Raw genomic sequence first — 65,395 nt, 5'->3', positions numbered from 1 at the left:
CCCGGCTCAAGTGGGGCCCATGTGGGGTGCTCCCCAATCTGGTGGAGCATGACCCTAGGGCACCATTAGTTGTCCTCCCACCTCTATAAATAGCAAGGTACCCCTTCAGGGTTTCTTGGGTTTTTTTAGATTAAAGTTTAGCCATTGCTACTTGTTTGCAGCGTGCATATCGGCTGGACTGCCCGTCTTCTTGTTATGTGGAACCCCAACTTATCGTTTGTATTGAATTCCTATTTGCAATTCAGATTGCTTTTATCTTGTTCTTACTTGTTTATGATTAGCTTGCAGGAATAAGGTTGATTTGCATCGGCAAGATCAACAACCCATGGAGAGGTGTATCGATCGCTAAGGCACAACACAACAACATCTTGTACGGTTGTAGTTGGATCGTCAACGTTTCTTCCAAATCATAGTTATCTCAACTCACCGAAAGATCGGGCCAAACAACAGCCTTGAGTGTCGAGTGGAACTCAGGGTTCATCAATAGTTGAACTACATTATTTATTATTGATATACGTGTAAGATATGCTAGTTCTCCCTTTATTTATTATGATAGTTGGTGGTCAAAATTGATACTTAACGACTGTCAACAACACCCCTAAGCTAAACCTTTGCTCGTCCCCTAGTAGAGATAAAACTTAGGTTGTTGATCAACACCACCATGTTTTATTTCACAACAGTACTATGCTTATAACATATCCTTTTGCCTTGAATTTGAATAAGTTGGCAATAGTATTTTCACCTTTATTACTTTATTCCACATGGGACTTTTAGCTTCTCCTTGTCTTAGGTGGTTGAAAGATAGAACGGATCGTAGAGCACCAATCACTTACTCTTTTGTTCAACTTTCCTTCTGGAGGTTTTCAAGAATTTTGCAATTAAAACAAAGTTCCTCGAATGATACTCTCGATCATTCAATGTGTATAGTTCCACACCAAGGCATAATATTGTTTCTTTATCATCTTACCTCTAAAGGTTTATATGTGGAGCTCAGGGTAGAGATAAAAGATGTGGGAATACTTGTATCACATAAGTTGCAAAATCAAAAGGAGGATCAAAAAGATGTGCAAAGTGTGTGGCTGTATAGGGAAGGTGGTATGTGGTACTCCTTATCATAGGCTCTTTTTTATTCCCAATTGGAGATATGGTTGTTGATGGTCATTAAGTATCAATTTCGACTGCCAACTATTATAATAAATAAAGGGAGAACTAGTATTTCTTACACATATATCAATAGTAAATAATGTAGTTCCTCTGTACTTAGAGAATTAACATGTATGGAGAGAATAAAAATCAAAGTGAAGGAGATCATGTCATCTTTCAGATCTGCACAGTGAAGTGTATGTTGGATATGCTACTCTTTATTTGATGATATGAAAAAGAATCACACTTGACAAATAATGTATATGCATACCAAAGATGAAGAAGTTAAACTCTTGTTTGGCATCCTCGGAGGTTCACAAAATCGGTAAGTTGAATGTCATTTTTAACTCAAACAAACATTGGAGGTTCACAAAATTAAGCAAATTGGAGCATTACAAGCCATGTTTTTTTTTTATAAAAGAAGAAAGAAAACACCCAGATTGCCGACATTTTTATCAAATTAATCCTTAGCAGACCAACCGTCCAAGCGTACAAGCAATGCCATCTCAACATGGAGTTTCCCGGTTGATCTTGACAGAAGGTGTTAAAGTCTGAGATCTAAGTTTACGTGCAGGATTCGTCACACAAGGAGTTTTTACGGTGTTTTTTTGCTCTGCCTGCTATAAAGGACATGCACAAATCTTGGATTTTGTAGGCGAATCAAGAACCATTTATGAGAAAATATATTTACGCAGATATGCTCGTATGCTCGTATGTTTTATCTTTTCTGTTTTCATATTTTGGAATCTGGTTTTGCAGATAGCACTTCTCTCATCTCGTCTGAAACGGCATGCTTTGCCGATATGTAGCTCCACATGTATATGTTAGTTTCCAGTCACAAATTTGACATTTAGGGTGAGACTCGATCGAATTTATAATATTATGACTATCAGCATAAAATTAAAATATGTTTATTTTTAAAATAATAGAATAAAATGTAGACCTTTACTCAACGAGTTACAACTAATTATTACACATACAACTTCACGCAAACTAGCGCACATAAACAAGTCTTAAAAAACACACCAACAAAGTTGAAGGAAACACGAGCTAATAGTCGCCCACACAAAATAAAGACCACTTATTTATTGATCAATCCTAAAAATATGCTTATAACATCTAATAAATTGAAGTCTTATAATAGTATTTTTCATGATAATATATATGTGCATAGCGTTTCTTTACTTTTTTGAAGTAAAGCATTATAGACACCAGATTTTTCATGTTTTAAATAGACAAAACACCGTTTTTTTTAAAGCTGGCATTGTTTTTTCAATCCATGATAGACACAAGAAAGGTAGCATTTTTCAAGGCAAATCAGTTTGTTATTGCTGCTAAACAATTCGTTTTGTAAAAAAATGACCAAATCTCGTGTGTCATCGACACGTTTCAAAGCACCGAAACGCATATGATTTTCGTTGCCAAAAACTGAGATGGACAGTGAACAAGGACAGCAGAAGTATCTACTAGTCCGTTTAATTTCCTGAAAGCGTGGTCCTAGAGACTGCAATTGTTAACGAAGAAAACTGGTCAAGCAGATGAACACTTGGGCCTCAAGAGATTGTTAACAACGACGTACCAAAATCAAGCCAGCCGCTGTAGCCTTTCTCCGTCCAATGTCGCCGTTTGCTGACTTCTGAACCGCTGAAGCACAGTGTCCTTGCAGCATGCTTCTATCGTGTGTTCAAATTCCCTTTCACATACGGCTCACCTTCCAGGCGAATGAATAACACATACTAGACGAATAATTAAGGTTTTGGTACTTTTTTTTAGAAATACAGTAAAAACGCAAGCGCTCACAACGTGCGCACACTCATCCCTATGAACGCACACACGCACACCCTACCCCTATGAGCACCTCCGGAAGACTGGGCCGGCATATCTTGAGATTGACGAAGTCACCACAAGCGCCTCGCTGTCGGCGGGTACGTCGCCTACCACTGAAAGAATAATTAGCCGTAAATACGAGCACCCGTGTCAAATCTAGGATTTAAACCCGGGTGGGCTGGTTCCACCACAAGGAACCTAGCCAATTGAGTTATTCTCACTTCGCAAGGTTTTGGTACTTATTACAGTCTCCGTTCCAATAATTATAATTCTTTATAATTCGTTATATATGAGGATTCTCCGTCCCAGGATAATTATCATTCTATGTAATTTATTATATGTGAAGACATGAGACACTAGTAATAAACCCTAATAGGGGCATGATGCCGCTACATAAAAAACCGACACATGAGATTTTTCCTCATCTTTTTTTCTATAAATAAAAATCAGCACCTATATATAAGTCATCTGTGCCATTCCATAAAAACTAACACCTATAATTATAAGTGTTGTTTCTTATAATAAATCGGCACCTATAAATATCATATAGATACCGGTTCTTATACTAAACCAGTTCCTATGAGTGTGGTTCAACAGGTACTTTTTTTTTTGCCATTCTCGATAAAAACTAGCACCTGTGAGTTCATAGATGCCGGTCGATAGTCAAAACCGACACCATTGGCAGAAATGAGTTTGCACTCGTGCAAACGTATCACGTGGTGATCGCTGTCCCACTGTAAAACTGGGAATAAATTGAGAAGTAGTGGCACTACTTATAATTTTTGTTTTTTTTCTTTTATATCTTATATATCCGTTGCAAGCATAGGCCTTTAGCAAGTAATTGAAATGGTTGCATGGTTCATACAATTCAATCGTGTCGTTGTCTAAAGTTATTTTTTCTAAAAAAAAAGTATGAAAATTGTACCTTTTTTTTGCATAAATTGCACTATTTTCAACAAAGTACAACAATTTCACAAATCATAGTCCAATGCTATATACGTTGCATGTTCTAAATTTAAAGAAAGGTTGAAATGGCTACATGGCTCATACAACTCAATCATTCTCTTATCTGAAGGTAACTATACAAATGTACATAATATTATAAAACTAATTTCTATAATATATCAGTAACAGGGATATGTATAGAACTAGAGTAAAACAATGAATTGTGTGTTGGAAATATTGCAATTCCTACTATAATATTATGTACAGTTATAACAAAGTGCAACTAAATAATGTACATAAACAACACACACCTTGTTCTAAAAAAATGCATTCTTTATGCCTATAAATTAATCAGAATGTCACATCTGACTTCAGGATGCATTTGCGGGAGGAATCGACACAACTGTTGTAACTACAACTTGGATTATGTCCGAGCTTATGAGGAACCCAAGGGTAATGCAAAAAAGCACAAGCTGAAGTTCATAACATTGTGAAAAACAAATCAAAAGTATATGAAGAAAATATCCAAAACATGAAGTACCTTAAGATGATAATAAAAGAAAATTGCAGGCTGCATCCACCAGGGACCCTGTTGATTCCTAGACATACCATGAAAACATGTACAATTGGTGGATACAGTGTGCCATCAAAAAGAAGAATATATGTAAATGTATGGGCAATGTGGAGAGATCCTAACATATGGGACAATCTAGAACAATTCTATCTAGAGAGATTTGAGGACAAAGGAATTGATTTCAGAGGGTCACATTTTGAGCTCCTTACTTTTGTGATGAGGACATTCTCCACTATTAACCGCTGGCAAAGACGCAACAAGGGGCCAAGTGGTCCAGTTGTAGTTAGGCGGTGGCCGTGTGAGCCTCTGAATAATCCCACCTTACTTAGCTTCGGAGGAGGAAGCCACCTTAAAAGGGAGAGCCACCCTTCCCCTATTGGACTAGTCTTTTAGGGAGATTGGGCGTTTCCCCGAGTGGGTGTGCCTAAGAACTGTTGGGGTTAGAGCAACCTTAATTTATTGGCCTCGGCCAACCCCACCTGGGCTGGATGCATCATTTTGGGTCAGGGCAAAGGATTTGTCCTGGCATTGCCATGGGTGTGGCCAATGTGGAGCTTGTAGTAGCCAATCTGTTGTATTGTTTTGATTGGCAACTTCCGAAGGGAATGAAAGAAGAAGATACTGATATGGATGAAATAGGCTAGCTTGCTTTTCGGAAGAAACTTCCTCTTTTCATTGTGCCTATGAAACATTGATAGTAGGGTGGACGGTGAGATCACCATAAGGGACTAGTATTATTATCCATTTCAAATAAAATAAAAACTATTTTGTGTTATTCACATGGTTTTATATGCGTTTATTGAATAAAAAATGTATGTAGAATGAATAACTTAATGTACCAACAATAAATTTCGGATTAGGAATGGCTTTCGGCCTCCTTTACTTGTAATTTCTGAACATTCCATAGCGGCAAACTGGCCATATGTTTGATAAATGTACGTTGCAATGAAATAAGGGGAAATGCTTGTAAAGGATTGGTTGTGATGACTTTAGATATGAAAGTACTATTGGAAAAGAAGACTATTGCACTAAAAATAGGACGCACCATTGGTTTCCTCTACCATCCGCTGGGAGGTTATTGGCGAGTACAATGGTGACTGCCAAAAACCACGTGGCTCCTAAAAAATTAAATGGAAAAAGAAAACCACAAAATCACTTTTGATAGCAATATAAACACCATAATATAATGTCGAAAGCTAGAAATATAATGTCCACATGGATCAAAGTTTATTTTGAAGCAACGTTCATGACAAAATATTGAGTTAGCTCAGCATTTTTTTCAAAAATATTATAATTAAATATCATTATAAATCATGTACTACATCTAAGGATTTTGGCGGTTTTTTTTTTTTAGAATTTGAATTCTAACAAATTTTATCAAACCCCACGATTACCAGTGATTTAGGAAACCATGGACACAACTGCTGCGGTGTCCTCGGCGAGATCTATCTCGATGACCGCGACCTTGGTGGTGGGTGTCACGCCCAGAAATTCCGGAATAGAATTCCAAGCAGAATGTGCATTAAAATCCCCGTCCAGAACCGGCCGGGGTACACAAACGACAATGTTGACATTCAGATCCACGTCTTACAAACATCATAAAAGTCTTACATAAATATAGCGGAAAAACGAGAGATAACAGGAGCTAAGCCTTGACTTGAACTGCAGCGGGAACACCACTCCACAGGCATCCTCGACGGCACGGACGAAGCCTACTCCTCGGAGAAACCACCATCTGACGCATACTCATACTCTGGGGTTGGGGAAAATAGAGCAAGACTGAGTACTACCCACTGTACTCAGCAAGTCATACCAGAATAGGGGTATGATGTAGGGAATTATCAAGGGGTAGCTATAATGGTTCATTTGCATAAAGCGGGCATTTATAAACAGAAATTTAAAGAAGTAAACAGTTGTAATAATTAATCAATATTAATCATCCACTGTCCAACGCTATCCCACGTTGCAACAGGCCCAACCATCCACCTAAACTATCCAATTTCATTAGACTACACTAGGGTGAAACTAATCACGGTGAATCTGGTTGACCGCCCATAACCGCGGGCACGGCTATTCGAATAGTTTTACTCTGATCAGAGGTGTACAACTGTACCCACAAGACACAGCCCTACGACACGTTTCCGTGCGCCGACATGCCACCACGACATACCGGAAAGAGGACGTGACAGGACCCTTCGCATAATCCCCTCTAACCAAGCACACCACACCTCAGGTTTCACCCCCACTCCTCGCAAGGCAGCGGGCAGTCCCCTCTCGTGCCTAGGTGAATCCTAAAGCGACAGAGGCCGTTGCAGGGCCCGCCCCGCTCCATCACGCCCACCCTTGCCTGGATGCGTCAGCTAGAGGAAAGCTACACTACAAGCCCAGCCGTTGCCCACGCTGGCTTGTGGTAAGTACGATAAGTTCTTCCAGGGCATCCCGCGAACCGGTCCTTAATTGCTATGGGTGCGACTAGCAAAACCATGCACCCACAGCCCACCATGTGATTCATTTTAATTAATCAACACCAAAACAGTGGTACTAATCCAACATTACCATTAGAACCTACAGTCTAAACATTAATAGGATCTCCCTCATTGTGTGCTAGTTGAACTAAGCACGGCTAAGCAATCCCTATTCCAATCTCTAGTCATGTTATAACCCAGGCTAACAAGGAGCATGGTACCAAAATAACATGGCTGTAACAATAGGTAAACATCCCATAGTATTGTTGCAAAGCGATGCAGTATTTGAAAGAAAACATTAGAACATTTACAATATAGAATCAACATGATCAAGTGACAGGCATGACTTGCCTTGCTCTGCTGCTGGAGGAACCTCAGCAACTATCTCGAAGTACACCGGAGCGTCGGAAGAACCGGAATCTAAGTGACATACAAAGCAAACAATACAAACAGGCTATAAGACTACTGAAACAGAGAACAAAACCATTTTTAATGGATTCTACACATTTTTCTTGATTTACTGAGACTTGAACGGGCTTAAACGGAGCTCGGATGAATTAGTTATGAATTTTAGAAGATTCACTGTGTTTACTACTATAACAAAAGTCCTTAAATCATTTATTGCGCAATAAGCCCCAGGGCTGACGTCATCAAAAGGGGGGGAGGCGGCGCCGACAGGCGGGACCCGCATGTCAGCGGCGCACGGGTGGTCGGTCTACCGTGGACCGGGACCACGCGGGTGGTCCACCGCTGGTCCACGGGATCGACTGCCCGGATCGGCCCGGGGCCGATTGGACGGTGCGGCGGCGACCTGGCTCGGCTCAGCTCGGCACAAAGCCGGCCGGCCGGCCATGGCAAGGGCGGCGGCGGTGCACGCGACCACCGGCGACGGCAAGCGGCGGCGCGGGCGGCGGCAGCGGATGGCGCCCCGGCGGCGGCGACGACCGAAGGCGACGGCGAGCGCGGGTGGCGGCGGCGCACGGGGAAACGGGGAAGGAAAGGAAAGGGGGGGAGTCCTCACCGGAGGGGGCGGCGACGACCGACGACGAGGAGCGACGGAGGGAGGTCGACAAGCGGCGGACGGGGTCCGGGACGACCTAAAGAACGAAAAGGAAAAGATTAGAGAGGGAGAGAGGGGCCATAGAAGGCGGGAACGCTGGCCGAAGGCGGCGGACATGGCGGCTCTCACCGTCGCACGGCGGGAATGGCGCTCCGGCGGCGAACCTCAACGGAGGAGGGGTGGACGGGGTGGATCTCGGCCACGCGAACCCGACGGCGGCGACGGCGCGGTGCGGCGGCGAGCCTAGCGGCGGCTAGCGGCGGCCGGAGTGGCGGGAAAGGCGGCGGCGGGTGGATGCATGGTGCGGGAGCGATGAAGAGCTCGGGAGAGACCGGCGGCAAAAGGAAAAGTGAGGAGGAGGATGCGGGGGTGGATTTTATAGGGGCGAAGAGGTCGGGAACGGCCCGGGGTGGCCCGATTTCGCCGGCCGATGCGAGGGAGGTGGAGATGGAGAGAGAGGCGGGATTCGAAATTCGAATCCCGGCCATCTCGGGCGCGGGCACGAGCGGGAGAGAGGGGGGAGTGGGTGCGGGAGACGCGGCGCATGCACGGGCGTGGCCGACGTGGCCCGGAGGAGGCAGGGAAGTGGGCGCGGCGGCGGGTGCGAGCGCGGCGGCGCGGGCGCGAGGTGGGAGACGGGCCCGACAGGTGGTCCCCACCTGTCGGCGACCCCGGGTGAGAGGAGGCGGGCGGCCGGCTCGCGCGGCTTAGTTGGGCCTCGGCCTTCGGCCGGCCCAGCGGGAGGAGGGGGAGAAAAAGAAGAATGGGCCAGCGGCCCATTCAAAGGAAAAAGAGAAAAGAAAAGGAAAGAAAAAGGAAAAGGAAGGAAAAAGGATTTTCCTGGGATTAAATATTGCTTGTGCTCAATTTTAATTGGTTAAAATTATTTCGAGAGCTCTGAAAATTCCACTAAAAATCTTGTTAGCGTATTTCGACATGTAGAACTCAAGAAAAATTCCACATGCCAAATCCGATTATTATTTGCATTAATTTATTAGGGTTTACTCTTGCTTTACACTGGTATTTTCTTGAGACCATTTATAACTTCAATTTAGGCTTGGGAAAGAACTTCGGGGTGTGACAGTGGGTAGGCTGCGCAGGGAGAAAGGGGATGCCAGGCGGGCTAGGGTTAGGGTTTGCGCCAGGAGGCGAGGAGGTTGGAGGATGACGAGATTGGGAAGGGGGATGCGAGGAATCGGTGGTGGCATGGAGGAGACCAACGAGTCGGGGCAACAATGATGGGGCAGTGGAGAAAGGTGGTGGTGCGAAGGAGATTGTGAGGGCAAGAGGAGTGCGGAGGAGGGCGATGGGATTAGGGGCAGGGGGAGGGGTGAGTGTACGGAGGGAATAGGAGAAGGGAGGTGGAGTCGACTAGGTTCGTTCGATTTGGATTTGATGAATGAGTAATGTAGGTGTAAGAATCAGTTGGTGAATTATAGGGTAGATATACTTACTTATTTTTAATTTTGAATTTGATAGGTTTACTGGATCTTTCTCCTTACCACACCTGGATGGCGGAAAACCTTGATCCCGTGTGGGGACAACCAATTTAGGCTTGGTGCCCCGAAAATCCACTCGTGATCGTCCAGGATTTCGATCACGCACAGATTGATATACAGAACAGCTTACGATTAATTATACAAATTTGTTCATACAAGCTAATTATACAACTGTTAAAGGTTTTAAAGATCCAAACTATTACAACCTTATTTGAAACTACAAAGAAAAACCTAAAGCTACTAAACTTCACAGGCATAAGCTTGAGTATAGACTAAGCCTAGAAAAACCCGTCGTTATAGTAGGCCTCGCTACCTTCTGGACTTCTTCATATAACGGTTCTTCTATATGTTAGATTAAGCAAGAGTGAGTACTTATGTACCCAGCAAGACACTTATAAACATGATATGAATATTATTATGGGAGCTTAAATATCATCATCATAAGCATAAGGTATTGAATTAAAGAGAAAGTAAGCACAACAACAAAATCTCATTATCTTCATTAATATTTTATGTTTAAAACTACTTATACGTCAGGAATAGGAATCACCCATATGACACAACTCCAGAACCGGGAGTATGGCACATTCGAATGATTTAATTCACCTCTGCAGAGACTGTCCAGCTTTACCTACACGATATCAACAGTGAAAGGACCTTAATGCCGCCTAGAGAGGGGGTGAATAGGCGGTTTTAAAAATAAGGGGGATTTGAGATCCAAACTCCAAATCCACACACAAAGATCCAAGTCACAAAGAACAAGGGGGATTTGAGATAGAGAGGGAGAGAGCTCAAGATCCAAAGCACTTAGCACAAAGCTCAACCCAAAACAAGATTTGAATGAAATGAGTTTGGGCAACCCTAGAAAAGGGTTGGTGGGGGGTTTATATAGATCCCCCAAAATGTGACCGTTGGAGGGGAATCTTTCAGCCCACGTCGGATAGTCCGATACAAGATCGGATAGTCCGATATTTTAAACCTCCAAGGCAACGAGAAAAAGGGAACAAAGTTCCATGAAATTTCGGACTTTCCGAGACATCGGACTATCTGATGTTAAATCAGAGTATCTGATATTTTAGAAGCAAAAACTTCGTCCTCAAACACAGACTCAAGTTCCATGAAATTTCGGAGTCTATGTGTCATCGGACTATCTGATCCGACATCGGATACTCTGATACTTAGAAAAACTCACTCGATAGGATTTTTCAAATCAAGACAGAGAGTGAAGTTCTGTGAAAAATTGGATAGTCCGATATATCAGATAGTCTGATTTCAAATCGGATAGTCTGATGTTGCTCAAGTAAAAATGCAATAACTTTTTACTCCAAACTCCGATTTCAAAGATCTTGGACTCTATGTGTAGCGCACGTTCCGTCGTGGCGCCTAGCGGGAAAACTATCTCTTAAAAACCCTATTTTCGAAATCTGTTTCTTTGCTTGTTGTCTAGTGTCTGTGCCATCTCAGATCTCAAATCCCCGATCTATCGTCGAGTTCAATCCCGAATCCAAATCCTTCCCAAATCAATCCCTCCGCAAAAGTCTGTTTCGCCTCCCTCAGGTTCGATGGGCCGAATTTCTCTCGGCCCATCTCCCCCTCCCTCCCCGGCTATCTCTCTCTCTCTCTCTCGCTCTCTCTCTCCCTCTTCTCCGCTCTGCCCGTGCGCCGCGCGCGCGTGCGCGTGAGCTGCGCCGAGCCGAGCCCTCCCTCTCCGCTCCCTCGCTGCCGCTTCCCGCGTGGTCGCCGCCCGTGCCACGCCTGCGCCGTCTGCATCATCCGGCCCCGCTGCCCTGCCGCGCCTGCAGCCGCGCAGCCGCTCGGCCCCGCGAGCCAGCACGCGTGCCCGAGCCGCGCCGCTCAAATCGCCGCGCCGCCCGTTGCTTCCCGCGCGCGCGTGCCGTGGTGGCCGACCGCCTGGTCGCCGCCGCCGTCAGCCTCTGCCGCGCCTGTCCGCGCCTGCCGTCCGTGTCGCCGCTCCGCTCCACACCGCCCCCGCCGTCATCGCCGTCGTCATCGCCCAGCCCCCGCCACTCCGCGCGCAAGCTGCCAAGGGACGGAGGCAGAGCCCCTCCTCCCTCTGCCGCGTCGCCCCCGCTCCCCTCCTCCTTTTCCCAAAGAGGCAAGGGGCAAGCCCTCTTTCTCTCCCTCCTTTTCCCCTTTTTCCTCCCGCCGGCGTCATCCTCTGCCTCTGTCGCCGTTTTGGCCGCGAGCGCCGAGCGCCAGCTCGCGCCTTGACCGCCCAAGGTCGGTTTTCAAACCGACATCGTCGTCCTATAAACCAAGGCGCCCTCCCATCGATTCCCCCTCCCGTTTCGCTCGCCGCCACCACGCCATTGCCGCCCCTCTGTCTCGCCTCCGCCGTTCATCGCCAAGCACCGGGAGAGCCGGTGCGTTCGTGAACGCGGAAGGGGACTCCGGGCGCTCGTCTTCTTCCTCTTCCCCGGCCCGAGGCCGGAGAGATCACCCCCGCGCCGTCGGCCTCTCGTCACTGCGCCCCATCACCCCCGCACGGTAGTGCCTCCCTCCGTTCTTCCTCCTCGTTCCATCTCCTCCCCTTAGACTCGGGTAGTAGCACAAGTAGCCTCCCCGTAGCTAGCCGGCGCCGCCCCGACCGTTGCCGTCGCTCGCCGTGTGCTCGCCGCCGTCGCCGCCCGAGCTCGGAAGCGCCTCTCGTCGCCGGCCTCCCTCGATGCGTTTCCTCCTAATCCGGCGCAAGGGACGAATTCCCGTAGCCGCGTGGATGCTCTCGCCGCCGGGAATCGGCCCCTCGTGACCTCATCGCCTTTTTCCCCTTTTCTCTCCGCCGGTTGCCGCCGCTGCAATTCGCCGCCGACAAGCTCCCTCCAGCGAATCCGAGCCGTTGGCTCGTCTCCCCTCGTCCTGTGCAGCCATCCGGTGTGCTCGCTCTCGCCGGTATCGCCGTGGTTCGCTCCGCCGCTCGCCGCTGTCGTCCGCCGTCCGTTCCGGCCGGCGTCGTCGTCCGTCGTCCGCAGCCACGTAGGCGCCACGTCGGCGCCAGCTCGGCCAAGACCGGGTCGAGCCGACCCCGGTCAGCCCCTCCCCGTGCGCGCGGTCCACCGCAAGCCATGAGGCTGCACGTGGGCCCGCCGCGTCCGCGTCCTCCGCGAACCGCGCGCGTGCACCGCGTCCCTCCCCTAAACCCTAGCGCGCGCCGCGTGCGCGTTCCGCAAGGTGAACCGTGTCATCGACAAGCGGGTCCCACTCGGGACCACGCGAAGTGAGCCCGGTCCACCGGCTCCCTCTCTCCTCCCCTCCCACACACGCGCTCTGGGCCGCCTTCTTGGGCCGGCCGGCCCATTAAGCTCGGCCGAGCCGCCCTTTCTCTCGGGCCGCGCCCTAGCCGCCCGAGGGAAGTCTATTTTCCCTCCCTCTTTCCTTTTCTTTTCTTTTCTTTTTCAAAAAGGATTTAATTAAATCCTTTTTCCTTTAGACCAAAAATCCAATAATCTTAGAAATTCAATATCTTCCCAACCGTAAATCTGTTTGACTCCGTTCAACTTCCAAAATTCCTCAAATCTCGAGATCTATCTAATGGCACGCTTGGAGGTCATTAATAGGGCTTTATTTTCGCCGTTTGTTGAGTTGTCCCGTTTTGCGTGTAGTTTCGGAGCCCGAAGACCCGCAGTGCGAGGATTTCGAGGATCAAGCTCAAGATCTCGAGCAAGGCAAGCCACCTTTGAACATCTTGAGCCTATATTTGAACTTAATTATGTTGCTTGAAAAATATTATGCATTGATAGGATCGCACTTAATCTGCTTGTCCCGTCTGCAAGGCAGATTGGCGGACCTACCAAACTTATTGCATCTGATCCTTCCATTGTTAATTGTTGTATCATGTCCCCTTGTAACCATCCAGTTGCGCCTCGGTATTCGTGCACTCTGTGCGAGTATCGACGGTCGCCTTCAAACTTAAAATATGATAAACATCTTGGGTAAAACTTGGGTTTTACAAAAGACTTGGAAAACCCGACACCTGGGTCGGTGCTTGCGAACTAAATGAATTTTCAAAACCGCGGACCGGGGAACGTACCGGGTGTACGGTTTCCCGCTCTTGCACTTAAGGACCGTTTCCTTGGAATTTCATCCGAACATAAGACAAGTACGACCACATGGGTGAAATGGGACACCCCTGGCTGAGTAACTAGCTTATCAGGGGAGCCTTGATGCCGAGAGACATGTGGATTCGCCGGGGTGGTGTCGGGGAGGACCCCTGGGCTTCCTAGCACAGTATGGTCTGGGACCTAACCTGTTGTTGGTCTCGGACCCCTCTCGTCGGCATATGGTAAACCTGTGTCGGCTTTCCAAATGCCTTGTCATGAAAACTTGGAGGTCTCCCGATGTGGCTGATCCCCACGAGCTGGGTGATCCGGGTTAGTAATGTCGTGTGGGTAAAGTGTACCCCCTCTGCAGAGGTTAACAAACTGTTCGAACAGCCATGCCCACGGTCATGGGCGGATGTGAGGTGATTCCTAGCGTAGTTTTGTTTGACTATTGTCTTGTGAAAATTGCTGTTGTGGAAAGGGGATCGATGTTTGGAAAATCTGCAGCTGATGGGATCAGCTAGGCCCGGGTGGCCGTTTGAAAGTGGTTGGCCCGGGTGGCCATTTGAAAGTCGTTGGCCGGGTGCCAATCTTGATCAATTCAAAAGACTGATACATTGCACATACTCCGACCGGACGAGACACACTGTCTCATCCGTGTCGTTTGAGAAGCACTCACTTAATTGTTTTCAGAAAAGAGTTCAAATAAAATCAATTGTAAAAACAACAGCCTTTCCTTGAAGCCTGCATTAAACACTTATTTCCCATGGCTTGCTGAGTACTCCCGTACTCACCCTTGCTCTATATAAATAATCCCCCCCCAGTTGCTGAAGAAGATGAAGCGGATCCCGCTGACGAGGAGTTCTTCCAGGAGCAAGCCGGCTACGATGAGTTTTAGGGTTTCGACCTAGTTCCCAAGTCGTGCCTGTGATGTTTGGTCCAAGTCTTGGCTTCCGTTTCCCTTTTGTAATGCAGTTGTGAGCTCGGGATCTGTCCGCAGCCCAACATGACTGTACTCCTACTCTATAATAAAGAGACCCCTGTTGCTGTGATATTCTGTCTTCCTGTGATACCAGCACTGTTTCCTGGGACTGGTATCGATTAACAGGTTAATTTGGAGCGTCACGGGCTAGTTCCGGTCAGGACTAGTTCGGGGCGTGACACTATGGAAAGCTAGTTTCGTGGGCTATCAAACCCAACATAAAACATGGTCCAAAACCTTCAAGAGATGTTGAAAAACTTGCATAGAAACCCAGTGTAAGTGTTGTGACAAGTGAAACAACTCGGGATTGAAATTTTGGTTTAGGTTTTTCAACTCACACAAAGATGAAGCATTTTGAGCACTAGTATTCAACCAATTATATGCATCTGGTATCCCTCTCAATAGTACGGCCTCCTAAACTTAAATTTGAAAGGCAAAGTTATACCAATAGGAGTACCTTCACACCATATTGTTTCTTCACTTGGAGGGTTACCAACGTCAAGGTCATTTGATCATCGGGAAGATCTCATCTTCTTGATCTTTGACATTTCATCTTCCATTTCTCAAATGATTGATGTGGATAATCCATGGCTTCAAATGGCCTCGCACGGTTCATCACGACACAGTCTTCACTCGCCCTTCACCACCGGTTTCGGTTCGTCGGCGCCAAGCCCCTTGCTTGCCCTTCACCACCGCATGGTCCATCACAACTAAGCGTCGCTTGCGCTTCACCGTCTTGCCATAGGTAGTCACTTCATACCCGCATCTTCAATATCTTCTCTTTAATTCTCATCCATCGATAAGTCCATTTCCTAGCTTCTTCATCGGACTAATCACTTGCTTATACACTCAGTAAGTGCATTAGTCCCTTAATCGTTTGTCATCAATAAACCAAAACCCACTAGGAGCATAGATGCTCTTTCAATCTCCCCCTTTTTGGTGATTGATGACAACACGATTAAAGCTTACAAAAGATTGATAAAAAATGATTTTGAATCCAAAGATTAGTTTGAGCTCTCCTAAATGTGTGCATACAAGTTTATGAAGTGAACACATCTGCACATATTTTTGAAAATGTGAGAGTTCCCCCTAACTCTTTGCATCCGTGGGGTGTATTGTGTGTGAAGGAGATACCAAAATTAAAACAACACACACAACTCAAATCTTGGCACCGATTCAAAATGTATCAAATGAAATTCTCGATGCCAATTGCAAAAACTTGATTCTATGCCAATTGATTCCGGTTCCAATTGAGAAAGCATGAGTAATCAAGTTCAAATATCAAAAGAAAATCTCAATTGCATGTGGCATGGTGATCAAATAATAAGCATTCACGCCAATTGATAAACACTTTCAAATATTCTCTCCCCCTTTCTCATTTACTCTTTGGCATCTTTAAAGCATGCATTTCGATAATTTCTCACAAATATCTCACCCTTTGATCAATCTTTTCTTTATCCCCTTTAGAATACTTCTCCCCCCTTTGACATCAAACACCAAAAGGGGCATAAGTAGGGAAAGAAAAGCAAAGGGATCCTTGATGAGGGATCATCGAGTACTTACCTCTCAATTTTATATTTCATCACTTATGATTAGGAAATGAAGATCAATTTCACATAAAGATCACAAGTAAATCAATAAGCATTGAGATACAAATTTTGCGCATAGAAAGCTCACATGCAAAGGGTTTAAAGCATAGAAGAAAAAAAATCTCACCCAAGATTTTCACAGAACATTTCACAAATGAGTTTCGCATGTATGAATCTCATAGTTTGTGCTAAGACCAAAAATTCACATAGAATGAGGTCTCCGAGCACATTGATTCACTTAGAACAACTTTGTGACTAATACTCGCTTATTGACTAAACAAGCATGTCGTCACAACATTTTGCAAATTAGGCTAATTAGCAAGGAATGAAACTTGGCCTAGATGCACAGACAAGTCAAGTGATCCAATCATACCAATTTAAATAACAAGCTATGAATCATTGAGTTACCTTTCTTGTCGATTTTTGAGATGCCCATTCAATAAAATTGATATCTTGAACCCAATTTGAATTTGGCACCTTGATGGGCTTGATGAAATCTCTTCCTTGATTTGCTTGATTCCAATCCCGAGAAAGAACTTAAGCTTTCCCATCACGAACATGTTTGACTCTTTGATCACAGTCTACGTCCTGATAGTGCTTGTGCTCTTCTTGTAATGCCATGACCCGATCCGGTTTAGCATTTGCACCATCTTCCTTCTAATAGTCCAAATACAACAAGAGAGAGTAACATTCACAAATTTGCAGATTGAGAATGAATAGCTACTCCCTTTTTGTATGTCATCGAGGATATTGTGGAGATGATCTCGTTGAATGATGTGGTGAATTCTTGGATGGTACACCGATGGGACTTGAACTTGCATGGTGTAACCTCGCTCTTAGTTGCCCTTGGCATCAATCTCATCCACTTGTGCCAAAAGCATGTCTTCATGTTCTTCATAGACAATTGTGGTAGGTTGACTTGAGTTGATTGAGGTTGATCAAGTAGTCCACCTTGGTCATCATGGACTTCTTGTGGTCACACCTTCCAAACTATCTTCGAAGATGTTTTTGATCTCCTATGAGACTAATCACAAAAATACAGTTGATAACAATTTAGTCTCAAAAACACAAAATATAGGATATACTCCCCCTAAATGTGTGCTTCAAAGTATTTGAATTACTTGTAGAAATGCACGTGTTTAATGAAAAACAAATCGGGAGTGTAGCCTATATTTTGGAGAAAGGCACATAAAGGATTCTCAAGAAAACACTTGTGCCAAAACATAACACACATCATAAAATGAGCAAGTAGATTATCTGAACATATTGAATAAATGCATGACAATCTACCATATGAAAGACTATTTGGGTTACCCGTGATTCTTACACGGATGGATAACATTTAAGTATGCATGTTCTTGTGAACTTGGAGCCTCTGGCCTAGATCCTTCGGGTGACCAAGGAATCTTCCCGGAGTCTCCGGGGTATCTTTCCAGAGCCTCCGGGCTCCAATGCATGGTGATAGATGAGCTTCATTGCAAATCGAGCGGTCTTACCGAAGCCTTTGGTTCCACTATAAAATCTGCAATAAATCTTGTAGATAGGTCATAGAACATTGCATATTTTTCATTTTGTGAGTTTTACCCAATTCTCAAGCAAATAGAAGCCACAAAAAAACACAAAAATTTAGAAAACTGAAAGTTTTAGGATTTTCAGAATTTGGAACTCAAAAAGAGCTTGGAAAGGGCATCATAACAATATTCAAATGACTATTGAAAAATCCAAGTAAATTTAGATGTGAAGTCCAACCATAGAGGAACAAAAGTCATTATATAAACTCATTACAGTTTGCAACCCATTTTGAGATATAAAAATCACAAATCAGTCAAAAACCATGAATTTTCTGAAAATTTCAGCAACTTGAGCAAGGTGAGAAAAAGTCAAATTCTTTCCAATTTAAATCGGAATGATGCGAAACCTTGCAGAAATGATCTTTTCACTTAATAGAAACTTTTCCAAAAAGAATTTCTCAAAAAAGATTTTTCTATCAAGAGAAATGTCAAAGAGAGTTTTGTAGGCCATTCAAGTCAATAAATCTCAACCAAAGTGTCAAATCACATCCAAATAAGATTTTTATGAAGTTTGACATTTGGAAAGCCTTAGATTGGTTAGAGATACTAATTCATGCCATTATTCACAAAGAATTTTGGCTCAAATTGTTCAACCCATCATATGCAAGTTTTGGCCAAATATGGTCAAATCAAGATTTTTGATGAACTTTGTAAGGCTGCAACATTTGAATGGTTGGTCTTTTGCAAAAGCTTTGAACTAAAAATATGTTTGAAATGACCAACCCTAAAAGTTTTAAATAGCAACTTTTTCAAAAACTCAATAGATTTTGATTTGATGTAAAATCTCACTTTTAGCAAAAACAAGATTGCAATAGATTCTATTGAGCCTCCAAAAGAATGGTTTTCTTTTGGAAATAAGAAATTTTGACTCTAAAAGCTTTGGAAAACATTTCAAACACATGTTGAAATACTTTTGAAAATATTTTCACAAATTTTGGCCTTTTACATAGGATTTTTGACTTTTGACCAAATATGCCTTTTTGAAAACAACGAATGCAACTTTTGAGATTTCTCAAGTTTTGAGAGCAAAAGATACATGAATGTGGTTTGCACAATTTCACCCTAAAGTATCTCTCACTTGAAATAAAAAATTTGAACATTTGGGTAAACTCATAAGATTGAGCAAAATGATACATAAAAGCTCACTATTCAAAAACCTTCATCCAAAATTCAAGAAATAGCAAATGAGAAGATTTTGGAGTGCAATACATATGTATGAGCTTGACATACCTACATGAACCAATATATATCAAGATATATGGTTCTAGTGGCAAAACTCACTTGATGCTACAATAGGACCAAATAGCATTTTAAAGACAATCATAGCATCAATTTGAGCCAAACACATTTAGAGGATGCGAATGATGAGAGGTTATAGCACTCCCCCTAAATGTGATAACCAATTACTCAAATTCAATTTATGCATGAACCAAGAAATGTTCAAGAAAAGCATTATGCACAAGCATAACCTACACAAGGTTAGGACATAAGTATTTAAATGTAAATACTTGTTACCGAGATGACATTGGTTCTTGATATAGAACAACTATCCTCGTATTTGACTCCAATTTTGCGTATTGTGTGAGCTTGATTTTCCACAAATGAGTCAAACCTCCAATGCATCTCCAAGTACCTATTTCTCACTTTAGCACATTTTGGTCCCCAACAACATTGGGTCCATAAAGGTTAGTCACAAGAGACTTAGACACCCAAATGGCCTTTATGCTAGTGTGTGGCGAACAAATCACCCTAGTAGCACAAATATCATTTTTGGCATTCCTAAGCAAATTATGATCAAATGAGAGACTTGTCTTAGGAATGTTACCCATGGGAAAATTTTTACCAATATGTCCCTTTGCCCGGCAATTATAGCAAAGTCGACTTTTGCTTCTATATTGCTTTTCGGTTTGCTTGTTGCCGGTTTGCCTCTCACTTGATGTTTTGCATTGTTCATCCAATGTGCAAGGTGTCACGCCCGGAAATTCACTAGTAATTTCCGAACTTATTTGTGCATAAAACCCTCGTCCAGGAATCAGCCGAGGTACACAAACTGACAATTTTAATATACAAACCCATCATAATAATAATGTTACATACTTACAAAAGAAAAGAAAACAGCAGCGGAATTAACGGTCTAGCGATGGCTTCAGCTCCACTCCCACAGGCAGCTCAACTGGGGTATAAGCCAAACGTCTTCTCCTTCTGGATCCTTTATCTTCAACTGAGGTTTGATGATTATTGCAAAAATGAGCATATGACATACTCAACAAGCCACACAGCAAATATGCAAGTGCACAAGGATTCCAAAGGATGGCATAATATAGGCTCATTTGCAAAAGCAGCATTTAGCAAAGATTTAAGATAAGTAAAACAGTAGAGTAATTAATCATCAATTTTAATCAACACTGAACAGCACACCCATGCTGCACAGGCCCAACCATCCTGAACAACCATACCCGGCTGTACAGATCTAACTCCAAACCAGGAGCTAAGCAAATTATTACCAGTTATAACATCCATAATTATTGTGAAAGGTGTGAGACTAATCATGAAAAATATTGCTCAACCCGCCCTTAACCGCGGGCACGGCTATTCGAATAGTTTTACTCTGGCCAGAGGTGTACCACTGTACCCACAAGACACAACCCCACATCATGTCACCATGTGCCTCAATACCACCACGGTACCTCGGAAAGGAGTTGTGACAATACCCCTTGCACAACATAATCCATTACAGCGCACCTTTCCTGGATCATAATCACCCCCTTATAAACAAGGCATGGACTCCCCAGCGACCCCCGCGGACTTCTCGCCGCTTCTCAGTCTGGCACTCCGTAATGAATCATGCTATACAAAAGGTAAAGCCGTTGCCCACGCTGGCTTGTGGTTGGCACGGTAAATGTTTCACAACAGTAGCTCGCGAACCGGTCCTTAATTGTCATGAGCACAACCATCAAAACCATATGCTCACAACCCACCTTAACCAGATTTTAATTATCAATTAATTAACATCACACGATTAACCATCGTGAGCGACCATTAAATATAACCATAATAATGATATAATATAATATAGTTTATAATTAACCCCTTTAGTTAGCTAATGTTTCTAAGCATGGCTAAGCAAACTTACATATAGCATTTAGCTGAACCAATCCAATATATAAGGTTCATGCTAATCAAATTATAACCCATAGGAAAAATAAGATCATCTTTGGCCATTAATTAACGGGGAAAGGTTCACCACCCGATGACATTCAAAAATAATGCATAGTTGAAATAAAATAATAGCTTTAAATGGGTTCAACATGCTCAAAGGATTGTTTGGGATCTGTGTGACTTGCCTTGGGCTTCCGCAAACGCTTCGGAACCTTCCTCAACGGAAACGCTCTCCTTCGGAACGTCGGAAACTAAAGCAATTAAACAAAAATCAACAAAACAGTACAAAAACAAGCATAAACAGTACATGTGGATATTTTTAACATGTAGATCTTGATTTTAGAAAAATTTAGCAACTTGAACCACCTGAAACGGATCTACGGTTATTTAGTTATGATTTTCCGAAGATTTAATCTATTAGAAAAAGGGCAAAAGAAAAGATGATGATGTCACGATGACGTCATCGACGGCAGCCACGGCATGGGTGGCGACCTCGCCGGAGCTAGAGTGGTCGGCCGGGGTTTTGGAGGACACCTACACGTAGAGGACGACGAGACGAACCCAACGATACTCACCAACGCGACGAACGACGTCGGACGACGGTCGGCGACGAGAGGAGGCGACGGCGGCGACTCGGTCGTCGGCGGCGGCGACTCTCCGGTGACCGGCGACGGCGGGGAGGGGGCGGCCGAGCTTCCCCTCTTCCACGCGCACCCGATGGCGGCGAGAGGAAGCGGCGGCGACGGCCAAAACGACGGCGCGAGGCGGCTGTTCGTCGGCCGGCGACGGCGGCGGCTAAGACGACGTGGCGGCGGCTCTACGGTTGACGAGAGAGCTCGGGAGAGGGGGCAAACGAAAGAGGAGGACTAGGGGGTCCTATTTATAGCCTTGGATTGAAGAGATCGGACTCCTCCCGCAAGAAATCGATCCGGGAAATCAAAAACTCGGTTTTGGAGATAAACTCGAAAACGAGTTCGATTCGGGCAAGATACTCAACGATTAGCTCCGATTTTTTGGGGTAAAGATAGAGGAGGATAAGAGGAGTATTTCCCCTCAACTAATTTTGGAAATACACGAGATAAAAGGCCGGATTTGGAGGGGAAAACCGCGGCTATACAGGTACTGTGCGGCTGGCTCGGGCTCTGTCTCCAGCCGGCTGGAGATTGAAGATGCCACTGTAGCAGGGAGGCAAACTAGACTTTTGGCTGGGCTTCTACTTCTTGGCCCGATTGAAAGAGGGACACAAAGCAGACTTCGGGAAAGAGGGGAAAAGGGCTGCAGGCTGAGAGGAGACTGGGCCGAGAGTGAGAGGACTTTTCCTAATTCGGCCCGAAAAGGAAAAGGTGAATTTTAATTACTTTTCCAATTAAATTAATCACTGAAATGATCTTTGAATTGTTAAAAATACTTCCAATGCTCAAATAATTTCAATAAAAATTCTGAAAATACTTGGACACTCAAAATACTTAACAAAATTATAATCAGACCATTTAATGATTAATTTAATATTTAAATAATTGCTGAACTGCTCTTTGTATGATTAAAAATTAGGAATTGAGCTCCGAAAAATCCGAGAATATTCCAGAGAGTATAATTAACCATGGAGAATTTAATAAAAATTAAATCCATCCATGCTTTATATTTAGAAAATTTTATTTCCCACATTTAACTTCTCTTGTAAATTAATGAACATTTAATATAAATTCTGATAATAATTTATTAAATAATTTTATAAATCCTGAAACAAAAATCAGGATGTGACACAAGGAGACCTTGAGGCAAAGTGTCCCACTTCGGTGCACTTGAAGCACTTGATGTGAGGAATGTCTTTCTTCTTGCTCAACTTATTTCCTTTCTTCCAAGGGCAATCTCTAGCATGATGTCCCACTTTCTTGCACTTGAAGCAAGTAATGGAACTCTTGATCATCTTTTGATTTCGTCCCTTGGTATAAGCATTGATGGACTTGCTATCCCTTTGATGGATCCTGGTGCAAGCCACGGTTGATCCCTCCTCAAGATTCTTCACCATGCCTTCACAGTTATCTTGAGAAGGTTGAGCAATGCACACAAGTCCATGATCTATTTGCTTCTCCCTTTTGCCTACACAATCCAAGTCATATATAGTGCTCGGGGAAATATTTGCTTGGGCGCAACAAGGGTTAGTACAAGTAAGATCAACTTGAACATGAGGCTCGTAGGATTTTACCGTTGCAATTATCACCTCATGAGATACCTCTAGCATTGCATGAGAATCCACAAGATTCTCATGAGAACACAAAAGTTCATCATGTCTTTCTTGTAAATCCACATACTTGTTAGTGATCTCATCAAGTTGAGATTTGAGCTCTTGATTTTGCTTCTCCAAAGATGCTACACAAGCAATAGAATTAGTGGCACAAGCAAATTCATTTTCCAATTTTTCATACCTCATAGTCAATGAAGAATGAAAATCCTTAAGTTTCTTGTGTTCTTCGGTTAGACTCATGATTTCTTCATTCTTCTTGATAGTGCATGCTTGTTGCTTCTCAATGGCTTCCATGAGCTTGATCACCATTGTTATATCCTTCTTGCTCAAGTGATCAAACTCGGAGTCACCATCTTCACTCATAAAGCAAGCATAATCTTCGGAAATAGAAGATGAGCATCTTGGTGAGGTGGATTCTTCACTTGTCCATTGGTGCTTATTTACTTTTTCCTTTAAAAGGTTAGTTCCACAAGTACTATAGGAAGTAGAGCATTTATCCATATTATCCTCACACACATACTTGGTGCTAGGTGAGATGTATGAGTCAACAACACAATGCCATATGACAATTTCATTATCGGTGTTGTTGGAATCCAATGGGAGAATTGGACGATCGTCAACCTTACTCACCAATTCGTTACCTTCAACGTAGTTATGTGTTGATGATAAGGTGGATGTGGGATGATTATCTTGATCATCGAAGGTAGTCACTTGAGGTTCTTCGCAATTTGGTGATGAAGTTGAACGCTCCTCAAGTGGTTCTTCCAAAAAGAGTACATCATCACATTTGGACTCGTCGTATCTCTCCTTGAGTGTGGTCCAAATGAATGCGGAAGCTAAAACAAAACAGGGTCGGATTGTCTAATATCAGGTCGGATAGTCCTATGTGATCAGATAGTCTGAACTGAGATCAGACTATCCGACCTGCACAACAACACTACAAACAAGAGAACAACCTAAGAAATCTAGATTCAATCCACAAGCAAAGAGGTGAGCTCGACCAACAACAATATTAGCATAGCACAAAGCAATGGAACAAGAAGGTAAAGAGAGTGAGGATATCACTGAGGTTTATGCGCCGATGTATTTCCCGGAGTTCAAATCCTTGAGGGGATTCTAGTCTCCGTTGAGGGGCTCGCAAAGAGCCGGGTCTTTTTCAACCCTATCCTCGTGAGGTTGCACAAATGCACTCCTCCTTCCACTAAGGGTATTTCTTTCCTTGCGGAGGCGAGATCCGGCTTTCACAAACTTCTCTTGGCCAACCACACGTAGATCGGTGGCCCAAGAACGACACCTAGCCGTCTAGGAGTCCTCAACCTCCAAGAGTAATAAACACCACACAACTCTTGGACAAATCCTAGTGCTCAAGATCAAAAGAAACACATACTAGACTCCTAAACTCCAAATCCACACACAAAGATCCAAGTCACAAAGAACAAGGGGGATTTGAGATAGAGAGGGAGAGAGCTCAAGATCCAAAGCACTTAGTACAAAGCTCAACCCAAAACAAGATTTGAATGAAATGAGTTTGGGCAACCCTAGAAAAGGGTTGGTGGGGGGTTTATATAGATCCCCCAAAATGTGACCGTTGGAGGGGAATCTTTCAGCCCACGTCGGATAGTCCGATACAAGATCGGATAGTCCGATATTTTAAAGCTCCAAGGCAACAAGAAACAGGGAACGAAGTTCCATGAAATTTTGGACTTTCCGAGACATCGGGCTATCTGATGTTAAATCAGAGTATCTGATATTTTAGAAGCAAAAACTTCATCCTCAAACACAGACTCAAGTTCTATGAAATTTCGGAGTCTCTGTGTCATCGGACTATCTGATCCGACATCGGATACTCTGATACTTAGAAAAACTCACTCGATAGGATTTTTCAAATCAAGACAAAGAGTGAAGTTCTGTGAAAAATTGGATAGTCTGATTTCAAATCGGATAGTCTGATTTCAAATCGGATAGTCTGATGTTGCTCAAGTAAAAATGCAATAACTTTTTACTCCGAACTCCGATTTCGAAGATCTTGGACTCTATGGAAAGCTAGTTTCGTGGGCTATCAAACCCAACATAAAACATGGTCCAAAACCTTCAAGAGATGTTGAAAAACTTGCATAGAAACCCAGTATAAGTGTTGTGAGAAACAACTCAGGATTGAAATTTTGGCTTAGGTTTTTCAACTCACACAAAGATGAAGCATTTTGAGCACTAGTATTCAACCAATTATATGCATGTGGTATCTCTCTTAATAGTACGGCCTCCTAAACTCAAATTTGAAAGGCAAAGTTATACCAATAGGAGTACCTTCACACCATATTGTTTTTTCTCTTGGAGGGTTACCAACGTCAAGGTCATTTGATCATCGGGACGATCTCATCTTCTTGATCTTTGACATTTCATCTTCCATTTCTCAAATGATTGATGTGGATAATCCATGGCTTCAAATGGCCTCGCACGGTTCATCACGACACAGTCTTCACTCGCCCTTCACCACCGGTTTCGGTTCGTCGGCGCCAACCCCCTTGCTTGCCCTTTACCACCGTATGGTCCATCGCAACTGAGCGTCGCTTGCGCTTCACCGTCTTGCCATAGGTAGTCACTTCATACCCGCATCTTCAATATCTTCTCTTTAATTCTCATCCATCGATAAGTCCATTTCCTAGCTTCTTCATCGGACTAATCACTTGCTTAGACACTTAATAAGTGCAGTAGTCCCTTAATCATTTGTCATCAATAAACCAAAACCCACTAGGGGCATAGATGCTCTTTCAAATACTTTGCAAGGCTGAGGACACCAGAGCCGTTCGAAGGTCCCACTTACTACTAGTTACTGCACAGTAGAATCTTGGCTCATCATAGTGGTCGAACTCTTGCCAGGCCTAAAGCAAGGTTACTATATCGTCACACTTTCACGGGACCTACTGTTATGAAACACTGCCCCCTAACTCCTTACGCATGTTCACACCAACCGCTCATAGAGCCACCCAACAGTCTTTCATATAGTGGGACAATGTACTAGGCTAAGTCCAATAATTACCTGGTTATGTGGATGGACACAACTATGTCATTTCCCATGGTATAAGGGGGTAATTATAATCCAGTTAAACCACCCAAAACTTTCCAAACTCCCCACACCAACAAACTTCATTATATATAACATTCAAAAATACCCATTTTAACCGGATTCCTAAGTTTGTAAAGATGTTTGAATAATAAACCACATAAAATGATGTTCAGTATACCTTTCCATAATCTCATATAACAATGCTTAAAAGTATTAAATATCATTTTAAGCCACCACAATGTTATTCATATGATTAACTTATGCATAAAGTAAACATGAGGGTTGATTATTTCATGTGGTCAAAATTTTAATTGTGTCTTGCCTTGAGCCTTGAAACTTTCAAAGGCTTCAGCGTAGTCGGCTGGATCCACGTCAGCTCCTGTGATGTTGATGAGATTTTCTGTATTGTCTAACGTACGTATACGTAAAAGATAGCAAATAAAACCTATAAGGGAAAGTACTACAGATAAACGGTAAAAGAAAATAACAAAATTGGAGCATGAAGAGAGGCAAAAGCAAAAGGTCAAAAGATATTTGAATTTTGAAAGGAAATGGCTTTTAAAGAAATTAAAGGAAAATTAAATTTTAAAAAGGTTTTTCAAACAAGAAATTTAAAATTAAAGGGATATAAAGTAAATCAAATAAATTTAAAATATATATTTTTTAAAGGTTAATTAAAATAATTTAGAATTAGAAAGTAAATAAATAAATAAGGAAAAGGTTTTTAAATAAAGAATTTTAATTAAAATTTTAAAAATAGGAAATTTGGTATCAAAATAAAGGATTTGAAATTGGATGAATTTAGATCAAAGAATTCTTGGAATTGGATTTGTGGTTGAAGAGATATGAGCTCTTAAAGATTGAAAAACAAATAAAAGAAAAAGGGAGTTATTATTACTTGTCAATGCCTTCTCCTTCCTCTTCTTCTTCCTCTCGTTCTTCTTTTTTTTTTCTTCTGTTTGGCAGCCGAGAGGTAACAGAGAGGAGGGCAAGCAAGGCACCGGCTCTCCGGTGGCCGGGAGGTGAGAACGCCGGTGGGAGATGGTGTTCCCGAGCGACGCGCACCCGGGGAGGGTGGTGGAAGGCGGAGGGAGAGAGAGGGATGGCCGGAACAGTGGCGACAAGAGCTCAGCTCCGGCAATAAGAGAAGGTGGTGGTGGCGGCTTATCTTAAGGTGGAGGGAAAGGGGAAAGGGGAAAAATAGAATCACCTCGGCGAGGCGGAGTTGGTGGCGCAAGGACTTGGCTTGCGAAGCTCCGGGGAGGGAGATCGGCCGGTGGCACTAATGGCCGGACATGGGAGAGAAAGAGAGAGAGCTTGAGGAGCTCGGTTTGTGTGGGGAGAAAGAGGGAACCTCGTCGTCCTTTTATAGGCGGCGAGAGGCGGTGGATAGAAGAGAAACCGGCGACGGCATGGCGTGCTTCGATTTAAATGCAGAGAAGCAGCGCCGGGTGGCCTCGTCGGATTGGCCGACGATGGCAGTTTTGTTGGTCGGCGACGCGTGGCGGCGGCGGATTGGCGCGGTGAGGTGGCGGCGGCGGATTGGTTGGGTGAGGTGGCGGCGGCGGATTGGCTAGCGGCGGCGGCGGCTGGTTGCAGTGGTGGCGGCGGCGGCTCACAGGAAGGAGGAGGGAGGCCATATAGACTTTTGCCAATTGGGCCGAATGAAGGGACTTCGGCCCAAACTAAATAGGAACCTTTTGCAATTTATAAATAGATTTGAAATAGGATTCAAAGGAGATGAAACTTGAGGAGATAAATTTGAGGACTTTTTGAACTTGACAAAGAAATTTTAAAATAAAGCTTTTAGATTACCAAACGGATTTGAATGTTTTTGAAATAGAAACACAACCTAATTAATTAGACATATAAATTTAAAAAGGATAAAAATAGGAAATGCTCCAATTTAGAAAAATGCAATAAGAACCAAAAGGAAAACTTGTCGCGAAAAATTTTCTCCAAAAATTCAAGATTTTTGAGTATGTTACATCCCGTGTGTTGGAAGAACCAAAAGGCGACCAAGAAGACTTTCGCCCTAAAAAAATGGGTTAATTTGATCCGTGCCATTACAAATGTGCCATTTTAGATAAATGTCATTACTATTCATCTATTCGTATCCATGTCATCCGAATACACATAAAATTAAAACCATACCTTCATCATCACGTTTTCCATCTTCTTCCTCATCAATACATGAGACCCACCCGTTAGATTCATCTTCTTCTGTTCACCCTCCCTTTTCTTCTTTCTTCCCTATCTCTCTATCGCGACGTGGAGAAAGGAAGCGAGGAGCCAGAGGTGGTAATCGTGGATGAACATGATGTCACTGTCTTCTAGGGAGAGCACCTCAATAACGCGGGCGACGAAGCTCTTGTTTGCCGACAGGAGTGGTACAGGGTGGCATCGAAGGTGGAGGTCACTAGCAAGTGTGTTGTACATGGTAGTGGAGCCATGGCCATGGGTAGTGCTTGCAGAAGTGAAGTAGAACTCGTCATAGACACACGCACGGTAGGAACACCGGGAGGCAGGAGAAGCTCCCGAGGAGGTAGCCATCAAGCTCGTCGAAGGGTTCCAGTGACTGAGCCTCCGGAGGAAGGTGCCGACAAAGATGACGAAGGCGAGGCTAAGGACGTGCGAGAGCTGGAGCGCATGCATGTCAACGTTGAGAGAGAAAACGAAGCTGAAAGGGATCCGGTGTTCAGTGTGGCATTGAGAGGGAGCCTGTGGGCGACCACGATCCGTCGGGGCGCTTTGCTTCAGCTGCGGCAGCGAGATGGGGAAGAAGGAAGATAAGGGAGGTTGAAAGGAAGATAATGAATCTAATATGTGGGTCTCATGTGTAGATGGGAAAGAAGATGTAAAACGTGATGGTGATGGTATGGTTCTAATTTTGTATGTATTCGGATGACATGAATAGTAATGATATTTATCTAAATTAACATGACATGGATCAAATTAGGGTTAATTGGATCTATACCATTATTAATTTGCTAGTTTTGAAATATTCTATTATAATTTATGAAATTAGAACCATTCCACTATACTTTGCCAGACATCTGAGATGTGCCACTACATCTCTTTGATGCAATTTCCATACTTTTCTGATCAAATTGTCCTCGTCTTCTACCTCTCCCCTCTTCTTTCTTCCCCTCTATATCTCCTCTCACCTCTTGCATGCTCTCTTCTTGTAGCACATGTTTTCTGCGAAGCCGACGGTGGCGCGTGGGAGCCCGTCGATGGAGAACTCGAGCAAGAGCGCTATGAGCGCCTTTGCCTTCGTCTTCCAGTTATGCTCATTAGTGGAGAAAAGGGAGAGACTAAGAGTTGAAGAAGGTAGGGAAGGACGACGCCGAGCGGCGGCCATAGGGACCTGCGGCCCCCTACGACAGCCATTGCTAGCAGGTAGCAGCATTTGCGTGCTCCTCCGAATGGACGCTTCTGGGACGGCTTCGGTGTTAGTGGCGTAGAACACGACGCCCTCGGAGGTGTCAGCCGGCGAGACACAGGCGTAGGCGGGATCCTAGCAGGAGGTGGTGGTCGACGCAGGGTATGTTGGTGCTGTTGTAGTGTCCGGTTAGCTATCTGTAACGTCCCGCTCTCCCAGGCCGGGCCCTCTTACATCTGGAAGTTTTTATAGGTCATAGACTGCCTTCACAGACCAACACAAATCTTCTCTGCGCACACTTTGTCCTCACTCGTGCGCACTCGAGAAGAATAGATCAGCTTCTGAAAAAGAAGTTGCAACTTGTTGATATGAGTATTCTATTAATCCTATTAAGCCCTGGGCCGGGATGTCACATCCTCACCCCCTTAAGAGGCTGGGCCGAGTCGGCTCTGATAACCATTTTGCTCTGATACCATTTTGCAATGTCCCGCCTCTCCCAGGCCGGGCCCTCTTACATCTAGCAATTTAGTTGTAACTTGTTGGTATGAATATTCTATTAAACCTATTAAGCACTGGGCTAGGATGTCACACTATCAAGCATTCAAGCATATCGTATTAAACCATCCGACGATGAAATTAACAAATAGAAGATGGGGGAATGATGCGGTGAGCTAACTATTGTCCATTCCTGTAGGTTTGCTAGCTTAATGGCTAGTTGGATTAAGCAGTATGCACGCACATGCACCGTGCCCATTTGTGACCAACGAGAGCATGCTAGAGGTGAGATGAGAGAGAGAGAGGAGGGAAGAAAGAAGAGGATGAAGGAACAAGATAAGGGTAATTTGGTCATATTTTTTTAAAAAATGCAAAAAATTAGTGGCATTTCTAAAAACCTATTACATTTTAATGACATGATTTCAATTTCATGAATTATAATAGTATATTTTAAAATTATTAAATTAATAATGGCATGAATCTAATTAACCCATCAAATTAACGCTAAAAACATTGAAAGAGAAAGTGAGAAAGGAGAGCAATAACCTTGTGCTCTCAGTCATACAGTCATACTCTGCTAACCGAGCAGCTGAGCGAGCTTTCGTTGCTTCCCCACCCGAGCTCTCTCTTCGCCCTCCTCCTCTCCCCAATCCCCATCCGCCGCAACCCCCACAGATTCGCGTGATTCGTGTTCTTCGCGTGCGGCGCGCCTAATCATCTCGTGGGGAGCAGCAAAGGCCAAAAAAAAGGTTGGATGGGCACGCCGCTTTTCTTCCCCTCATTCGTCCCAAATTCATTTCTTTAGTCAAAAAGATTCTCCTCTTTCCTTCAATCTTTCTCCCCACCCTCCAATCTTCTAGTTTCTCCTTCAATTCTTCCTCCCCCAGGTCGGCATAGCATCTGCATTCTTGCAGGCACGGTCCCGAACGCCCAGATTGCTCGCGGGATCGATATCTTGTAGCCGCCAAGAATCGCGGCGAAGTGACCAATCCGGTGCAAGGGAGATTCTTGGAAGGAATCCCCCTCCTTCTGGAGCACAACATTTTGGAGGAGGCCAAGATTTCTTGAGCGCCGGTGGGCGTGGCCGAGGATGATTCAGCTGCTGTTCCTGGTGCTGTTCGCGGAGGGCGCGGCGGCGCTGCTGCTGATGGTGAAGATCGGGCCGCTGCGGGAGCTGGCGATGCGCGGCGTGGAGCAGGCCAAGGACGGTAAAGGCCCCGCGGCGGTGAAGACGCTGGCGTGCACGCTGCTCGTCATCTTCATGTCCAGCGTCGCCAGCATCCTCCGGATCCAGAACCGCGGCATCAAGCTCGGCACCGTCAGCCCCATGGACCAGGTGCTATGGCGGACGCACCTCCTCGAGGCTTCCCTCATTGGTATCCCCCTCTCTTCCTCGTCTCTTACCATTTTCATTTTTTTTACCTCCACTTGGTGGAATCTGTACAATTGTACTGTAGGTGGTGGCAATGATTGGGGTTTAGGGGTGGATTTAGTTGATTTTTTTGGTAATTAAGAGAGCAGTTCATCTGAAGGAATGTTTGTTGGGCAATCTCTTCTTGACTGCTTGTTATTAGCCTGAATTCGTCTAGATATGTGTTGTTTAATGCATCTAGATCTGCTGGTCAACATGTTTAGAATATATAATGGTGGTTTCAGGTTTTTATATGATTGATTGCTTACTAAGCTACTAACTTGCTAGTAGTAGCAAGTTTGTGTTGACTCGAACCAATAAATACTACCCATCTTGCGTCTAAATTTGATTAGTCATGTCAGCAGCCAGTAGAAGCTCCTGTTCTGTGCTTAGCTAGGAAACCTCCTGCTGCTAAAATGAAAATGATGTCTAGTACTCTAGTTTGAGTAAGGAGTGTCCTAAAGGCTAAAGGGAAGATTTATTTTCCTCATATTTGAACTCATTGTGTGGTGTGTGGTGTGTGTGTGTGTGCTGTATCTTCAAGTTGAAAACACTGTTTCAAAAAAAAGAGAGAATAGATCCAAGGCACACACCACCAAATGCCATGACTTATTTCTCGATTTTTATGAAAAATAAGAAAATGAATGTTGTGTATTCCAAATCTACATCTCAGTGAAGCATATGAGCACTAAGTTTCAATAGCTCCAGTTAGCAAGAAACCAATATGGAATGTAAAGGCTATGAAGCTGTAAACCACTAAAAAGATCTGTCGACTATGGAATTGAAACATAGGTCTCAACATGCACAAGTTCAGAACTTCAGATCACAATATGAACTCATCAGTTCTGTACTTTGGCAGTTTTTTAGAAAAAAATGATAAGCTTTTTTAGGTCTATTCTTATACACCTAGTCATTCAGGAACACAAATTTTCAGATGCAGGAATTATATGCTTTACAAAGCTAACAGTCCGTGCGACAAATTTGTATGTTGCTTGTCCTAGTGTTTGTACTTTAGTCTTAGGGAGTCTTAGAATTGATGCACTTTTTTTACTGTTTATTCAATGTCCAAAGTTCCAAATATTACGACTGCGAAATTCCACTCCCCTGACTTGGACTAAGAACTTAGGTCATGAAATAAACTAGGGTGCTAGGCTATTCAAATTGGTCTGTCACTGTGTCCATTTTGATAACTGGTATGCCATACAATCGAACTGATGACAAACATCCTTACAGGTTCATAGAGAAATGGAAAAAATGACATCAGTGAGCAAATAAATTGAACTTTGTGAAAGTGAACATCTTAGTAATGGTTTGAAGGTTTGTTTGGATAATACTTATGAATATTGTAGTAAGCAGTGATTATTCATGTTTCTTCTTGGTGGCTCTGCGATTCACACGATTGCTTAGGTATGCATTGTTGCAGTACATTTAGGATTTTCATACAAGGAATTTAGAGAACAAGGCATTGAAGTTAACTTTGTAAAGAGTTAAACTTAAAATGCCTGCACTAAAATTTAGAGAACAAGGCATTGAAGTTAACTTTGTAAAGAGTTAAACTTAAAATGCCTGCACTAAAATAAACAAGGATGGTAGTTGATATTTCCCATTGATATAGGGTCTTTACTCTTTAGTTGTACTGGTTGAATCATGAATAGCTTTGACGCTCTTTTGAATACCAAAATGTACAAATCTCAAAGCAGTACTGTTATGTAAAACTGCATTGTTGGCTGGGTGCCTAACAGCAGGGGCTGGGAGTGCAATCCATTTCCATTATCTAAAATAAATGCAAAACCGTATTATTCTTTGAAATGTTTTTTATATATATTATGTATAATGCTATATACCGGAGTTGGTGCAATTTTGTTCTAACCGTATAATTTAGAGTCACTCAAGAAAATCCTCTTTCAACTTAAGATTCAAATTATAGAACCAGATCAAAATATCATGTCTACATAGAGTTTGTCAAGGAAGTCCTTTTATTGTAGGGATAAGCTTTATATAGTCTGATTCCATTGGTAAACTGCGGTGGGTACCTGGTGCCTGAGAAATAATCCTTGCTGATAAGACATCAATTTATTTTCTTTGTTCAACTAGACATATAATAATGACTTTGAGTGTGTGAGCAGCTTGGTAACCAGTTCAATTCAAAATTTGCATTTAAATTTGAGCAGATTAGAAGCCCTGAAGGCCTGAACCAATCATTTATATTAACTTCGAACTTATGTGCCTTCAATTGTATCTGTCGATGTAGTGGGGCTTTTCCCCTGGGAAATCGCATGAAGTAATGTGGATTGGAGAAATAATGCTGGATATGATTAAATAGATATTGAGATATAATGGCATTCCCCATGAGGAAGCGTTCCATTCTGTTACTAAGCTATATACTCTGATCCCTTAAAATTGATAAAAGTACAAATATTAGTAGTCTGTGTGATATTCACTGTGTCGCACTTATAAAGAAGTAATGATAATACTGTGTGTGGTAGACATGTTGCTTATCTACAGGCGAGTTTTTTGACCTTCCTTTTGTACTCAAAATTTATTCTATAGACTCGAAAGGAAAGACAAACAAGGAGACTAGGATCATTTCTAGTGTATAGACTTTAGATTTGTCTGGAACAAATCAGGAAACCAGAATAACTGTCTGGGTAGAAGGATCCTTTAACCCTGCTGCACATATTTGTAGGCCATTTGATTTGATACAAGTGAATTTGATGGTTTACTTGATGTTCCAGGGTACATACTATTCCTTGCATTTGTCATTGATCGGTTACACCACTACCACCGGAAGCTGACTATACTGAAGAAAACCGCAAACACCTCCAGGGAGGAGGTTGAGAAACTACAAATTGAGCTCCAAGGCAAGGAAGATAAATCCAAGGAAGTCAAGAAGCTTCGTGCGGAATTAGCCAGCCTTAGTGAAAAGATGAAGAAGCTAAAATCAGAATCGGAGGAGCATGAAAGGCAGAGATTGGAGGCCGAAGCACATGTCAATGCCCTACAGAAGCAATCTGAGGAGCTCCTGCTTGAATATGACCGGTTATTGGAAGATAACCAGATATTACAGACACAGGTTCTTTCTCTCAGAAGCTGAGTCTGCAAATGTACAACTTGTGTGATGGCCATACTCTTACAAAAGGGGGATTGGATTGCTATGATTTTATTTACTAGCTCAGATCTCTGTAAGATATCATTTGTCATGTCTTTGTTGCTCCATGTTCTTTTTGTGACAGCTTAACCAGGCGAGTACGATTCGGTTTTGGGTGATACAGAGGGAGGCAAAATTGGTAACTTGAATAGAATGCAGAGCATCAGAAGCTCTCTAATTCAAGGCATTTTTATAGAGGTGATTGATTATCCAATTGTTATTTTTGACAAGAGGGACTGAGGAAGGGAGATTGGTATTGGATTTTGCAAAATACTTAAAAAACTAGTAAATTTCATAAAAACCTACCAACCAATTGTGATCTAATTAGATTTTGGCATGTGTTATATAACCCTAGATATTAAGGTCCTAAAATTTTACTACCACATCAGGTATTATGATCATACCAGACACCAGGTAACTTATTCCAAGAATATACCCGTTTCTCGGGGCCAGGATCATTGGCGTCAAGGTTCAATGTCTCGATGCCAATAACACTTGCGCCAGCACCCTAGCCCTCTTGTCAAGGTTCAATGTCTCGATGCCAATAACACTTGCGCCGGCACCCTAGCCCTCTTGTGGTAGCTAAGTTGCTGATGCGAAAGGGGTCGGTGTTAAAGAAACTAGCACTGAGGACCTATTTCTAAAACAATATTTATATTTTGGCCCTTTTCAAAAAATTCATTTTACAGATAGGTCATCAGCAATAGTATCTTTGGCGTTGACCTCTCTACATCTCGCCTACGAGAGTGTGCCAGCGTCATTGGTGCTGAGATGTTGTCAAAATCTATTTGTAAAATAAGTTTTCAAAAAGGACCAAAACTTAAAAAAATCCAGGTAGCACAGATGTTCACCATTGTTTGCTTGAATCAAATGGTAGAAAATAAAACAATCAACTGCCTAATGGCTACAAAGAGGAACTGGTCATGGTTAATTTCTTCTTTTTAATAATGGATATAAATCCGTCCTCTATATCCAAAAATAGATATACATAGCCAAATGCTAGTATAACAAGTGTATACATTCCAAATCTCAAAACTGAGATACAAGGAAAACAACAACTGAAAAGAAAAGACTAAAAGACAAATTTCAAGCTTCTCTTCGCATCAAGGCTTCAAACTTCGTAGAGATGCGCGGAGCTAGCCCACCCTACCACCCAAACAACCCACAATCATGTAGCTTAGATGAGTCCATCGCGTCATGTTGTGGCTGCCATAGAGCACCACCTCCACCAAGTTGCTGCAGCTTATCTCGGCCAAAAGTCGTCACTACTAAGCCATCATCGTCACATAATATGGTACTCATCGCACTGCAATGCGAACAAGCTCCTGCAGCCCCACCGTCGTTGCTGCAGAACCTCACCTCCACCGAGCCACCGAAGCTTATCTCACTGGAGAACCTCTGCCGCCAAGCTGTTGACATTGCAATCAACAACCTCCACGAAGCTAGGTAGCTTATCTCGCTAGAGAGCCATCGTCGCCGCATACCACCACCTCTCTCAAGCCGTCAACACATCCTATCTTCTTGGGAAGCCACCATTGCCATGCCATCTTCACCGCTGACCTTCACCACCTTCTTTCCACCTTTTTGGCACTGCTATTGAGCCTGGCGTCGTTCCTAGAACGCTGCTAAGCTGACCAACCACCATCCACCACCACTCTCGGTACCACTAGCATCGCCACCTAGGGCTCTGCTTTGTCGGTGCGCACGCCACTGGTACACCGCCACCGCTAGCCTTCCGGCCACAAAATCTCCACTAGTAGGTACCTTCCCCATTGGCAGTCAGACTCAGTCGGACCAAGTTGAGGAAGGAAGGAGGTTGGAGAGCCTCACCGGATCTTCGCCGTGACCACAGGTTCGCCGGATCCCAGCCGCCGTTGCCCTTGCCTAGCTCGTGGCTCCCGTCTTCATCCGATATAGCCGCGTGCTCAACAGTATCCTCACACACAGATCTGGATGCAAAGGGGAAAATGGGAAGAAAAAGGAAAGAGAAAGGAGGAAGAAAAGAAAGGAAAAAGAGGGAGGCGGCGTCACTGCCGGCTCCACTATCGGGATTGGCTGGAGGGGTGATGTGAGGGTTTTGGTCGAAGGAGTGGCCGTCGCCTTCCGAGCCGCTCGTGAGAGATGACACGGAAGTCGGGGGTCTGAGTTCTGACCATTATTAATTTCTAGCAACTAGCAATTTTGTGCAATCATAAATTTGTGGGTGAACCTTCTACACACACGTCATTAGCGATTTTAAACAAATACTGAAAAGTGCACTACGATAAAAAAATCATCAAAATTAAAATTTAAAATTTAAAGAGTAAATTTCATAAAACTACAGATACTTTGATCAAATTATCACAAAACTACATATTTAAGAATGTGTTTCATAAAACTATAGATTTAGTGTCAAATTTATCACGGAACTACAGATTTAAGGTTTTATATCACAGAAATATAGATTTAACAACTATTTTATCACAAAACTACACATTTAAAAACTATTTTATTATAAAACTACAGACTTTATGACTTTAAATAATTAATAGTACTATTATCTAAACTCTAGAATATGTAGTTCTTTGATAACTTTATCACTAAATCTGTAGTTTTGTATATGGTGCATTAAATCTGTACTTCCAAGAAAAGTTTGACGTTACACATTTTTAAATCTATAGTTTTATGATAATTTGACCTAAGTATCTATAGTTTCATGAAATTTACTCAAATTTAAATTTTAACAAGAACTATATAAGCTAGAGGTCACAATATGAGGAGAAGTTGAACCCATCCAAACAGCTTCCTTCCTCCCCCCTCCTGGCTCCGCTCGCTGGATCTCTCCTCTTTCTCTCTCGCACCCTCTCCCCGGCGAGGTAGGAGGGATGGGGCGGGAGGTGGCGGAGAGCTGCGTCGACGGGGTGGTCATGCAGATGGTGGCGGCCTACTGCGGCGGCTTCTACGCCGCCAAGCCGGAGCTCGCCGCCCGTCGCATCGAGGCCATCGGCTTCCAGGTCGGCCACCAGCTCACCGAGAGGTACCACGCACACCCACACAAACCGCAAACGATTCTCTCCCCCTCCCCGTCTCTGTCTCTCAGTTTCTTTCTTGGATCGGATGGATCTGCTGCTTCGCCCCCCTCCCCGATCCTTCCGGCGACCCCCACCCACACTGACGAATCCCTCTCGCTCGTCCTACTAGCCTCTCATTCGATTCTTGTTGACGCCGATACATCTTGAAACCTTTGCTTTTAGTTGACCTGGGTGAGGGTTTGTTAATCAGCCTTGACCCTCATCGCGGAGCACTTCATGTCTTTAGGAGCAGGGCCTTTCCTGCAATGGAATGTCCACCTTATTTCCTTGATTCCATGATCCTCGATTCTTATTCAATTTGTACCTGAACTCGCAGAACAGATTCTCATTCATTTACGCTGCTCGCCGTTGAATTACAGGGGCTATAAAATAGCCTGCACAAGCACATCTGCCTTGTCAAGGTCGATGTGGCTGGTGATGCTAAAGGAGGAATCTTTTAGGATAACACATTTCAAGATTCCAATGAAATCTTTTTGTTTTCAACTTCAGTAGATTGAGCGAAACTCAACTTAGATGTCTATCATCTCGAACAGGGCACTTGTTTAACCATTTACTGATGTTGTTTATAACTTTGTGATTGTAAACGGTTTATCTCATCATGAACGCCATTATTGTACTTACTGCATATTAGTCTTTATCGATACATCTCATAACTGGTTGCCATCAGCACCAAAGCTCTGCCAGACAGGGGCATAAATATACCAGAATATTTTATTTAAAGTAGTACAATTCATTTTACTGCGTACCTGTCTTTTAGTAGAGCGTTTTGGATTTCAGTACATCCTCAAATGCATAGTGCACAGGTTTGTGTGAATCTTTAAAGATCTTGATGGCATAGAGCATTCTGGAGTTAATTACTCCCAGGCATTCTTCTTGAAATTAATGATATATTTCCTGGACTCGTGGAGTTCCTGGAATATTTAACTTCGAGTTCGATGGACTCAACTAACTGAATAATTGTTTAAAGGAACTTTGTAGTGATACTTTGGTTTGTATCATTGTATGCGACATAAATTGATAAATATGCTTCTTTTGTAAAGACTTGGGATTTTATTAGCATGATACATTTAAAATACACACATTTTCTCATGTCAATGTATTTGATCGTTATTCATATATTTCTTCACTAACCATTGGCGTCCATAGTTAATCCTCTTGTGCGTAGCACAAGATATGTAAGATCAATGATTGAGTGCTTGTTTGTGACTATTTTCTAGAACTCTTAGCTTTTGGTTGAGCTAAGTGTTTGTTAATCAGATTTGACTATAGTATCAAGCCTTAACCTCACTGTAGAAAAGTTCTGGTCTCTGGGAACAGGACCTTGCCTGCAATGAAATTTCCACCTTATTATCCTTAATACCAAAATATGGTGGTACTACTTTAATTTGTACCTGAGCCTGATGCTGAAAAGGTTCTTACTAATCTAGGCCACTTGCCGTTGAATTACAGGGGCTATAAAATTGTCTGCAGAACTTACTGAAAATGCTGATGTGGTGTGATGCTAAGTTGCAATCAGTTTAGTTTCGCAAGATAGTGCTAAATTCCACTGATCTTTTTTTTTTTACATCAGTAGATTGAATGAAACTGAACTTGGATATCCATTCGTCTCGAACAGGGCACTTGTTTAACCATTTTCTGGTGTTTAACTGTTTATACAACTTCATGATTATAAACAATTTATCCCCTCGTGAATGACATTGTTGTACTTACTGAATGTTAGTCTTTACCAATAGTTCAATACATCTGATAATTGGTTTTCATCAGCACCAAGCTATTCCAGATAGGGTCACAAATATACCATGTGATCACAAGCTCACAGTCATACAATATTTTATTTTAAATAGTACAACTCGTTTTACTGCATACCTGGTGTTAGTGCATACGAAAACATTTGCCTTTTGGGCTGCAGTATATTCTCCAATTCATGGTGTACAGATTCTGAGATTCATATGATATAGCTTTGGAGATCTAGATGGCATATAGCATTCTGGAGTTAATTACTCCCTGGCATTCTTCTTGGAATCAATGATATATTTCCTAAACTTGTTGAGTTCCTGGTATAGTGGTATACATAACTTTGAAGGACTCAACAAGCTGGAACAATTGTTAAAAGTAACTTTGTTGCCATGCTTTGGTCCGTATACAGCAGAGGTTGATAATGCTTCTTTAGTAAAGACTTGAGAGTTCATTATCCTGATACATTTATCATACACACATTTTCCTGTGTCAATTGGTTTGGCCATTATTATTAAATTCATTTCTTCAGTAACCATTGACATCCTGAGTTAATAGTCTTGTGTGTAGCACAGGGTATGTAAAATCAATGACTGAGCACTTGTTTATGACTATTTTCTTGAACCTTTGAGCAGATAATTTTGAAGCTAATTATAAAAAGAGTTCAACCCGAACATAACTATTCACAATGTTCATAGTTTTCTAATCATTTGTGAAACAAGAAAATGCCGGCAATTTTAATTATAGTTTATTACTTGTATCATTTAAAAAAAATGTTCAGATACGCAGATGCTTTTGCCTCTTTTTATAATATGAATTTTGTTTTTCATTTTATTTTTACAGCTAGTTAAATTTGTTGTCTTTTTATTTTCCTTGGCCATTAGGTGATTGTTTTGAGAAGTATAATACTCTATAGCACAAATATAACTACTCACTGAAATATTTGCATTCTTTATATTGGTTCCTTACCTCCAGGCCAGTGCTGCAAAGTTAACCAAAGTTTCTGTTCAAAATCAGATATACTATGGAGCGCCCTCGATTTAGTGATCATCTTGAAGCAATCAAATTTATCTGCAAAGACTTTTGGTCAGAGTTATTCAAGAAGCAAATTGACAATCTGAAGACTAATCATAGGGTAATGAATGTAAAATTCATACCTTATTTTGCACTTGTGAAAAAACTGATGTTACTTGACTTCCGTATATGCAGGGCACATTTGTTCTTCAAGATAACCATTTCCGGTGGCTTACTCGTGTTTCTGTAGATCCATCTGTAGAGAGCATGGATGCAACTGAGAATGATTCTACAACACTAGGTGATAGCGCAGCCCAAACAACAAGCATGCTTCTGTACTTTCCATGCGGGATAATAAGAGGTGCCTTGACCAATTTGGGGATTTCTTGTTCTGTCACTGCAGACATGTCCAACCTTCCAGCATGTGAGTTGCACCACTTCTCATGTCTTTTACATACCATGCAACACCATGAGGCTGCATAATGCACTCACTAGATGGTACACCCTTTGTTTTCAAATAACTACCACCACTAGCTTTATTATTCAACTTTAACCATTGTCTCTCATTAAACTCGTAATACTTCAAAAATAAAACTATTAAAGTATTTCAATTGATAAATATAACACTGATTCGTACTTACTAACTAAAAACATTTAAAATACTATTACTTATGAAATGTCGAATAGTATAGTTGCGCTCATTGTTGTTAAAAAGGGCAGTGCTCACATTTGAAATAAGATAATCAGATCAGATAACACTCAAGATGAGGGTCTCCATATGAGATTAGTTGGTGAAAAATCTTTTGGTGAACATGACAAACAGGATTCTTCCTTGTGGATATTTGGTAACCTCAGATCGAATAACCTTATCACTTGACCATTCAAGCACATTCAAAATCACTGTCTCATTTGGCCATCTTTGATGCCCAATCATCAATGCCAACCATAGAATTTTGAAACCACCTGATCAGGTAGCTAGTTCCAGCTTAAGGATGGATATGTGGGGAAGAAGCCACTAGTATCTTTCTAGATGACTTTGATTTCCTCCAGTCCACGCAACAAATCGAGGCCCTATGTGCACCACATGTGGCACCAACAAATAATAGTTAGCCTACCTTCCATTCTTTTGGACGGCTGGACATGCCTCCTATAGCTTTATTAGGCTGCTTGGAGCCTTCTCACTTAGTGAACTGCTTTCAACCCTTTCTGCTAACTTTTAAAAGAAAATGAGTACCAATTTCCTGTTTACCTTTCTTAAAAGGTTGTACAGATGTTTATAGAAACATTCTGGTGATGGACTTTTAGTTGTCTGTACTCTTTCAATAGGATTTTTTTTTTCAGTGAAGGGCTTATATTTATTGAGCCAAAGAGATTCCTTTTGGTCATTGAAATGTGAAGTAATATTCTACAAATGAATATTTCAAATCTCCTAGGGGGAAGGGCTGTAATATGGCTTTGGGTTAAACTATTTCGTTGATGGTTTGCAGTTTTGAGAAGCATAACATATTTGTTCATTTATACTGAAAATTTTCCTTGACCTTTTGTCAGCTATATGACAATAATGTAAACATTGCAGGTTCTTTTGTTGTGCGCATAAAGACATGAGCTGCAATAAATGATTTGAATACCATTATATGCATGCTTGTGGTATAAAGTGGTCTGTACATTCAAGGAGGGGGGAAACCCGCCGTGTAGCTGGTCTTTTTTTTTTTTCCTTTCCCCTCTTGTTCTTACTGGCACATGTTTACTTTTCCTCATACCTGCCTTGTGCGCTTATTAAGATTGGTGTAATTCTGTGATCCAAAATGTTGACAAGGGAAGACAAATGTAATATTTCTCCTGAGAGACTGGCTATAGCTAACTTTTGTTGTCTAGCAGTGGAGAGTGATTTATAATTTATTTTGCTGACTTATATTTTCTATATTAAATAAAAATATATACATTTAGAATTACCTAATCTTAGTATAGGGACAAATAATTGATCACTTTTTCTGTGAATTTATACTTCTTGCAATGCGTCCCACATATGTTCATCTCATTACAAACTAAAAAAGTACATGCAGTGCCAACTCAAGTAAACATATTCAGAGGAACATATTCAGACAAACCAAAGAAAACTCCACTACACTCAAATGTCATGTTTTATTATTAGTACTATCAAATATTCAAAAGTAGCTTAACAAATATAATACTTTAGTTAGATAAACTTTTTACTATGATAATTCACATAGAGCATATAGACCTAGTCACATTGATCTTATTCCCCAAGGCTTTTTAGTTGAAACCAATGGAATGCTCTTTAGGTTTTCACTGAAAGTGACAGTAATAATTTATATTGCTGAATCATGTTTACTATATCAAACAAAATATATACACATTTATAATTATCTAATCTACGTACATGAACAAACAATTAATCACTTTTTATGTGAATTTATACTTTGTTGCAATGTGTCCCACATGGTTTCGTCTCATTACAAACTAAGAAAACACATGCAGTGGCAACTAAAGTAAACAGATTCAGACAAACCAAAGAAAACACCATCACACACAAATATCAAGTTTTATGATTAATACAATCCAAGGTAGCTTAACCAATAATATTCAGAGAAACTTTTTACTATAGTAATTTACAAATTGATAATCCACTGCGAAGCGCGGGCATGGTGGCTAGTACATGGAATGTTAGAAAAGAGTATAGAAGCATATTATGCTAGACGTCAAGTACTATACAAAGGATGTGCAGCTCAGGAGCACACTGTCAATGCCAAAAGCTGAAACGGAAGTTCAAAGTTCTCATCTTCGATCAATTCTTTTAAACGTGTTGGATGAAGACAAGGCCAACCAAATTCATTAAGATTTTGGGGAGAACAATACAAGTTACAAATCCCATATTGTCACTGACAGGAGGCTGTCAAACCCCGACCAACAACTCAAGATTACAAGCTTCTCATTGATCCATTCTTGTGACCCTGTTCTTTATTAGAAGATAAAAAAAAAGGTAAAAATAACTTTGGAGATGAGAAAGTGGGAATAGAAGATTGAAAGAACCATGATATCTCCTAGAGAGAAGGGTGAATAGGCATTCTTGAAAATCACTCATAGCATAATTCAATTCTCCACCGAAATATCCAGCCCAAACATCGAAGACTCTAGACGACGCATTCTGCACTTCGGTCTTAAATACAGGATATTCTGGCCCCTAACAACACCTCCCAACGATCGTGTTTATGGAACACAGAGAGGTGATAGCTAGATGGAAGGATAATAAGCGATAAATACGTATGCAAACTACTGCTGTGAACAAGGATATGAAATCACAAGGAAATCAAAGTGGGACAAAAGGAGATAACGATTTTTCACCAAAGCTATGATCTCAATGATCCTACTCTTCGTTGAGGGATTCCAAGGAGCCAGATCTCGATTGATCTCAAGCCTTGCCAAGCTATCAACCAAGAGGAAGGCACTAGAAACCGGGGGGCAACAACTCTATTGCCACCTTTAGCAACCAGGTTACTAGGGGACAATAGCACATTGTCGGCTCGGCCCAATGCTAGTTTTTTTACCGGCCAACTCCCTTGAACCCCTGTGCCAACACAATCTAGGCATGGGTGAGCTAATCTCCTAACCTCTTGGGCCAGGCGCTAGGGGTGTGTTCGGACCCAAGGGTTCCCAACCCTTCTCCATTGTATTCCATGCGCACGCTTTTCAAACTGCTAAACAGTGTGTTTTTGCAAAAAGTTTATATATGAAAGTTGCTTAAAAAAAGCAAATTAATCCATTTTTGAAAAAAAATTTAGCAAATACTTAATTAATCACGCGCTAATGGACCGCTCCGTTTTCCGTGTTCATTGTTCCGGATGGGAACGTGTTCTAGCGAACACAGCCTAGGTCTCCTACACTAACCTCCCTTCACCGGGGCCACTCTTACTAGTGTGGGACCTCGATTTTGAGGCTAGGAACTCCGCTTTATTGCATGTCACACTTTAGAAGACAATCTACTAAACTAAACCTGTTGGTTTTGTTGATCCTACCAAGTCTAACATGGTGTTTCGTCCTAACAAGTCTATCTACGAGTTGAAGTAGGCTCCTCATGCATGTATATTCAGTTTGTCAGTTTTATTTTGTTCTACATCGGATTCATTGAGGCTAAGTCTGACACTAGTTGCCCTTCTGCGCTAGACCATTACCGCCCTTCAGTTGGAGTTTTCCATGAATGATCTCAGTAGTCTGCATCACTTTCTTTGGATTAGTGTGAGTCGGCACCCCTCTGGCCTTCTTCTTAGTCAACACATACTGCATTGACATTCTTGAACGTGCTATTATAGCAAACTGCAAACCTTTTACCTCACGGGTTGACACAAACTCCAAGTTATCTTTCACCGATGGTGCTCTCGTGGCCAGTGCGATGTAGTACCTTACTCTCACTCTGCCTGACATTTCATATGATATTTACAAGGTCTGTCTTCACATACATGATCCTTGATAGCCACATCTGGCTCTTCTCAAGAGCATTTTTCGGTATGCACGTGGCACTCGAGATCATGGACTTAATCTTCAGTGCTCCACTCCAATCGAGTTAGTGGCCTATTTTGACACTAATTGGTCTGGTTGTCTCCATACAAGAAAATCCACTTCTGGATATGCCATGTTTCTTGGCGACAATCTCGTCTCTTGGTCTTCTAAGCATTAAACACCACCTCCCACTCTAGCACCAACCCTAGCCAAGATTTATTCGGCAGGTCCTAGTTGGCGGATTAGATTAGTCATCTTACTCCCTCATTGTAATCCATGTGGTATTCCCATCCATATATACATATAAATTGGAGTAGGGTTATTACTCATCTTGAGAACCCGAACCAGTATAAACCCTTGTTCCTTATCTTCTAGATTCGATCCCGTGTATATCTTGGTTCCAACGATCCCCATATTCTACAAATTATCGTATGTGGGTATCGCCTATCGACATCATTTCCTCTCCTCCCTCTTTCCTCCTCGATGGCCAACAAAGGGAGTGGCCGGCGAGCGGTGACGAGAGGGAGTTAGGGTGGTGGTGCATCGGCCCCTCCTTGTCAACCAGGGTGGACATTGGCTGGTGGGCAGCAAAGAGAGGGAGCTAGGCCAACCCCATGATGGGTGGATCTACCGGAGGTGGCGAATGGGTGGGGAGGGGTGGTGGTGGAACCACTGTATCTAGCTCAGAAAGCAAGGTCAACGGCAATGATGCAAGGCCGGCGCCGACGACCAGTGGATGGTGAAGATGACAGCGATGTCAACTATTTTTGTGATTTTGGCTGGGGATCGAGGCTAGGGTTTCTGGAATCTTTTGGGAGTTATTTTTTTGCCAAAAATCTTTTTGTAGACGAGTGTCGTAACGTACCCGCCTGCAAAATTACATTATCGCATGTGTGTGGTTGCCAGCATGTGAAAATCCAGATTTCCGTAGACATGTTGGTTTCGCCAATTATTGCATAAGCTACATGCCCCTACCAGCCAAGCTAGAGTGCTACACTGGTCTATCGCAACAATGTCAGCGCGTCTACCTCTCTACGTATCTAGTATAGAACCAACGCACCAAACACGTTGAGATCGATGTAGATTTTGTCCGTGATCAGGGGGTTGTTGGTTTTGTTTGTGTTCTCCATGTTCCGACAACTTCATAGTATGCTGATATTTTTGCCAAAGGTTTTCCCAGTGCTATTTTTTCAGAGTTCCATTCCCGTCTCAATGTCTGACCAGCCGACGATAACACTGCTCGGGGTTGGGGATGTAAGCACATTTCGTGCATATGGCATGTATCGTATGTTCTATTTCTAGCTAATCCTCCCAATATCTTTCCCAGTTCTATTTTGTGCCTATATGCACTCCATACTGTTATCAATCCAATCATTATGCAAACTTAATCAATCTCACGGTACACGACCATCAGCTCACCCACAGCCGGCGCCAATGGCAGCGGCGGTGCGTCTGCGTTCTTGTACGAGAGCTTGTTCTCTGACTCAGAAGCTTCTTCTAATCTCCCTCCTCTTCTTCGCTAGCATGGTGGGAAGTGGCGATGGCGGAGAGGAGGTTGGTGGTGCTTCTTTGTTGCAAGCTTTGATTTGCTGTTACTTCATTCGATTGCTCTCTCTTTGCTTCCACTCTGGGTCAATTGGTTATATTGAGCTTGTTAAGATTTACTGCCGCTTTCAACCTTACCAAATTTTGAATTGACCAATTTTTGATACCTAATAAACTAAACATGATGTCACCTATACCATCCTAATTTTGGCAGTCCGATCCAAAACATTCCTCTCATAAAAACATTAAAAAAATTGAAAGACATCAAACTAAATAATCTGAAGCTACCGAAATTCGAAAAGACATCAAACTAAAAAATCTGAAGCTACCGAAATTCGATAGCACCAAAATTTCATAAGGTTAATTTTGACAACAAAGTAACCAAAGCATCGTTCATGTATACTTCCTAGCTTCAGCTTAGCTTTAGGGAGTGTTCGGCACGCTCTTTTCCCAACCCCTCTTCCTCGTTTTCCACGCACATGCTTTTCAAACTGCTAAACGGTGTGTTTTTTGCAAAAAAATTTTATACGAGAGTTGTTTAAAAAAAATCAAATTAATCCAATTTTTGAAAAAAAATTAGCTAATACTTAATTAATTGCGTACTAATCGACCGCTCCGTTTTCCATGATTACAGTTCCGGATGGGAACCAGGATACCCGAACACAGTTACTTCCTGTTAATTTTAATTGAACGTGGATGTTCTGCTGATCTGACGCTAGTTAAATTAAAGAAAAAACAACAGACTCAGCACGGCAGCACACATGTATGTGAGCTGAGAGTACAGCTGAAGTCCAAATAATTACTACCTCCGCATTATAGTATATGATGTTTAAGACAAGCTAATTAAGCTATATTTTGTCTAAATAGCTTTGCCCTAAGCGTCATATATTTACCCCTTCTCCTTGATATCTTTGATGGAGACTCATCACACGTTCGTTTCTCGCATTTCCATGGCCATACGCCTTACAAGTTTTTATGCTCAAGTATCAGGAATATAATATCCTGAACAACCGAAGCGCAGGCAATGAACCACCGTTGCCGTTAATTCCGAGTTGCTAGCTGAACACATTCATATGTGTTCAGCAATCTCTATCAACAGAAAGTACACGGAGTTTCTCATCTGCCCAACAGAAAACGCAGAGCACATAAACAATAACGAAAATAACAGCGAGCAAACAGTTCCATGCTACCAGCATCTTCCCTATATTAAGAGCAACATTTCAAGTCGCTCTCATCAAACAGCAAAACAAACCACCAAGTGCCATCAGCAGACAGACAGATTGGAAGAAGCAGCATTGCTTCTTCTGAACAAATGGCTAACAAATCATCCCTGCTACAGCTGCTGCTCATCGCAGCAGTTGCTTCGCAATTCGTCAGTTCACAAGCCGGTAGCATTGCTATCTACTGGGGCCAGAACAACGGGGAGGGCACACTGGCAGACACCTGCGCCACTGGCAACTACAAGTTCGTCAACATCGCCTTCCTCGCGGCCTTCGGCAATGGCCAGCCACCAGTCTTCAACCTGGCAGGCCACTGTGACCCAACCAATGGCGGTTGCGCCAGCCAGAGCTCCGACATCAAGTCGTGCCAGAGCCGCGGAGTCAAGATCATGCTCTCCATAGGCGGAGGGGCAGGAAGCTACTACCTTTCATCATCAGAGGATGCCAAGAATGTCGCAACATACCTGTGGAACAACTTCCTGGGAGGCCAGTCATCTTCTCGCCCTCTAGGTGACGCGGTCCTTGACGGCATTGACTTCGACATTGAGGGCGGCACCAACCAGCACTGGGATGATCTTGCCAGGTACCTGAAAGGGTACAGTAACTCTGGAAGGAGGGTATACCTGACGGCTGCGCCGCAGTGCCCATTCCCTGATGCCTGCATCGGTGATGCTCTAAACACTGGCCTCTTCGACTATGTCTGGGTGCAGTTCTACAACAACCCTCCCTGCCAGTACAGTTCAGGCAGCACCTCTAATCTTGCTGATGCATGGAAGCAGTGGCTTTCAGTCCCAGCAAAGCAGATTTTTCTTGGCCTTCCTGCATCTCCCCAGGCGGCTGGGAGCGGTTTCATCCCAGCAGATGATCTCAAGTCACAGGTGCTTCCAGTGATCAAGAGCTCAGGGAAATACGGAGGCATCATGCTGTGGTCCAAGTACTACGATGACCAAGATGACTATAGCTCTTCAGTGAAGAGCGATGTTTAAGCATCTTGGCTGTTGATTCTTATGTGGAAATATCTGTGTTCTACTTTGTATCTGATGTGATCCATTATTATGTGCTACTATGATTTCAATAATATCGCTTGCAGATTGGATTTTTCATCCTATGGCTTACTTTTCTTAATAAAAATAATATATAATGCATAACTATATTTCTATTTTGTATATCAAGGCATAGACATCAAATATTGGACCCTTCGGTAAAGATTTTCCCAAGATACTGAAATGGGAAAGGAGGATCAAGAAGTATATATATGTAGACACTACACACTGGGATAAAACTAGTTGGCAGACGTACAGATTACATGACTAAGTGTACAATATCTCTACATTCTACAATCCTGAAATTATGTAGCATCATTTTTTATCATATTTTTTTATCCTTAGAAGAAAAATATATGGGGCAACATTTTACTAGAGGGGACTTCGAGCTACAGTCGTTCCTTCAGTTTCACTAATTAACATTGCACAGCATACAGCTCAGATAAGGAACGACAAACTTATAATTGCATTACCCATTATCAAGTTGCTAGTATGGTATGAACATGTATTCTATTTCTTCAATATGTTCATGTAAGCATTTCCATGACAAGAGCAGTTAAGCAGCTTCAACATAAATAAAGATCTAGTTGTCATGATTCGATTGCTTTGAACTAGTAGCAAGATCAAATCCTGGAGGAATAAAAACAGCATCATCCCATTTGGAAGAGGAGCTATCCTGCAAATATATCATATTAATTTTGGTAAGATCAACTTGAATAAATAAAATGTTCATCAAAATCATACAACGTGTTCACATTCATACAGCAAACATAGGTGGGATCACAGAATACCAAACTCAAGACTCTGGTTTTAAATAGTTCACAGTAACAATATAGATTTAAATAAAAAAGGATCCAACCATAGTATTCAGCACGACAATATAATTTGAAAGAGAAAAAGATTGACTGAAATGCAGTTAACATTTACCTTCATAGATTTGATGATATTCTCCAAAGAAGAAACCTGGAAAAAAGAAGCAAATCCATATACTGTAAATCCAAAAGTTTATTACTCAATCTACAAAACAGAAGTAAGCAAGGAATGTGGTACCTGAATGTCACCCATTTTTACAGCAGGGTTAGGCTTTTGCTGGTCACGAGAGGCTCGATGTAGTGAGTTATCCAAGTCCTCCTAAACATGCATAGAACTTTGAAGCAAGAAAAGAAGAATAACCCATGTTCACAAGGGAAACATTGAGAAATTATCCCTGACCTTTCTGAAGAAAACTGGACGATATCTCTTGTTATCACTCATCAGGACTAGACTCCTTGACTGAAGATAGATCATTGGTCATTAGTTTGCTAGTTTATTGTCATGATCAACCCGAGAAGAATATGAGATATAGTACAAAAATATAATATGTTTTTTGATAACAGGATATAAATGATGGACACAGCACACTGTGACTAATAAGGGGCAGGACACAAGTCCCGAACAGGTAACCTGTCCCCAAACCTAGCATTTGATGTTACAACTTACGAGAGCTGGAACAGGGTGAGATTATGATGAGGTTCAGGAAGATGGGACAACCCCATGTTTGGTTCCTGGGCCAAGAAGCAATGGGTCATGGCTCCACTTCATGGTATATTCCCTAGAAATGACAGATGGGATAGCTGAATTGTTCTGTTGGACAAACTCATCCAACTCATGCCCTGGGCTCATGTACAACTCAGATGATGCTCTAGAATGTGGAGGCAGAACCGATTTGTCCATTGTCACTGTCTTGGCAAGCACAAGCATTAGAACTTCAACCAAAAAGAGGCAGACCATGTGGATGTCTTTGATGAAGCCATCCAATCCACTCAATGGAATTATGGAACACCTAACAGGAATTGTTCCACATCACCCCTAACATCACATTCCCCAAACCAAACAATACCTCAACTTCCAAGAGAAATGGTAGCTAGCCAAAAGGCAATGCTCTAGAAGGGTGGGTTTTTTTGTCAGATGGAAAAACAGTTACATGTAGCATAAAATGTCTGATAACATGGTAAAACAGAGAACTAAGGTGTCAATGGTGGCCCTGGACATAATGGAGCTCATCATTATGAAAAAAAACAAATGTAGAGGAGTGTAGGAATCTGGTTATCTGGCATATTTTTTTTTGTCTGAAAAAAAGGAATGTGTGCTATGCATGGGCTTTATCAATCATGCAGCACCTAATCAGGATTAAATCATGAGCATTTCAAAGTTTCCTTTTTGTTGTCCTTGTGTCAAGGGCGGTATGCGGCAGGGACGCCGGGCCTCTACTACGGAGCTCGTACCCGCGCTCCGTGGTAAACACGACGGGGTTATACCCCCACGTCGCTCAACACTCGCCGGGTTTTGCCCCCAGGCTCGTGGCTTAGAGAAGAGGTAGGAGATTAGACTGAATGATTCTTCCCCCTTTTTCTCAATGTGCGGTTACAGGAATATATGGCCTCCGGCCCAACCACTCTTCCTAAACTTAAGGACTGCCAAAGGAAAGTAACAAAAAGGAAACAACCAATTACTCTCTTCCTTCTAATCTTAGCCACTTGATGTGATCACCGGCTGACTCAGGCGTGCTGCTCGATCAGCAGCGCGGCGCACATCGCGTGCCCTGCGACGCCGCGTGTACGTGCGCCCGTACATTACACCTTGATTAGTGGCACCCTTTTGCTTGGGTTATTATTATAACCAAGTACAAAGATGTATCTTATCTTCAAAAATGTTAGCACTGTAATGTTTTAATTTAGATGGGAATCTAGCGTAGAAACTATTTCAAAAGAATGTCTACTGCCTATCCTCACACTATATCTGGTACATCTTTTAACTGAAACGTAAATTTTCAATTGATAGTTCATTTATACTATACTAAATTTCTATCGAGGTTACAGTATAATTTCCAAATATGCTTGAACTTTATATACTTGTTCATCTCTCACTGCTATAAACTTAAGGAATAATAACAAATATGTCCTGTACATTTTATCTTAATATCAGTTCCATCCTATTGAATGATACATAGTTCACAATAATTTCAAACCTGAAAAACTGGAACCCCTGGAAATCCATCATTCACATACTGGCCTTCATTTTCCATTAACTGCAAAGATACATATAGCTGCTACGTCACATAAGAAAACATAATAAGATAAATAAACTGGTATAGTGAGAACTTATTAGGCTCGTAAAAAAACTGATAACTTAATTAGGCACTAATATGTATTTAACTGGTGCACCTGTTATGTTACCAATGGTCGAAAATCAACTTACTAATCACTGGCAAGAAATATCTTGATTCTATAATATAATAACTTTTAAGCTTCTCATAAAAAAAAAAGACTTATTAGGCACTGATATGTCTTCAACTGGTGCACCTGTTTATTACATTATCGATGGTAGAAAATCAGTTCACTAATCACTGGCAAAAAAAATATTTTGATTCTATAATTTGGTTCCCCGCTAACAGAACAGTTGTTATTGGCAACACAATTTCCTTTCTTTTATACAGGTATCACAAAATCAAATGATGTTGAATGTACTTGAAAAGGATGTTACCTTCATTGCGTTTGCCACCTGAGAAGAATCAGGAACAAATCTAAATGCCACACCATCGGACTTAAGTTGGATAACCTGAAAAAAGGGAGATCATATATAAGGTGGGAGAATTGTCATGTACTACTCCTGACATTGCTACTCTATTATTTGCCACCCCCAAAGAAGCTAATTGCTGCCTTGCCACTTTTGGTTGTCTTCTCTACAGTTTGCTGATCATAATTTCCCTTTATTTGTGGAGAAGTCCATTTACTCCCTAACTAGTGTGACCAAGCATTGAACTCCCTAAACAAATGAAAATGACCCAGTTACTCCCTAGTGACATTTCTCTTTCTTTTTCCTCTCTTTATGTAAGTCATATTGTAGGACGATATTTTCTGTGATTTTACAGTTTTTAATCATTATATGCATAGGTTAGAAGAATCTAATAACAGCATGCAAAATGCAAACTGTCATGAAAAATTCTGTAAATGTAAGTTACATCGTCATGTATGGTTCTACCAAATTTTAAATTGTTTTGTATAAGGAGAAACAAAAAATTATAATTTTAATTAGGAAGTAAAGGCAGACGTTTTAAGTAGTTCCGGGAGTAAAATGAGATTGAGAAATAGTTTAAGGGTTAGGTGTTCCCACGAAATAGTTCGCAGAGTAAAATGGAAATTTTCCTTTTTCTTTTTATCCTATATACTCTTCCAAGGCAGTGAGGAAATCTCGGCCTGCGAGCCCCCGACAAGTTCAGGGGCCAGCAACAGCAACCAGGAAAATGAACAATTTTCCAATGTAAAGAAGTTGGATAACTATGTGAACCAGGAAACTGATGAAATTTTCTTCCAACGTCGTAAGATAATCACATTTCCAAACTGCACGAAGTACTCTAAAGTACAGAAATGATCTCCTTCGAATTCAAGCATTCAAGGATTCGATCGAGCAACACCTGAGTACTAACTAAGTTGAGTAGCAACCGACCTTGTTTAGCGCGACGGGCACGACGGTGGAGCCAGCCGCCATGTCCCCGTCCATCTGCGCCAGGAGGGCGTCGGCGTCCTCCCTCCGGAAGCACAGGAGCCCGAGCGCCGGCGGCGGCACCGCCGCCCGGGCACCTCCCCCACCCCCACCCCCACCGCGGGCGGACGACACGAGCACGAACTCCTGCGAGGAGTTGGCGAGCGCGTACACGGGGACCCCCGCGAGCCGCTCCTCGATCTCCGCCACGGGGAGAGCCGAGGCCGAGGCCGCGGAGGCTGAGGCGGAGGAGATGCGAGCCCAGGGCGGCGGCGGGAAGGCCGCGCGTGGGAGCGGGAGGGAGGAGAGGAAGGAGGCGAGGCCGGCCTGGATGGGGAGGAAGGGGTTGGGGATTGCAGGGCTAGGTGGTTTCGTTGGGGAGGAGGAGGAGGAGGTGGGGTTGTTGGGGAGCCATGGGAATTGGAAGTGGAAAGGCATGGCGGCGGTGGCGAGGAGGGGAGCGGCGGCCGGCGGGGAAGACGACGGTGAGGAGGACGAGGGGTTTGGGGAGAGTTTTCGGGTGGGTGCCTTTTTGGGCCATGGCGGGGACGTTGGGCTTTTTCGGCCATGGGCTGCCTGTGGCCTGTGGCCCGGAGCTTCCAGGTCCTTCTCGAGCCCTCCTCTTTTTCCCCTTTTAAAAGGAATAAGTTCACTTGGTGAACCTCAAAAGTGATTGAAATCTAATCCGTGACCCTAAACCACAAAACTGGATATCTTGACCCCCAAACTATGAAAACCGGTGCAATTTGACTCCCTCGGCAGTTTTGAAGGGCGGTTTCGCTGACGTGGCGATATTGACCGGGTCTTCTTTACACGTGGTGTTGATGTGGCGCTTAGGTGGCATTTCAATTAAAAAGTTATACGTGGGACCCATTTGTCATTCACACACCCACATATAACTTTTTAATTGAAATGCCACCTAAACGCCACGTCAACATCACGTGTAAAGGAGATCTGGTCAATACCGCCACGTCAGCGAAACTGCCCTCCAAAACCGCTGAGGGAGTCAAATTGCATTGGTTTCTATAGTTTGGGGGTCAAGATATCCGGTTTTGTGGTTTAGGGTTACGGATTAGATTCCAATCACTTTCGAGGGTCACCAAGTGAACTTATTCCTCTTTAAAATGGCCCATACCAATGTAAGGGCCTATTCATGGCATTTTAAACCATACCAATATTTAATAAAAATATATAGTTGTATTTATTTTGTTATTAAATATTGGTAATGCCTAGAGAAGTTTACAACATGTTATCAAAAATTGGTAATGTTACTAACTTGTCAAAATTTTGGCAATGCCAAATTTTGAAAAGGTTGAAAATAGCTATAAAGTGAACAGGTCCATAGTCCCAACGAGTAACAGTCAAAATTTTGACAAATTGACCTTCTAGAAAACTTATTTCAAGAATTAATCGTGCCAAAAACTTATTGTAAAAATGAATCGTCGGCTCAACATTATCGAAATTGGCACTAAGTTATAGTACCAATTTGTCGAGTCAAATCAGGTTTGCACCACTATCTTTACCGCTAAGCTATATCCTACAAAATTTATGCATGACCATCACAAGTCACATAAGTTTGACTAGTGAAGTGGTTACTACCTCCGTCCCAAAATATAGCTTTCTAGTACGAGACGGAGGAAGTAGTTATTTATGTCCACACCCCAAGGGAATACAGTTTGACTCCCAACATATCTTCTTTTTCAAGGGTTTTTTTAATCAATGTTAACAACTCTCCGTATTTTTTTTTCAAGATTACACATTTTGTCTTCATACTTTTTTATTTTAAGCACTATAAATGTTATATACTATTACTATTTTAGGTATAAAATATTCTATGAATCAAAAACTAATATTAAGGTATATTTAGTGTTTAAATTAAATATTAGATATGTATGAGATATTTGTATTTCATATTCATAAAATGTATGTACTAGATATAATTAATTATACTTAGCATTTGGTAATTCATAGTGGTAGAAAAAATTCCTAAAAAAACATTGCAAACATGGGATTCTAACATACTCCCTAGGGTGAGGCAAAAGCCTATTTACAACTCCACCGGTGAGACACGTGTGAATTGAAAGATCATGCATATCTTTTATAGGGTAGATAGCTCATCGCCAAACACAATGGTGCTAACCTCATCTGACTTGGCAAATTGGTGCCACCTCGGATGGAATGCCAGACCCAATATTCATGACGCTAAAGTGGTATACCTTAGCACCAACCATGATGGTGTTGAGTCAATGATTCATTTTTTAATATATTTTTGGCATAGTTGTTTACGGTACTGCATAGTTGTTTACCAAATTCGACTGTCGAATCCTGCATGAAAGTAACTAAAAGAATATGAAATGGAGTACCAAACTTATATGTAGTGGTTATTACTAACCATTTACACAAATCTTGGTGAATATTTGTATGCAGGTAAATTATGGACGAACCACCCACAGGACAATCTGACACGAATACATGAATTGGGGGCCTCACATGACAATCAAAACCATGTAGAGTTGAGACCAACAAAGGTACAACATGTAGAAGGGCCCACAGGTAGCCTCTTAGCCGAAGGAGTGGTCGCGAGGTGGGCCAAAGGGGTCACCCAAACCCAAGGTTGGCCAAACCGCCTTTGCCTCTCCTCGCCATCGGCCGACACAAGGAGCAAGATCCTAAATTCCCAATGACGGTTACGATTGATTTTCAGCTTAACCAACTTCCAAACCGTCATTACAGCACTATATAAGGAGGAGAAGCTCTCACTCTCAAATTACACAACAAGTGAAGAACAACTTACTTACACATTTAGGCTACTCTCTAGCTGAGTTAGAACATATGAAAAGAGTAAGGGGAAGCTCCAGAAGGAGTGCCCCAAATGTCGGCTTTCTCTCCAAGATGTTCCAGAGATGTTGGCCTATCTTCTGGAGAGTCCTAGAGGAGCGTCGGAGTTGTCGGTCCTCACTTTGATCTTGTACTTCGACAAATGCTTCTTTTATATAAGTAAGTACTCATGATTTTCTTTTCGTATTTAATTAGCTTACTTAAGTGTGATATATTCTCATAGTTATGAGTTTGTCGCTTAGGCTGTGTTCGGAGATCCTGGATGGGAACTATTTCCCTCCGCACGGAAAACGAAGCGGTCCATTAACGCGTGATCAATTAAGTATTAGTTAATTTTTTTTTTCAAAGATGGAGTAATTTGATTTTTTTAAGCAACTTTCGTATATAAACTTTTTGCAAAAAAACACACCGTTTAGCAGTTTGAAAAGCGTGTGCGCGGAAAACGAGGAAGAAGGGTTGGTAACCCTGAGTAGCAAACATAGCCTTAGTATTTATATTAAGTGCTCTAGTACTAAGACTCTGGATAAAAAAGGAAGTTCATGCGCGAGGTTAGAGTAGTGATCAATAACTGTGGTATCTAGGTTAGTGGTTACCTTCGTTTATTGTGTGCTCCACGAAAAGTGAGTTAGGCGGTAGGTTGTGACAGCCTTGTCCATTCTTTGTATTCCTCAATGTTTTGGTACATCACATAGCTACAGACTGGACGAAGCTTGGCAGACCAGGGGAGAGGCAGTGCCTGAAGCAATCGATAGTGTTTACCTTTAATAAATCTTGTTAATTAAATCATAGGAACCCTCTCTAGCCTAAGACTACCATTAGTTGTTGTCCTTGGTTGAATCTTATTTATAGATATACACACATTCCCTGTGAATCAATACCCTTGGAATACTCTAACGTGAAGTGCTACAGCGGTATTCGTGCGCTTGCAGATTTATCTGTGACCGTAACAAATACCAACAACGGTCTATTCTTGAAATAAATTCTATAGAAGGGTCAATTTGTCGAAATTCCAAGAGCTACAGATGAGCAAATAAAATATAATTTATATCTAAAACTTTTATATATGTGTTTTCAATGATTTAAAAGCCAGCGTTAAAAATATCCTACATCAAAAATATTCTAAAACCAAATATAAAATTAAATATCAAAATTCAAACACTATAAAATGTGTTTTCTTGTTTATGTTGGTGTGTGCATTCGTTGTACAAATCTAGTTGATCCAGTTTGTGGTCATATTTTTCCTTTTCCTCCAATCCTAAGGTTAAAACGAGGAGCCAATGAAAAAAAGTGAGCCTCACAAATATGATAGAAATCTATATAATTCTGTAACTCACAAATGCCTTCTACTATTCATCAATAGTAGTGAGTAAGTTCATCCTACCTTTTCTTTAAAACCTAATCCTCTCTTACTACAAAGTTATAACCCACTAATTACTAAAGCTTAACATGTAAAGATGCTACATCATCATCCACTAACAATCACTAATTCCTAAAGCTTAACATGCAAAGATGCCACATCATCATCCATCAACAATTATTACATTTAGGCATCATGCAAACATGCTATATTATCTATAATTTTATAATTTATTAGATTTTAGAGATTTAAAATGCAAGCATGTTAAAACATCCCACATAATTCACATAATATTTCAATATATCTCTCCATCATTTTTTATAATATTCTATATACCTGTATAGTTCACCCTCACTTAATTAGTTAATATTATTTCTCTTTTCTCTCATTAAATCATATCACATAAATTGTTTTTAGTCCTTAGATAATTAATCTATAGTTCAAATTATCTCTCTTCATTCGTTTTCTTCTCATTAAGCCATATCATCTCAATTTTTTTAGCCCTTAGATGTATGGTCTAAATTATCTTCCTTCTTTTCTTCTCTCAGAAAGCCACATCATCTTACTTTTGTTCTATATACTATTTCTTTAAATTACATCAACTTATGTAAACTTATATTTATGCAAGGTTATGTTGTTTAAGCTATCTTACGCATTATTTTTTACTTATTGTTATCATAGTAAACTCCCGCAGCAACGCGCGAGGTTTTACATAGTACTATATATAGATTATGCAGAGCAACCCAAACTAGCATGTGAAAGAACTAATAAAACTGTGCACACACTAACATAGGGCTGTTAATAAACCTGCACACACTAACACATGCCTCTTAAGCTTCTTATTAAACCAAATAAATATTTCCACTATTGGACTTTTTTGCATGTATGGACCTGTGTGTCATAGCTTCTTCATAAAATGCTAAGAGTATATGCATGCATCATCCTCCCCGGCTAGAAAGAACTCAACTTTGAGTTCAAGTTGCCACCTTCAAATGGATCTCCATTATATGGAATGAGATGTTTCACATTGAACACATCAGACGTTTGTAAGTGCCTTTGTGGTTGCAGCCGATATTTTGCATTGTCATTTATCTTTTTCTGTAACTTACATGGCTCAATCTTTTGGTGACTCAACTTATTGTATTGTCCAGTAGGAAAATGATTCTTAGTTAAGACAACCCACACATAATCACCGGCTTCAAACACAACGCGATGACGAGGTTTGTCTGTTGCAACCTTGTATTTAGCATGTCATCACTGGGTAGCTGCTGATCTAACTTGTGAATCATGCCTAACTCACCAACTAGAACATCAACATGTTGATTTTTCTCCCCAAGAGAAGGCAAATGTGTTAATTCAAGGACAACATTCGGAACTCAACCACATACTACCTCAAATGGAGAAAATCTTGAACGATTTGGCGTGTGGTTGAAAGCAAATTCAACATAAGATAAAATAGTATCCTACCTTTTTGTTTTGTCACCAACAAGAGCCCGTAGCATATTGCCCAAGCTCCGATTCACAACTTGATAAGCCCATAGCATATCTATCTTACCATTCGTTTGGGCATGATAAGCCATATTTGAAATTTAAACTTGTGCCCATTTGCCTCCACAAAGATCGTCAAAATTATGACATGAACTTAGTGTCTCGTTGAATACCATGGAGGCACACGACCTCGCAAAAGAACAAATGAGAAATTGACTTGCATCTGATGTCTTCCCATAAGCTATAAAATTGCCTTCTTGCTGAAACGATCAACTACGGTAAAAATAGAGTCTACATGGTGTTGTGTACGCAGAAGACCTAACACAAAATACATACTTAGATATGTGCATAGTCCATCAGGTATTAGCAGTGGCATATACAAGCCTGCATTTGTAGATGCTCCCTTTGAAACCTTACAAATATAAGATTGTTGAACAAACCTTTCGATATATTTGCGAACATGAAGCCAAAAATATTGTCGTAGCAATAATTCAATAGATTTATCCCTACCATGTTGTCCTTAATTATGAATATCCTTGATAGTCGGTTCCCGAACAAAACAATCAAGAATATAGAGCTGAGATTCACGAAAGAGAATACCATCATGGACAGTATATTGAGCGGACCTCTTGGCTTGCATAGAGTGATAAATTACGCCGAAGTAAGCATCATTAGGATAGAGCTCTAGAAGGAATTTAAATTCAATGACTTTTTCCTAGTCATGCTTAGGCAATGTGTTCTACGACTCAAATGCACCAGCCTCTTTGTTTCGTACTTCAGGCTTGTACTTTAAATCAAAACTGTATTCTTCAAGAAAGTTGGCCCATCGCGCATGTTTTTGACTGAATGTTGGTTGACTTTGAATATTTTATAATGCTTCATGATCACCGTAGAGAATAAACTCTTGATGCAACAAGTAATGCATCTAATCTCAAGGCTCAAACTACCGCATAGAGTTCAGTTTCATAAGTAGAATATCGAAGTTGTGCACCTGTTAAATTTTCATTGAAGAAAGCCACAGGGTGAGAACCTTGACTAAGAACAGCACCAATCCCTATTCTATAAGCATCACAATCTAATTCAAACTACTTGTCAAAATCCGGTAAGGCTAGATAACCAGCCGAAGCAATTATGGTGTTAATCTCCTCAAATGCTTCATGCGCATGTCTTTAGTTAGTACATTCATTTCACTTCACCTCATGCAATCAGTAAAAGGGATCACGATGATACTGAAATTCCGAATGAAACGCTGATAAAAAGAAAAGCAAGTTGATGAAAACTACGAGCTTCCGTTAGTACACGTGGAGCAGGCCAATTGGTAATTGACACAGCCTTACATGGATCTGGTTCTAAGCCATCTGTTGATACAAGGAAACTGAGGAAAATCACAGAAGTAGTTAATTAACAATTCACACTTCAATTATAATCTTGACTGTTGTTTTTTTTAACTTAAAACCTGCTTCTTTATACTTACACCAAAACGGTTCAAAAAAAATAATTTTCACGTCCGTTGGTTTTTACTTAGAACCTACTTCTGCCGTTGCGAGACTTTCCACTCCTACCCCACTAATGAATCTTGCCCGAGGAGGAAGTGTTGTTGCCGAGCTCCCAGACAACGAGGAATGGCCCCCCCCCCAACTGTGTCACGCACAGAAATTTAGCCCAAATTTTCATACTATTTTGTGTATTAAATCCCTGTCTAGGACCAGCCAGGGTACACAAAACGACAAGTAATAAACAAATCCAAATATAAATAAAGCGTAAAATACTTACGGAAGAGGCACTTAGTCCTCACACCAGAACGAAAGCAGCAGCAACGGAAAAAAGCACTACACTTCTGAAAAGAGGGAATAATAGCAAGGCTAAGTACAACCACCGTACTCAGCAAGTCACACCAATGATGCAGACATGCAAGGGGATACAAGGACGGTTTGTGGCTATTTGCATAAAGGCGGTTGTAAAACATTTTATTGAGCAAAATGGTAAAACTGTTGAGTAATTAAAGTAACATTAAATCTCCACTGATCAACGCTACACCACGTTGAATAGGCCCAACTAACCCACCTGAACTACAGTGCATTGGGTCAATTTATTAAGTGTGAGACTAATCACGGTGAATCTGGTCGATCGCCCATAACCGCGGGCACAGCTATTCGAATAGTTTTACTCTAGCCAGAGGTGCACAACTGTATCCACAAGACAGAATCCACCAGTATGTCACCCTGCCTGCACAGACGCGTCACCATGTCGAGTGATTGTGACAAGACCCTTCATATAACTCTCCCCTAACCATCCACACCACGCTAAGGTTTCACCCCCACCCCCTACCCCGAAGGTGGGCAGTCCCCTCGTGCGCCGCGGTGAATCCGGCAGCTGGACAACCGGACACCCCGGCCGACCCAACTCCATCACACCCACCCTCGTCACCGGTGCCTAGGAAAGGGTCGAGTTATACTTCAGATTAAGCAGTTACCTACTCCCGCTTGTAGTAAGCACTGTAAGTCCTCCAGGGTTTCCCGTGAACCAGTCCTTAATTGCCATGGGTGCAACTCACAAAACCATGCACCCACAGCCCACCATTCAGTCGCATTTTAGTTGGATAATTACGACCATGAAACATGGCCAGATGTCTCGAGCACGCAGCTCGTCAAGATACTAAATGTCTAATGATGTAATTATCCCATTTTGTGAGCTAGTGGTAATTAAGCATGGCTAAGCATATATATAATTCTAGCTAGATCAACATAAATATCACGAGCTAGATAAATTATCACCCAAAATTGACAAATGATGGGTAACAAGTAAACATGGCACAAGCGAGCAGATAGGTAAACCCATAATCCCATTTAATTAGCAAAACATGCACATTTATTTGCAAACGGTAAAACATTTGTAAATTGGGATCAACATGCTCAAGGGGGAATGTGTGACTTGCCTTGCTTCTTCACTTGGATCTTCTGAACTGTTTTCCTCACGACCGGTTCGGGTGGTGTGGTGGCGGCGGGGTTTCGGCGGCGGATTAGGGGAGTGGAGCGGCGGACGGCGTGCAGCTCGGAGTGGCGAAGCTAGCGGTGGTGGTGGCATGAAGCAGCGACGGCTGTGGCGGTGGTAGTGGCCGGCTGGAGGCGATGGAAGGGGCGATGGCTTGGTTTTGTGGTGGCAGCGTGGTTTCAGTGGCTATTGGGGAAAATGGAGCGGTGGCCGGTGTGCAGCGCACGGCAGCGAAGCCGTTGGTGGCGGCGGCACAGTGCGGTGATGGCTAGAGCGGCGGCGCGCGGGAGCAGCGTGGGGAGAGCAATGGAGGGCATGGCGGGCTCGGCTAAATGGGGGAAACGAGCGAGGGGAGTGTGGGGGGGAGTTTTATAGTGCTCGGGGGCGACGGGGAGGCCGGGGCGAGGTGGATTTGGATTCAGGTCTACCACATTGACACACACACACACACATATGGAGGCAGATACATACAACATATAACAAACAAACAAAATATCACAAAATGGCAAATATAGCACTCTGTAACCATTCCTGCTCATGCTTAGAGACTACATCAAACTACTATAGCACTCAGATCTGAACAAATCCATCCCCAAACAAGAAGAAGTATGCTCAGTTTTGGGAGTATACCTTGATTTGAAGAGGAGTGGGAGGAGAAAATATGTGTTGATGTGCCTCGCTGCCCCGTTGAACCTCCCGCCGAATGTCGCCGCCCATGCCACCGATTGTCGTTGCCTGCACTGCCGAGACTCGCCACCCACACCATCGAGACCTGCCGCGCCTCGGAAACCAGTATCTATGCTGAAACCCAACGCCCACACCATCGCCGAAACACGCACTTGGCACAGCCTCCCGCTCGGCACCTTGGCCCTCCTTGCCGCCTGGTGCACCGCCGGAGGAGATTGGTGTAGGAGGGTGGAGAGGTAGGCTTTTGGCCAGGGGGTGAACTAGTGAGAAGAGAGCAGAAAAAGGAGAGAAAGGAACAGGGAGGAGGTGAGTGCACGCGCTCTCCTTCACATGCGCGAGTCGTGCGGTCGCTGGGCTGCCTCATCCGGGCAAATCGGCCGGATGCACAAAGCCGACATCTGAAGGGAATATTCCCTATGTGGTGGCCATATCCCAATGTTGCCCTCCAACCAAACACCTCGAAAATTTGGATGGCCATATCCTATTTGAGCCTGTCCTTCTGTCCAAACATACCCTCACTCACCTTCTAGCTTCTGCCCTAGGCCCTTGCCTCCCGTGCTGCAACTGCCGCCTTGTACACCATACCACAAATAACAAGAGGCACCTATGTGTTATGCTCTGCTTTTCTTAATATGAAGGATTGAGGATTGGTGAAGGGGTAGGTAGTGCCATAGTGGGTAGTGGCCAATCATGGGTTTATACTGTTCTTTTGGTTCATTGCACTTTAATTAAAAACTTTAAACCAAAGGCCCAAGAATAGTAAAATAAAAACAAGAGACCCTTGATTCGGTCTTGGGTTTTAGGGTTTTTTACACAAAGTATCACAATGGACTTCCAAGTAAATCATAGATAAACTTTAAACTAATATCTCATGATGTGAAAAAACTGGTCCATGCCAAAGCACACCAAAACTAAGTACTTGAGTGAAATGTAGAAATTTAGGTTAATCGGAAGTTCCAATTGCCAGCTAGAATGCTTGAGATCGGCAAGAACTCATCAATTCGCATGATTATATAACCTTCTTTCTTCCATGGAGATACGAAAGTTTGCGGGACGAACCAATGAAGGTTAATATCATTTTTGTTGATGGGGATCACTGATTTACTTGACAATTCTGTAAAGAACAGAAAAGTAGTAGATTGGTTTTGACAACAAATTTCTAGAGGTTTCAATTGGCCTTGGCCCAAAGATATCATAAAACCAACTTAAATCCTTTCTAAAAGTTGCCAAGCTGACAAGCTGACTTGGGTTTGAGTTTTGATTAAAAAAAACTTGAAGTTCCAATGCTATCGGAAGATCCTGTTTTTCCAACACTTTTAAAGTAAAGATTTGTACGTTAGTTGGAGGCAAGTATTTTGTGGGATTTAGGTCATGACGTGCATTGCACGTGCGCGATTACTAGTTTACTTTAAAAGTTTTGGAAAAACAGGATCTTCCGATAGCATTGGAACTTCAAGTTTTTTTTAATCAAAACTCAAACCCAAGTCAGCTTGTCAGCTTGGCAACTTTTAGAAAGGATTTAAGTCGGTTTTATGATATCTTTGGGCCAAGGCCAATTGAAACCTCTAGAAATCTGTTGTTAAAACCAATCTACTACTTTTCTGTTCTTTACAGAATTGTCATGTAAATCAGTGATCCCCATCAACAAAAGTGATATTAACCTTCATTGGTTCGTCCCGCAAACTTTAGAAACCCCACAAGCTTAACCAAAACCTGACAATCCAAACCCTAACATACTGCTTCACAGTCCGACCCCAAGAAAATCTGAGTTCCACAATCCCCAATTCATAACCCTAAATTAAACCACAGTTCGAAGAGTTTATCAACAAAAAGCGATAAAAAAGAGTGTTCTTTTCACCACCACACTGCATCCAAAAAAGCAATCTACCATTACTTAAAACCCTTGGGCCATAGATCAAAAGGTTAGAATAGAGATAAGATATGGGATAAACTGGGAACTAAATCCCACTTACCTGATAGTGTTCGATGTTGCAGCACCTGCTGATTGAGCCAACGAGCTACATTCTCCCTCCTCCCAGGTTCCCCCCTTCATCCCCATTATTTTGCTCGTTCCCGCGTTTCCTCTCTTTTGCCGCCCAGGGCGCAGGAGGACTGGCGTGGTTCCTTCCAGGAGAAGGAAAAGTGCATGCGTGGACCGACGATTCAACCGGAGGAGGAGGAGTGACATGGGATTTCTGATGTGGCAACCATCTTAAAGGTTCCTGAGACTGCAAGTGGGCCACCCCTGTCAGGTCAGGGTAGATTTAACGGGGAGAGCTAAAACCTGTAGTTTTGTGATAATGGGGTCCCTAAATCTGTAGTTTTATGAGACAATTTATTATCTGTAGTTTTGTGATAGATTGTGCAAAGTACCTGTAGTTTTGTGAAATTTACTCTAAAAATTAATAAGCTTCATTTCCATATCTATCCAAACTAAAAGAAAAAATAGTTATATTAGATAACACAAAATGTAGCTGTAGAACATTAGTCATACATAAACAACATTAATATAAATAATTAAGTAGCCATGTTTTCAATCAAAAGTAGACCGCTTGACAAACATTTCACCAATTTCTGGCCTAGAACAGACAAAGGGATGCCGACACGCACCATATGGGCTTAGGACGCTATAATCAGGAGTTCGTCTCGATCAAAGGCAAAACTCACGAAGTGTATTCACATCATTTGATGCTACATCATATCGATTTGGGGGTCAAATCTACTGGAAAGCCACATGGAGCACTGCCCAAA

General features: G+C 42.3%; 4 protein-coding genes and 1 long non-coding RNA gene across 9 annotated transcripts; 3 read left to right on the top strand and 2 right to left on the bottom strand.

Moving 5' to 3' along the window:
* Nucleotides 1-6,007: 6,007 nt before the first annotated feature.
* Nucleotides 6,008-27,518, bottom strand: LOC136357257 (uncharacterized). Of its 3 annotated transcripts, none has more exons than XR_010742462.1 (5): nucleotides 27,080-27,518; nucleotides 21,448-26,590; nucleotides 21,058-21,123; nucleotides 15,011-19,934; nucleotides 6,008-7,374 (listed from the first exon to the last, which is right to left on the bottom strand). It is a non-coding gene; the product is annotated as an uncharacterized lncRNA (long non-coding RNA). The 3 variants fall into 3 exon arrangements; XR_010742463.1 differs by having other exon boundaries at nucleotides 16,551-19,934; XR_010742461.1 differs by lacking the exon at nucleotides 6,008-7,374 and having other exon boundaries at nucleotides 15,008-19,934.
* Nucleotides 27,519-30,630: 3,112 nt separating this feature from the next.
* LOC9270888 (uncharacterized) lies at nucleotides 30,631-34,741 on the top strand. 2 transcript variants are annotated; one of them, XM_015792062.3, is made up of 3 exons: nucleotides 30,631-30,810; nucleotides 30,949-31,437; nucleotides 34,208-34,741. In XM_015792062.3, exons 2-3 carry the CDS (start codon nucleotides 31,152-31,154, stop codon nucleotides 34,564-34,566), a joined length of 645 nt encoding a protein of 214 aa, XP_015647548.1. In that variant the 5' UTR covers nucleotides 30,631-30,810; nucleotides 30,949-31,151; the 3' UTR covers nucleotides 34,567-34,741. The 2 variants fall into 2 exon arrangements, with proteins under 2 accessions (XP_015647548.1, XP_015647547.1); XM_015792061.3 differs by having other exon boundaries at nucleotides 30,631-31,437.
* A 2,644-nt stretch (nucleotides 34,742-37,385) lies between these two features.
* Nucleotides 37,386-42,313, top strand: LOC4342949 (uncharacterized). Its single transcript, XM_015792064.3, has 4 exons — nucleotides 37,386-37,636; nucleotides 40,443-40,560; nucleotides 40,635-40,863; nucleotides 42,016-42,313. Exons 1-4 carry the CDS (start codon nucleotides 37,485-37,487, stop codon nucleotides 42,042-42,044), a joined length of 528 nt encoding a protein of 175 aa, XP_015647550.1. The 5' UTR covers nucleotides 37,386-37,484; the 3' UTR covers nucleotides 42,045-42,313.
* A 5,498-nt stretch (nucleotides 42,314-47,811) lies between these two features.
* Nucleotides 47,812-48,727, top strand: LOC107281488 (acidic endochitinase). The gene has a single exon (XM_015789447.3). It carries the CDS (start codon nucleotides 47,812-47,814, stop codon nucleotides 48,703-48,705), a length of 894 nt encoding a protein of 297 aa, XP_015644933.1. The 3' UTR covers nucleotides 48,706-48,727.
* A 478-nt stretch (nucleotides 48,728-49,205) lies between these two features.
* LOC4342948 (protein TIC 22-like, chloroplastic) lies at nucleotides 49,206-53,788 on the bottom strand. Of its 2 annotated transcripts, none has more exons than XM_015789444.3 (7): nucleotides 53,248-53,788; nucleotides 52,285-52,359; nucleotides 51,770-51,847; nucleotides 49,975-50,034; nucleotides 49,813-49,893; nucleotides 49,690-49,725; nucleotides 49,206-49,438 (listed from the first exon to the last, which is right to left on the bottom strand). In XM_015789444.3, exons 1-7 carry the CDS (start codon nucleotides 53,719-53,721, stop codon nucleotides 49,346-49,348), a joined length of 897 nt encoding a protein of 298 aa, XP_015644930.1. In that variant the 5' UTR covers nucleotides 53,722-53,788; the 3' UTR covers nucleotides 49,206-49,345. The 2 variants fall into 2 exon arrangements, with proteins under 2 accessions (XP_015644930.1, XP_015644931.1); XM_015789445.3 differs by having other exon boundaries at nucleotides 51,770-51,829.
* Between the last annotated feature and the right edge of the window lie 11,607 nt (nucleotides 53,789-65,395).

This window comes from Oryza sativa, chromosome 7 (assembly GCF_034140825.1).
Source record: "Oryza sativa Japonica Group chromosome 7, ASM3414082v1".
Lineage (NCBI taxonomy): Eukaryota > Viridiplantae > Streptophyta > Magnoliopsida > Poales > Poaceae > Oryza > Oryza sativa.
The sequence above is the reverse complement of the archived record's forward strand: the minus strand, read 5'-3'. Positions and strand labels throughout refer to the sequence as shown.

Bases quoted from the DNA above. Each gene is read 5' to 3' on its own strand.
- LOC9270888 (XM_015792062.3), top strand. From the start codon at position 31,152: ATGATTCAGCTGCTGTTCCTGGTGCTGTTCGCGGAGGGCGCGGCGGCG. The intron at 31,438-34,207 runs GTATCCCCCTCT...TTGATGTTCCAG, and splicing joins CCTCGAGGCTTCCCTCATTG to GGTACATACTATTCCTTGCA.
- LOC4342949 (XM_015792064.3), top strand. From the start codon at position 37,485: ATGGGGCGGGAGGTGGCGGAGAGCTGCGTCGACGGGGTGGTCATGCAG. The intron at 40,561-40,634 runs GTAATGAATGTA...CCGTATATGCAG, and splicing joins ATCTGAAGACTAATCATAGG to GGCACATTTGTTCTTCAAGA. The intron at 40,864-42,015 runs GTGAGTTGCACC...TAAACATTGCAG, and splicing joins CATGTCCAACCTTCCAGCAT to GTTCTTTTGTTGTGCGCATA.
- LOC107281488 (XM_015789447.3), top strand. From the start codon at position 47,812: ATGGCTAACAAATCATCCCTGCTACAGCTGCTGCTCATCGCAGCAGTT.
- LOC4342948 (XM_015789444.3), bottom strand. From the start codon at position 53,721: ATGCCTTTCCACTTCCAATTCCCATGGCTCCCCAACAACCCCACCTCC. The intron at 52,360-53,247 runs GTCGGTTGCTAC...CCCTTTTTTCAG, and splicing joins TGCCCGTCGCGCTAAACAAG to GTTATCCAACTTAAGTCCGA. The intron at 51,848-52,284 runs GTAACATCCTTT...GTGACGTAGCAG, and splicing joins AGGTGGCAAACGCAATGAAG to CTATATGTATCTTTGCAGTT.